Source organism: Pteropus medius, unplaced genomic scaffold, assembly GCF_902729225.1.
Source record: "Pteropus medius unplaced genomic scaffold, Ma_sr-lr_union100, whole genome shotgun sequence".
Lineage (NCBI taxonomy): Eukaryota > Metazoa > Chordata > Mammalia > Chiroptera > Pteropodidae > Pteropus > Pteropus medius.
In genome coordinates, this window is record NW_024354503.1 from 4,537,811 (window position 1) to 4,609,616 (window position 71,806).

General features: G+C 45.6%; 2 protein-coding genes across 11 annotated transcripts; both read right to left on the reverse strand.

Moving 5' to 3' along the window:
- Positions 1-223: 223 nt before the first annotated feature.
- Positions 224-9,775, reverse strand: PAQR7 (progestin and adipoQ receptor family member 7). 7 transcript variants are annotated; one of them, XM_039854120.1, is made up of 5 exons: positions 9,588-9,775; positions 8,321-8,362; positions 5,851-6,094; positions 3,773-3,870; positions 224-2,302 (listed from the first exon to the last, which is right to left on the reverse strand). In XM_039854120.1, exon 5 carries the CDS (start codon positions 2,279-2,281, stop codon positions 1,235-1,237), a length of 1,047 nt encoding a protein of 348 aa, XP_039710054.1. In that variant the 5' UTR covers positions 2,282-2,302; positions 3,773-3,870; positions 5,851-6,094; positions 8,321-8,362; positions 9,588-9,775; the 3' UTR covers positions 224-1,234. The 7 variants fall into 7 exon arrangements, with proteins under 7 accessions (XP_039710054.1, XP_039710055.1, XP_039710058.1 ...); XM_039854121.1 differs by lacking the exon at positions 8,321-8,362; XM_039854124.1 differs by lacking the exons at positions 5,851-6,094; positions 8,321-8,362 and adding an exon at positions 9,247-9,369.
- A 16,591-nt stretch (positions 9,776-26,366) lies between these two features.
- STMN1 (stathmin 1) lies at positions 26,367-31,887 on the reverse strand. 4 transcript variants are annotated; one of them, XM_039854136.1, is made up of 5 exons: positions 31,738-31,886; positions 30,084-30,156; positions 29,433-29,605; positions 27,804-27,995; positions 26,367-26,881 (listed from the first exon to the last, which is right to left on the reverse strand). In XM_039854136.1, the coding sequence occupies exons 2-5, from the start codon at positions 30,094-30,096 to the stop codon at positions 26,810-26,812; spliced, it is 450 nt and encodes a 149-aa protein (XP_039710070.1). In that variant the 5' UTR covers positions 30,097-30,156; positions 31,738-31,886; the 3' UTR covers positions 26,367-26,809. The 4 variants fall into 4 exon arrangements, with proteins under 4 accessions (XP_039710070.1, XP_039710071.1, XP_039710072.1 ...); XM_039854137.1 differs by lacking the exon at positions 31,738-31,886 and adding an exon at positions 31,214-31,234; XM_039854138.1 differs by lacking the exon at positions 31,738-31,886 and adding an exon at positions 30,582-30,842.
- Between the last annotated feature and the right edge of the window lie 39,919 nt (positions 31,888-71,806).

Below are 71,806 nucleotides of genomic sequence, written 5' to 3' on the forward strand. Positions count from 1 at the left end.
TTCTCTGCCAAAAACAAAAATTCACACATATAGTTTATAAGGCCCCAGTGTCACCTCAGACAAAGATAAAACAGGAACTACCCCCTCCTTCCTGTGCCCGCCTCCAGGTGCCCCAGCTTCTCCTCACCTCCCGCAAAAAACAACAACAAAAAAAAACACCGCATATACTGTGAGCAGGCCCATGGGTCTCCCTGGGACAGCAGACAAAACACAAAGAGGCAGCTGTTTTCATAGTCACTTTATTGCATCCTGGACATATTATAATGAATCCAGACCACCCCTAGCTCCAGCCCCAATGAACTTCCATACCTCTTGGCCAGGTTTTTCACTCTGCCTGGAATGCCTTTCCTCTTCTCCATCTGCAAACTCCTATTCACCTTTCTCAACCCAAGACCCTGAGGGTCCAGGAAGCACTGATTATTCCCTCATCAGTACTTCCCCTGACAGTTCATTATGATATTAAAGCCTTTGATACTGCATTGATCCACAGGTCTAGGTCGGTGGCCTGCCTCTGAGCAGAGGCCCAGGAAACACTGAAGGGGTACCTGATACGTGAACAAGGGAACCAGGAGAGAGACTGGGAACAGGATGTATGGACATAGGGGCCAGAGTCAGAAGGGTTGGGCTCACTGTCTGGGATGGTGACTGAAGAGGTATGAGGCACTATCTAGGATCCATTTGCACCTGACACAGTCTTTACCTTTGGGGGCTTCTCTGGAGCTCTAGAACTCCAGGCTGGGGTTCAAACAATGGTAAGATCCTACACACATTTTGGCCCTGTCACTCCCCTATCCACCAGTGAAATCTGGGTAAAGAAGCATTGCTGAGGCCTCCTCTGCCTCTCAGCTCAAATCCGACACTGGCCTAAATTCCACCTTCACCCCTTCCCAGATAATCTGGAAGCCCCAAACCAAGGTCTTGGCCCCAGTTAATCTCACCAGCCTCACCCCTAATGAGAATCAAGTTGAGGAGGCAAACCAGGGTGGGCCACATCTTTATCTCTTTCCCTCTCCCAGGGCAGAGAGTTAAGGCAGGCCCAGGAGTGTACCCCAGCAGCTCCCACCCAATCCCCAAATTCAAGAACTAGCCAGTGCCATCCTCGGCAGCTGAGGCATGCGCAGAGTCACCGCAGGCCACACACAAACAACTTTACCAGGCCTTGTTCCCATCTGGAGCCAAGCCCGGACCCCTGGGCTCCCACTCTACCTCCCTCCCTACCAGCTGCCACGTTCCTTCACTGGGTCTTCTGATTGAGTTTGCGCCATACCAGCTGGCTCAGGAGGAATGCGGTAAGAACACTGCTGCCCACAGTGAGCAGGAAGAGGCCAGAGAAGTTGTGGGGCCAGCGGGTGTGCAGTGGCTCATAGATGGACCGCCGGGCCTCATAGTCCAGTGCCACAGCCTCCAGCTGAGCCAGCGTGCACAGCACCAAGAAGACATGGAAGAGCTGGTGGCTCTGTCCAAAGACGTGGCAGCTGCCAGGGAACCAGCGCTCAGGCACGAAGGCCGAGAAGAAAGCGGCAGCCAAAAGGAAGAAGACCACCTGGCATTTGTGGTAAAGAAGAGCAGGGTCATCCGTGGCAGAGTTGGGGGACACCAGGATGCGGTGCACCACTGGGCTGATGTCCAGTGCATAGGCCAGTGCTGAGGGCATCTCTTGGCAAATGCGGCCTAGGAGGCCAGGCTTCTGGATATACTTGCTGTAGCAGGAGCCAATGCAGGAAAGCCAAGCGAGAAAGGCAGCCATGGGCAAGAAAATGGCCTGCACCTGGGCATGCCAGGCAGGCTCAATGGCATAGTAGAAGTGTGCCAGGGCACTGCCAAATTGGTACACAGCCACACCTACATAGTCCAGGAAGAAGAAGCTGTAATGCCAGAACTCCGACTTGGCCTGGAGGAGGTGAGCCAAGGCACTGAAGGAAAGGTAGGTGAAGGAGGAGAAGACAATGATGAAGAGGGGCAGGGCGTGGGGGTCTCCCCAGAAGTCCACGGTCCCCATAAAGATGGCCAGCCGCAGCAGCAGCACCAGGGCTGCCAGCAGGTGGGTCCAAACGTTCAGTGCCTCATTGTGCTGATGGAACAGTGTGCGGAAGTAGAAGCACCAGGTCTGATGCAGCGGCCGGTAGCCCACATAGATGTACGGCTTCCAGAAGAGGCGTGGCACCTTGGCTCGGTCTACCGTGAAGACAGGCTCTGGCTGCACAGACGGCTGAGGCTTTTGGTCAGCCTGTCGCAAACTGGGCAGAAGGTGACTGAGCTTCTGGACCCCTAGCATGGCCATTGCTGTGGGCCGGGCAGGGAACTGGGGGAGAGACCAGAGAAAAGTCAAAAGCTGATATCCTCACCCCCTAACCCCCATACCCAGTTCTTACTCCCTCCTCCATGCCCCTTTATCCCTACACCGAGTTTCAGAGGAGAGTAGTTGTCCTAAGGGAGAGCTCAGCTCTCCCTCGTGATTGTCCAGCTCCCTGATGTATCCACGTGCCTAGAACAGTGCCTGGCACATAATACGTGCTCAATAAATGTTTGAGAAATGTATTAATGAGGTTCATTACCACCACCATCTTTTTTCCAGTCCGGGCTCTACATAGCGGCCCTCATTATTTTCTCATGTGTTCATTACTGCCATCAGTGATCACCTGGTGGTGACAATGACCTTGCTACAAATCCTCTGCCTCTACCTCTAGGCTCTTCAGTTTCCCACTGACCCTACATTACCCTACATGATTTGCTCCCTGCTACGTTTTCCGGCCTTATTGTTCAACCACAATAAACTCAAATCCAGCCACAGCCTCACCAACCCTCTGGGCTATGATCTGAATTCAGTTTGCAATCTTAACCACTACCCTAAACTGCCCTTTGCAAGACAAGATGTCAAGCGCTATTAATCATTTCATAATTACATACTATACACAGTTTTGCCTGGTATCAGTTGTTTACTTCAGGCTTATCATTATTCACTGTGTCATTCATTAAATCAAAAAACCTATTGAAAAACCAACAGCTGCCAGACAACTCCCCTCCCTGAAATAAATTCCTTCCAACAAGTTTATTGGACTCAGCATCCAGGTTTTCTGACCTTTGTTCATCAGATTTTATTACAACTACCTTTGCACCAGTCACTGCAAAAGGCAAGGAAATCTGGGCAGTGAAAAGCATTCATGTGCTCTGCCACCAGCAGCACCATGATCACCCCACAAAGCCACTCAATAATGTCATTACACCACTACACAGGGTGCTATGACAGGGGAGTCTAGGGCTCTTCCACTTTCTATTCCCCAGATGGCCTGGCACAGGACAGGTTTAGGAAGCAGACCTTGATGAGGGTGGGTATCCAGAGCAATCTCTAAGTAGTCTGCCCACCAGGCTGCTAGGACTCCTGTCTCAGACATCCCAGCCAAGCCCAGTACAGCTCCACGGCCCCCTTGCACTGCTTACCTAGAGGTTTCTCTCAAGCTGGTGGCTGATGACTCTGGCTATGGGACTGGGCAAATTCGCCAGATACCAAACACTGGGTGGCACTTCCACAGCTGAGGGTCACTAGGGGCGGGGCTTCCAGGGACTGGAGGTGTCTTGTGTGATGTCACCAGAGGGTGGGGCTAAAGACAATCTCCACTCCTCCCCTCTCCCCCATATCTCCACTCTCATATTGATCAAATCTAGGCTAAACTCTGCCTTGCTAGCCAGACCTCAGCTGCAAAAGGAAACTCACCATTTACCTCTGCATGAAACATCTGGGGAACTGAAGTTTGGCTGAAAAGTTGTGACTTACCCAAGACCACACAGCAAGGCAGGCAAAGCTGGGCTGAGACCAGGTGTCCAGGACCTGGTTGATGGATGTCAGGCAAGCTCGACTGGCTTCTGCACCCTCTTCAGTGGGAATCAGAATAGAAAGAAGTTAGGAGTAAAACAGAAAACATACTATAAAGGCTCATGATGGAGATGGACTTTCGATTCAGACAAACCAGGTTTTGATACGGGACATCACTTGTAGAATTCTCAATCTTTTAGCAGGAAATGAAAAGGGACATCTCTTGCAGAGTTCTTAATCTTTTTAGTAAACCTAGTTTTCTTCCCTCCTTTCTTTAGGAAAAAGGCCTTCTCCCTCAAATCCCGATAATTGCCCCAAAACTGGTGACTCTGGCTATTGATAAGGGTCATTGGCCCATTGTGAGCAGAAATGGTGTTAGGCCAGACAGGGTTAGAGTCTGAGAGGGGAGGGGACTTTAGCCCAAAGGTCTTTTTTACTCTTTAAGAAATATATTAACCAAGCCTGTTTCCCTTTACTCACTTAATAGGCAAGTCAATAATAGAAATTAATAGATATATGATTTAAATAATAAGTTTGTATCTTCTTTTCCTTGTCTAAGAACTGAAGTGGCGCTTCAGCAGGAAACTCATGACCTCACCCTGACAGAGGCAGAAAGGGAAAGAGCTCCATGAAACCCCAGTAGGCAGGGACAACGGCCCTCTCAGCAGGAAGCAGATACAGAAGAAGAGACCTCCTGTCCCTCAGCATCCATATTAATAATAAGGGGGTTCATGGCTCTTAGAAAAGAGTTAGGCAGGAAAGTTAGTTAAGAGGTTTCAGGTCTGCCTGCAAAGACATTGAGGTCATCCTATCCTAGAAGGGGTCCACCCTAATCTGCCAGCAATTAAGCAAGCCAGAAGGCATTTTTAGGCTAAAAGTAACTCATAGAAAGAAACAAGTAAGCAGAAAATTAGGTACCAGTTTAAGCCAGTCATTCGTACCTGCGCAATAAAGACCCAACCACCTTCGACTCCCTGAGCCTCATTACACTATCATGATAATACGATGCATATACCCAGAAGTTCATTAATATCATTATAACAGACTGAATTCTGGGAACGAACATGCAAATGATAAATCACTGAGTCCTGTCGACCTTAGTTGTCAAAGAAGCCCATCCTCTAAGAAAAGTAACCACCACAGCAAATAAGGATAAAAACCCCAAAGGCTTTGTTACCAAGCCTTTTGAGACCCGCTTCTCTTGCTCAGGCCCGCTTCCACGTCTGGAAGTGTACTTTCCCTTCTAATAAAGCTTTTATTGTCTGCTGTATTTCAGTGTCTTGCTCAGTTCTTTGTTTGAGACATTAAGAACCTGGACAACACGCCCGGAGAGGATCCTCATTCTCCAGTCACATCTTGACTTGTGATTCCATAACATACTAGCTATGTGACCTAAGACAAGTGACTTACCTTCTCTGATCCTTAGCTCCCTCATGAGAATTTATTAGAAAAATGTTTTAGCACAGTTTGGGGAATCAATAAATGATTGCTATTATTAATTATTAATTATTATTAATAGTAGTTGAATTAAGATCTCCAAGGCCCAAGTGGAAGTTCCTGTCAATCCTAGCAGCTCCTTCTTTCTCTCCTCTCCCACGCCCTCAGCCCTCCCAATTCACAATCCCCTTTTCCTAAACTCAACATCAACCTCTTCACCTAGCTCCTCTACCAAGGTTTACTCACCCTCAGTGCCTCCTGATCTCCACCTGATACAGAGGACCAGGTTGTAAGGATGGGGTAGTAAATGGGCTTTGGAGTGGGTGCAGCCCACAGATTTTAATCAGTGTTTGCTATATGCCAGGCACAAGGAATGCTACCAGGGCTTGGCTTGGGCACATGGTGAATGAAACAGACAGGCTCCCTGCCCTAACAAACCAAATGCTCAGGGGCCTAGGAAAATCCGGCCCAGAGAGAAGCCAGGCAGGTGGTGACTGTAGAGAACTGGAGAGAGCTGCTGCCCCAGGGGAGGGTGTCTACCATTCGCCTCTGCCAGACTATTTCAAAAAAAGTGAGGATGAGATTTCAAGTCTGCGACTTACCTGCTGTGTGACTTTGCTGAAGTCCTTTAATCTCTCAGAGCCTGTTTTCTCATTTATAATCAGAAGATAGTAATAGCTACCTCAAGGACTCTTGCAAAAGCAAAACAAACATGGGTGCTGGGAGCTGGCTCTAGTACAGACTTGGCTCCGCTATTTTCGTTGAGTTCTAGTCCTGGCTTAGCCATTCAGTCCATGAGACCTGGGACAAATCTGTTCACCTCTTGGCCCTGTTTCTCCAAATGTCCTGTAGAGGAATTCACCAGTGACTTCAAAGTGCCTTTCAGGCCCTGAAATATCTCAACATTTGTTTTAGACTGCCTAGGTGCCAGGGTTGGAGCTTTATAGAACTAATAGCCCAGCTAATTAACAATTAATGGAAACACCTAAGGGTATAAATACCCCGACCCTTGAAGCTTTAACAGCCTAACTAAATAACTGCCTACTATTACTTGGTTATAATTCCACTTCTTTTGTGATAACCTGCTGAAATGTGAAAGGGTTAAAGGATAATTAAAACCTGAAACTGAACAAAAGAAGTCTATACCTTAGGCCTAGTTTCTGGAACCCCTAACTACATTCTGTTAATCATAAAACTTGTAACGATGAGCTCATACACTAACTGCCAATTTTAGCCTGTGTAACCCTGCTTGCTTGCGTGGCATGAAAAATAATCAATTGTATATAAGCTGAAAATTACTGTTTGGCCATCGCCCATGAGAATACTGGCTATTGCCCATGGGAACATAGGCAATCACCCATAGGAACATAACATTCTAACAACAAGCTTTCTGCTTCTGTACTCCCCGCTTGCACGCCTGACCAGTGGGTTGACAGGTAGTGAATAGGAGAGAAATAGACCTTTGTGTTTAAGATAGAATGAAGAATGGGATTTAGGGCTTAAAAACCTTGTATCTTGGCATTTCGGGGCTGCTCCTTTGTACAGGACAGCTGCCGGCTAATAAACAGCCTTTGAGAGCATACTTGGTTTGGTCTATTCTATACAGGCCACAACATTTTTGCCTCCTTCCTTGTATGCAAAATACAGTTGACTCTTGAACAACACAGGTTTGAACTGCGCGGGTCCATTTATATGCAGATTTTTAAAATAAATACATACAGTATTGTAAATGTATTTTCCTTATGATTTCCTTAACAACATTCTTTTCTCTAGCAGACATTATTGTGAGAATAAAGTAAATAATACATATAATATACAAAAATATGTGTTCGACAACTGTTTATGTTATCATTAAAGCTTCTGGCCAACAGTAGGCTATTAGTAAAGTTTTTTGAGAGTCAAAAGTTTATAAGAGAACTTTTGACTAAGGGATGGGGTGGAGGCAGAAGGCAGCATCCCTAATCCCTTCTTGTTCAAGGGTCAACTGTATTCACCGTTGCTTTTCTAGGCTCTGATCGTTCAGCACACTCCCTTAAAGACAACTCTTGTTAAGGGTGGAAAATTTTCAAGTGAGCCAACTAGCTAAGTCAGCTACAGCGAAGAAATATCTTTAGATACCAGAAGTTGTCCTACTTGCTTGGGTGTGGTTTAGGAGGTGTATTGTATAAGATATGAAGATGGTCAATGTCTGCTTCTGTAATCCACTTACTTGTTAACCAGGATGTGGTACTAGGTGATGTACTGTGCTAATGGCCAACTTCTGCTTCTGTAACCTGCTTGCTTGTTCTAAGCTTTATAACTGCCTCACTCTCAAACCCCGGGGCTGATCTCCTCTAACCCTGTGTGGTAGAGAGTCAGTGCCGGCCGGCTAATAAAGGCTCATAATTAATCTCAATTGGCTCCGTGGGTCTCAGAATCATTCGCGCTATAACACTATCTTGCCACGGAAAGCAAGGTTTAACATCATTAAATAAAAATACGAAGGCCAAACCTGTTTCGACACTGGGGCTATCGAGAGATAAACTCTCTTGAGGGGTCTTAACAAGGACAACACAGGATGGCAGAGCCTGAAATATTAATAAGACCAGACTAAACTAACATTAATAATTTACAGCTGCTTGCTGTTTACGAATAACTTCCACACACATTTTATCTCTCCCTTGCAGCAACCTTTTGAACCTGGATCTAAGCTGGTGTCACAGCTCCAGAGGCAGCTGGCAGAGCACACTATGTCTGTCTGACTCCAAAACCAATGCTCTTGCCCTTCATCCACTGTGGTCAACTCCCTGGTACCCAGTGAGTGGTCACAGATTATTCAAAGTTTTCATCCCTGGCTGGCCTCCTGATCTTGCAGCAACTGGGTCACCTCCCTCAATGCAAACTAGTTTCTCAATCCAGCCCAATATGTTTAAAGAAAATGTCCTTGTCTACAGCCATGCTACCCTAAACAAGACAAATCTGATCTCAGAAGCTAAGCAGGGTCAGGCCTGGGTTGTACTTGGATGGGAGACCACCTAAGAAGACCAGGTGCTATGGGCATAAAAAATAAAAAATAAGGGATTGTAAACTGACAAGGTCCTTGCAATCTGTGGGGTCAATCAAGGGTTGCCATGCCTAAAAAAAGAAAAAAGAAAATGTCCTTCCATGTCTTCCAAAACTAAACAGAAACTATTTTTTTATAACTGCACTTTAAGCCTCAATTTGCACTGAAAAGTGTGATTAGAATGAAATAAATAACTCTTAAAGAAATTCTTCTATGGAGCTCAGACTTACAAATGTTCTGAGGACAGGGAAGAACCTGGAGGAGAAAAAAGCGGGCACAGCGAGATTGTGTAAGTTGGCTACAGTCATCCAGCATGGGGGACAGAAAGGGGACCTGAGTTTCACCACGGACCAGCCAGAACCCCTCTGGACCAGGAACTGAGGCTGGAGAGGGGCAGCCTCTCACCAAGCAGCCCAGCGATGGCACAAGCACTATGACAGGAGGCTGGGTCATCCTCTCAGGATCCTGAGGCAACCCACCCAGGTGCGACCAGGCCCTGAGAATCCATCAAACTCTCAACTTCCTCAGCCTTGGCCTGACCTGGTTGCTTACTCCAGCCAGGTCTTCGGGGACTGTCCCAGGGAAGCCTCCGGGTCCTCAAAGCCTGCAGGCTTGAGGCAAGAGCTGTGAGTGGTGCGGGGCTCCCTCTCCCCTTCCCTCACTGGGTAGGGGAGAACCCCATGCTCTCCTGACGCCAAGGGAGCCCTCTCCATGGCAAGGATCCTATGCTTTTTGGGAGGAAGAGCCTCTCGTGGTCCCTAGCTGTGCTGTTCCCTCTGTTTTCGGTTTCTAAACAGGGACCCTCTCACATCACCCAATTCCAGGTACTCACACCCCTTTTTGCCTTTAGAGTCTCCCTAAATTACTCCTCTGGTAGATGCAGCGAGCTCTCTGCCTATCTTCCTCCAGCACCACGGATCTCCCGACCAGCTGTCCCCTGCTCCTACAAACTCAGAGATGTGGCCTCCTCCTCCCTACAGCTCCGATTCCCGCTGGTTCCTGAGATGCCTCGCCTCGGACTCTGCTCCTCCGACTCTGCTTCTCCTTCCTGCTCCGGCTCCCTCCGCGGTGGTGCCCGCTCCAGGCGATTTCCCCGGGCAACCGGAGATCCACCCGCTCCAGCAGCGCAGTACCCGCTGTGTCCTCACTCCCAGCCCCACGCGATCCTCCCCACGCCCACACCCTCACACGCACACTGACCTTGAACTTCCCGCTGCACCCCGCACCCCGCTGCGCCCCGCGGGGGGGCACCTTCTATACGTCATTCGCCTCTCCCACCGCCTCCCAGCCCAGTACCTGCGGCAGGAGGAGCGGAGCTGAGAAAGGCGGCCTTAGGCGTCCGGGCTGCAAACGCGCAGACAAAGGGGCGGCCGGGAGGCTGCCCCTTCCGGATCCCGGGGAGGACAGGGCAGCCGCTGGCAGCGAACCGGGGAGGCTCCGAGGACTCAGAGCCAGATCTCCGCCCTCTGGGGCCTGGGCGATCGCGAGCGCCCACCTGACTGGCCTGGATGTTGCGCAAGCAGTCTCTTCCCCATGGCGTCCACGTGTTGCATGCAGAAGTGAAAAAGGTCACTCACACTGACGACAGAGTCTCGGGAGTTCCTTTGGTCACTGTGCAGATGGGGAAACGTAGGCCACCGAGCAGACGTGGTTGCCCAAGGCCCAGCGCTCAGCCTGTGGCACTGCTGAGGCTCCAGCTTAGCAGTTCCCACTTCCTGGGACTTGAACCACAAGCCCCAGGCCTTGTTGACTTGATAAGGAGGGAGCAAATTGTAGCAGGAGCAGGACAAGTTTCCCAGCTAGAACCCATGCCAGCACCGAAGCCACTTAAGGCCACACACGCCACCCCTCACTAAGCTATTTCTGGTCGAGATAAGCCTGGCCTTATCTCACCTATCTTCACCTATTCCCCGAGGAACTCCACCCCACCTCTGCACCCCTGTCTTGTTCAAGTTCCCACCTAAAGCCTTCGCCTAGGGCTGTGTCTTCTGATCTGCCCAGGCCCGGGCATATTGTTTGGACCTATATTAAAACACTCACTTTCTACTCCCTAGTGTACATCTGCCCCAGGAGTGCGAGCACCTGAAGGGTGAGGGATTCCTGCACATAGTAGGCCCTCTAAATATCAGACCAACAATGGTGGGGATTGTCTGTTCCTCAAGTGTGCAAAGACCTGGACCAGACAGAGCGGGAAGATACCGATCCGGTCTTGGGAGCACACACCTTGATAGATGGAGAGCTGAGAGAAGACAGTCCAGGAGGAACACTGCTCTGCCCTCTGGGAGCTTTGAGTTCATTCAGAGAGGCAGCTATGGGACATGATGACAGGGCCCAAGTCCTTGCCCTACTCCTAACTCATCGTGTGACCTGGGCAAGTCTTCTTGTTCTCTATGGGCCTCAGTTTTGTTACCTGTAAAATGGAGATAATACCAACCTGACAGGGTTGCTAGGAGGATTAAATAAAATTATGGATATGAAGGTTCTTCATAAACTGCAATATACTGGAGGAACATATATTTCTTTACTATAACAAAATGTATATAATCATAATATGATTGGATGAAACAGGTCTCTACTTGAACAGATTCAGATGAACTCATAGAAATTAGTTAAATCTCCATTACCCACTTGGATAGGAAAAACAACATAGAAAATCTAATTATTTAGAAAAGATAGGGTATAGGAAATGAAAACAAGTAAGGATATTATGGAGATTATAGTCTATTAGATGGAATATATTCTATCAAAGTGAGTAAAAATTTAAAACTTGAAAGGTAACTTGGATTCAGCTTCCATATTTGAAATACCTGTTCTGTACTGAGCTTGCTTTTAAAGCTACGGTTTACTAAGCTCTTCCTACGTGCAGTCATGAGCTAAGTAGTTGCCATGACTACCTCCTTTGATCCATACAACCCTATTAACCCATTTTACAAATTGGGAAACTGAGGATCAGAAAGGGGACATGGGGCTGTTATATTATCTCATTTAGCTTCATGTATTCCTGTGAGGGGAGTGTGATGACCCCCATTTTATGGAAAGCAAAACTGAGGCCCACAGGAGAGAAATGATGTATTCCAGGTCACTGCTCCTGATGTATTTGGGCTCTGAGAAATGGACCTGGAGTTGTGTTTGGGGAAAAGTCACTTCATCATAAAGCTTGGCTGTAGTTAGTTGAGAGTCGAATGATAAAAATTATAAAAGTAAGAAATGTGATCAGTTATGGAGCACTTGCTATGTGCCAGGCCTGATGCAAAGCTCCTTACATGCACTGTAGGCCCATGAGGGATTTCTGTCATTACCTCAGTTTATGGATGAGGAAACAGACTCTGGAGGATACTATTTGCCCAAGGCCATCCATTTGGCTAGTGACAGGCCTGAATCCAAGCCCAGTTCTTCTGCTACATAGTACTGGTACCAAGGAGTGAAGCTGTGGGGCCAAGACACTTTCTTCCCTGCCCTGCTCTGCTCCAACCCCTTCTCCCAGCCAGGCACAGTGAGAGCAGCCCCAGGGCAGCCAAGAGCACCTCCCTTCCCTGCCCTCCCCGTCCCCCAGCTTAGGCCACCTGGGTAAGGCCCAGTGACTCCACTCTTATAAGAGCCCAGAGCCCCATAATCTTTTCAGCCCAGACTCTGGGTAACCTGTGCATCTTCCAGCTGCCCTCCCAGGTGCCAGGTTCAGATCTTAGAGGAATGGGGTTTTCAGGGAGGCTGGACTCCTGGGCAGGCCTAAGTCAGTACCTCAAAAGAGTCAAAAGGCTTCACGAGTCAGGCTCTGAGCTGGTAGACCAACAGAAAGGGCTTCAGTGGACCCAAAATGAGAGAAAGGATGAATGTGGGTGCCTGAGCTGTCCTGAACACATTCTTGTCTTTTCCCTAAAATGGGTGTTCTTCATTGGAGGCAGCAAAGAGATGAAGCACAGGAATATATTCTGTCTGGTTCACATCTTAGCTCTACCACTTACCCTGTGTTACCCTGGGCAAGTTACATAACTTCTCTGGACATCTGTCTCCTCCACTGTAAAACACATTAATAATACCTGCCATATATCATTGGCATGAGGAGTAAATAATACATGTAAAGTGCTCAGAGTGCCTGGCATATAGTGACTGCTCAAAAAATGCCAACTATTATCCTTTTTCAATTCTTTACTCCTCCCTTTGCCAATAAGTGAAAAAAGAAAGGCTGCTCGTAAGCTCCCAGGTTGTGAGGTGGTTTGTTACATAGCATTATTGAAGGAATTCCTGACTCATACACATAGCAAAGGCAGGATGCAAAACCAGAGAGTCTGACTCGAGACCACAATCTCTACCATGCAAGGTGCAGTGGCATGGAGTGGAAGGAACTGATTTCCTATAGTCACTGCCTACAGGTCATTTAAGGTGACCTGTAGGTACAGTGGCATAGAGTGGAAGGGACTGATTTCCTACAGTCACTGCCTACAGGTCATTTAAGGTGAGTCTTACAGGACAAAGAGAAGTTCACCAAGCCACACGGAGGGGAAGAACTTTCCAGGCAGAAGGAACAGCATGTGCAAAAGTACAGAGGTGTGAGTGGTGAAGTAAGTTTAGGGAATGAATTGCCATGTTCTGGGGCTGGAGCATGGGGACTTGGTGGCACCAGATGACATTAGAAAGGTAGGGAGGGCCTCCCACCCCAGTGGGAGGGCTTTATCCTGAAGGCATGTGGAGACAGGAGTTTGAGATTAGAGAGGGTTTTCTTTGGAGAGAGTCGGGTAGGGTAAGGTGGCTTTCCTCTTACTTCAAGCCTAGTGAGGGGACTTTAAGGAGACCAGTTAGAGGTGCTAGGTGTCCCTTGGGACTCCAAGGCCTGATATCCGATTCTTGCCCAAGAATCTCAAAGGGCTGGCTATCGCACAGGAGCAGAGAGTAGTAGTGAAAGCGAGTTGTGCTCCCACATAAGCAGGCCACCTGTGTGTGCTGCCCCTAGGCCAGAATTGGGCCACAGGAGAGAGTTAGCCTGGGCCTTAGATCCAGCCCAGGAAGATCTCCTGAAGGGGCCATGAGGCCTCAGCAGAAAGATGCTGGAGGTGTCCTGGGATGTCCTGGGATTGGGGGAACCATCATAAGCAACTGGCTGGTGGATACTAGCTCAAGACAGTACAGTTAAGTCAGACCTTTCCTGGCCTTGTAACCTCACCCTGCTCTGCCTCCTGAGAGCCCTGGAGGTGACAGAACCATAATGAGCAGGGAGGAAGAGTAGAGGCTCAAAGGGCAGAAACAGAGAAGTCAACCATGTACTCCTCTCTTACTCCAAATTCAAAGTTTGCCTGATCTCAAAGCCCTGTTCTTTCTTCCACATCAGGGACGCTTGGCCACACCTTGCAATGGTGAGGCAGGTCAGACCAGGCAATCTAGTCAGACTAGAGGCCCAGGGTTGGGCAAAGGGCAGGAGCAGTGAAGGGGTTCAGAACAGGCCTCCCCAAGATGTGCCACTTGGGCATGAAGATTATTCTAAACTAAAGGCAATCGAGACCCTGCAAACTCATGAGAAACTTTTACCTCTCCCTTAAAGAGTTTAAACTGGGATCTTGCTTATAATAGGAGTTATTACCAGAAATATATTGTACGACCTATCTGTATGGCAGGGCAAACATCTGATTACTGTACATCTGCTCTTATCGTCCATTGAATTATCCTCTTCCCCTCTGAAGCCCCAGGTCCCCATGCCATTCCTTGGCTCAAGATGGCATTTATACTTCATTTTACCTTTCATCTTGGAACCTCTAATATATATGCGGTTCCCATATGTACGAAATTAAATTTGTTTTTCTCCTATTAATCTGTCTCATGTTGCTTTTATTAGACCAGCCAAAAGAACCTTTGTAGTAAGTTACAGGACAGTCCTTCCTCCCCAATGAGGAGATAGGATTGCTCAGCTGAAGTCTGTTCTTGGGCTCAGGTCCATGTCTCCAAAAAGTAGATCTGGAAAAGGAAGTCACCAGGTGATCTGTAGCATAGAGGCCAAGGGACAGGAGGCAGAGGTGCCATTAATCAAGGCTAAACCAGTGGTTTCCAAACTTTGTTGCAAATGGAATCACCCAGGGACCTTTAAAAAATTACTGGTGGACGTAGTTCCATAGTGTAGCGGTTAGTATGTCTGCTTTACATGCAGAAGGCCCTGGGTTCATGCTCCAGTGGAGCCACAGTCCATGGTCTATGGCCATGCCATCCTACACAAGCCCAATGTCTGATCTCGGAAGCTAAGCAGGATCAGGCCTGGTTAGTACTTGGATTGGAGACCACCTAGGAAGACGAGGAGCTGTAGGCATAAATACTAAATTAAATAAATAAATAAACAAATAAATAAATAAATAAATAAAAATTACTGATGCCTGGACCCCACGATTAGGCATTCTGATCTAATTGGTATGGGGAGCAACCTGGGCATCAGGATTTTAAAATATGTAGCAAAGTTTGTGTCAGGGACAGGGTTTGGGGAGGAGGGGTAGGAAGCTCTGGAGCTCTGATAGGAGGCAGTGGCAATGACATAGTCTCAGAGAGCCTGAGGTTCCAGGGAGCTCAGGGTCCAGGGCACTGGGCTGGCTCCAAGTGGTTCTTGGGAAAGAGCAGTTGGAGGAGTATGGGAGGGAAAGATAAGAGGGAAGGAATGGAAGAAAAGAGAAGCAAAGACCCAGGTAGAGCAGTGAGTTTGAGTCCATTGTCTGTCACTAACTCTGTGTGACCTGGGACAAACTGCTTCTCCTCTCTGGGCCTCAGGTTTTCCATCTGGAAAAGGAAGGAATTGAACTCAATGATGGTGAAAGATGCTCTGGCTTTAGGGTTGGAGGACACCCTAGGCCCCAGTAGGCTGGGCCCTCTAGTGGGAGATAAGCACAGATGGAGATAAGTACTGATCTGCAGATCTACCAACAGATGCTATACTCGAATCTGGACAGGAGGCAGGCATGTGAGTTTGTGCACCCCAGGCCCTTTCCCAGACTCCCCAGCCGCTCTGTTACCCTGTCAGACATGGCTCATGGAAGTTTCCACTCAGCTCCTCTAGCCCAGCTAGGAAATGTGGCTAGAGGAGCTGAGCGGAAACTTCCATGAGCCATGTCTGACAGGGAAATCTTCAAGTGGAAATTTCCAGTTTCCTCCTGACAGCTGGTGGGAGACGGTAGACACAGTGCCACAGAACTGGAGACAGACAGAGAGCATGGCAATGGCGGGGGGCAAGGAGAGACAATGCCTGGTTACATAGGGTGCATCAGGGGTCCAGGCATTTTCCTTCCACAAGTATTTATGGAGCACCTACTGTGTTCTGGGCCCCATTCCAGGTGTCAGGGACACAGGATAGGAAAGACACCATCTCCATCCTCAAGAAACCTATCTCCTAATGGGGGGAAGAGAACAGATATCAATACTGTGAATACAATGAGACAGGGTAAGGAATAGGGTATGATGCTGGGGGGCAGCGAAGTGGCCATTTAGAAAGTGTGAACAGGGAAGGCCTTGATGTGGATAAGGCGACATGTATGTGCTTACGGGGGGACAGCAAGTACAAAATCCTTGAAGTGGGGCCTTGGCTAGCATTCTGAGGATGGCAGGGGAAGGAGTAGATGATTAGATGAGACAGTTTCTTGCAGAGCCTCCCTGTGATAAGAGCTTTAGACTCGGCGCTTAGTGCTATGGGGTGACCACTGAGGTTTTCTGAGTGGCAGGGTGGCAGGATCTGACTTACACTAATTAACCAGCTTGCTTTACAACCCATGGCTGCTATCTGTCTCAGTATCAGGGACAGCCTTCTCCTCAAAGGCTTGTTGTTGGTTCATGAAGCCAGCATAAATGTATATATTAGCCAGGGCAAAGTTAGGCTTATGAATAAACTTGTGCAATGAACATCATGCAGTTGCATCATTTGGAGGCATTTGCAGTGGACAGTGAGTGGGCCTGACTCCTCTTCCTGATGCTTGCCGACGCAATCTGCTGGACGGAGATTGTGTCATTGGCTGTGATATCTCCCTTCATTCTGCTGGCACCCCAACAATATCGCGTGAGCACACAGGTCTTCTCGGAGGTAAATGTCACACCTTAGGACAGAGTTGAAAGTGATTTCATGAAATGCCGCAGGACTCCAAGCCCAGTAAGGAGGGCTGGAGGAGACGCGCTGGACATCTGGACCTCTTGTTGCCAAGGGCAACCTCCTGACCATCAGAAGCTCCTGGCCCTTCCCTGGAGAGTAGGAGGACACGACAAGGGTGTTTCCTGCCCCAGGTCCAGGGCGACAAAGCACAGCTTCCCCTCCACGTCATGCCAGTTCCCTTTAGCTGCGGTAGCGAAGCTGTAATCTTCTGTCAGGATCTCCGTGACGTCAGCCTCACCCTCACTAAGGGGCCCCGAGGGCGGCACCACTCTGGAGCCCACAGCCATTCTGGTGGTGTGGACAGAGGCACACAGCAAGGCCACACCTGGGCCGCAGCACATGTGAGGTGTACTGAAGGCCTCGAACCTGACCTGGGTCCCCCCCCTTTTTGCTGGCCTTGGAGTCTGGCGGAGCTTTGGCAAAAGGGAACAGGGTATTATTCCTTGGGCAACATGAAGGAGGATATGATGCCGGATCTTTCTCCACACTGGCTCAGTTCAGTAAGGCACTTTAGGGTCAGGACACTCCTCTTGCTCTGAGCTCATCACCCACATATCCATCCTGTCCCATATTTACAACGACACTCTGGGGGCATCGTTCTCACTAAAGCCAGCTTTGCACATGCCAGAGCCATTGTGGACAATGAGTACAGCAACTTCTTCTCCCATTTGGATGTGGCTGAGGTGGCAAAGGCATTGGGCAAAGTGCTGGGGTGGAGAGCCTGACTTCGGGTCACTGGGCGCCTTGGGGTACACACTGTAGCGAGGCTAGGGCAGCAGCAGGGGCTTGTGTGGAGGCTCCTGTAAAGGTCCCCACGAGTGACAGTGGTGGCCCAGGCAGGGGAGGAGGCCGTGAGTTTCCAGGCATTTGCCCAGCTTGCCCTTCCACTGTCAGTTCATTTAACCGCCCCTTCCCTGCAGGACACGTGCATGGGACGCCACCAGTGTCTTTCCTTCTTTCATGCATTCATTCCACTAATAAGCACTTATGGAGTACCCAGACCCACCCTGTTCACTACCCATCGGTGGCTCCCCAGAGCCTACCGCATCAAGTCCAAACTCCTCATCTTGGCTGACAAGGTCTTACGTGACCTCCTAGCCTTGTGCTTCCTTACCTACTCCCCCTCCATCCACAGTCCAGTCACCCCCACATACTGTCACCTCGCCTCTCTCAGCCTTGCATGTGCAGCTCCCTTTGTCTACAACATTCACTGTTGCTTTTTTACCTGCTCAACTCCTGCTTTTCCTTTGGGACTCAGCTCAGGCGTTGACTCCTTCAGGAAGCCCCCCGTGACTGGTCTCCATCACCCTAGTCTGAGTTGGTTGCCCTTGTCTGTGCTTCTGTTGACCCCACTGATTCCCTACAAGCACCCATCACACTGTGATGCCTCTTCATTGCCTATCCCCGTCTTGGGTTGTTCTGTGACTTGTCCTGTATTCCTAGTGCTTGATGAAGAGAAATCATCCTGAAAAGTGAGATGAATGAATGGAGAGTTCCGGGCCCTTGTTAGGTGCCTGAAATAGACAGACGAACAGAAGACACAGTCCTTGTCTAAGGCAAGGAGAAAGGGGAAATCAGGAAGTGGTCTGTCAGAGAATGACCAAAAATAGTACAGGAAAAAGGGGCCAAGAGGTTTCCTGGGGGATCAGGGAGTGCAGTGGAGTTTCCAGAATCCAAAGCCCTGGGTTCACATTCCAGCACCACCACTTATTAGCTGCGTGAACGGGGCTAATAATACATCTCCCTGCAAAATGGCGATAGTAATGACACCTCCCTCATAGAGGTGAATGCAGCCCCATGTTTGGCTCATAAAAAAAAAAAAAAAAAAACCTAGAAAAATATGTTAACCATTTTGATTTGCTAATATAATGGATGGGTGAGAACAGACATGCCATATTCTGCTCCCATCATGTTTATACTTCAAACCATACCCTTCGGATCAAATGAAAATGTACAGCCCAGAAGTCAGGTCTGACTTCTAGATTACAGAGTATAAATTCCTCAAAGGCAGGCATTTTTGCCTGTTTTATTCACTGCTGAATTCTCAGCACCTAAGATAGCGCCTGGTACATAGTAGGTGCCTAATAAATATTTCTTAAAGGAATGACCAAGTTCCACCTCCAAAATCTCAAACTCAACATGACTCCATTAGCTATAACTAACTGCTTCAGCGGCAAGCAATGCAAAGCCACAAAAACGGTGGCTTAAACAAGTAAAAGAATACGCCTCCCACAACAAGAACCTGGGGCTTTTGGAGTGCAGAAACAGCGTCTCTGGAGCTGTCCCTGGAGCGGGAGCTGTCCTATCTCCTCCCTCCTCTTCTACTTCCCACTATGAATAATAAAGGTCATTCATACTGTAAAAAAAAAGGGAGGGCAGATAGGGTCCAAGACTGGTCAGCTCGGTGATATTACTAAGGACCCAGGATCCATCTCCCAGCTCCAGCCTCGTTATCATGTGGCTTTTATCCTCATGATCATAAGATAGCTGCTGTACCTCTAGTATGTCTCTATGTAGGAAAAAGGAGGATGGGAAAAGGACAAAAGGCAGAGGAGGAGCCAGACAGGTCAGTACTTAAAAAAGACAAACACCTTTCAGGCTTCTGCAATAGAGGAGGAGGAGAGAATAAATACAGCAAGGTCTGCCATCATGGGTGAATGGAGCCATTGCTTCTCTCTACCATTTCCCACACACGTTCCTTCTCAAGGCTTGTTTGAGCAAATGATACCTCCAATCACTCAGCTGTCCGAGTGAAAAGCCCAGGGTCATCTCTCACTCCATGGCCCACATCCAGCCCATCAGCATCCTGTTGGCTTCACTATGACATAGATCCTGAATCTGACCTGGTCTCTCCATCCTGTGGACCCAACCCTAGTCCAAGCCACCCTTATCCCTCCCTCCTACCCTCCTACTCCTCTTACCTCCATTCTCCTCCTTTATAAACATAATCTCATCATGTCGCTCCCCCCTTAAAGCCCCAGAGGCTTCACATCACACATATTATGTAATGCTACCCCTCGTCATGACCCATTAGGCCTCCGCGGCTGGGCCCTCCTTGCAGCATCCCCCTTGCTAACTGCATCCAGCCATGTGGGCCTTGTTTGTGTTCTTTCCTCACACCTGCTGGTTCCTGCCTTTGAGCCTTTGCACTAGCTCTTTCTTCCCTCTGCCAGGAATACACCACCCGCTACCCACCTTATCTGTAGAGACCTTCACCCCTCCACCGTCATGGTCTGTTACATTTCCCCTTTTTAATTCCCCCCATAGCACTCATTGTAATCTATTTCATTGTCTGTCTCTTCTACCAGAATGTAAGCTCATGAGGACAAGGACCTTGTCTGTGTGCATAGCCGTGTCCCCAGGGCCTGAAACTGCCTAGTATGTAGGAGGACTCAGTATTTGTTCAACAAATGAATGAATGAATGAATGAATGAATGAGTGAATGAATGGAGAGGCTCATTTTGGGTAATTCCTTAGGAGATCTTCCCACTCTTGGACATCCAAAGATAAAGGGAAGGAAGGAGACTGGTGGGAGGGGACATGACACCGAAGATACAAGTCAGAAACTAGAACTAACGAAAGATCATCTTCCCAACAGCCAAATTCTCCTCCCTGACTGCCCAAGTGATCCTGCCAGCAGAGCATCTCCGGGATGGGAGTCAGAGTCCATCTGGGGAAAACAGGAGGGAAGAGGTGAGCATCGACATATTGAAACAGCTGAATTCAGGCCAGAATGGGACCTGACCATCTGGGGAATGGTGCTGAAAATGCCTCCTGCTGGTTCTACCACTGACCAGCTATGGATCAGTGCCATAACCTTTCTGAACCTGTTTCCTCGTCTGGAAAATGGGACAAGAATAGTATTGACGAATAGTATTGACTTCGCAAGGATGTTTTAAGGATTTAATAATGTGGAATATGTAAAATGTGTATACAGTGCACGGCAAATAGTAAGTGCTCAAAATACTTTAGCCATAAAAGAGAAAGAAAAGAGAGGCAGAGGGAGCGAGAGAGTTCAGAGAGAGGCGACAGGGAGAGGCAGGTGGCTAGTAACCCGGGGGCAGCCCAGTCTGACATACTGGGAGTCTGATTCTCCCAGAAAAGACGCAGAAATTAAAAAGAACCCAACTTTAGCATCTTTCTCACAATGGACTTTTGAGTTCTGGTTCAGCTCCCTCATTTTACAAATGTCCTGAGTCCCAGAAAGGACAAAAAATTCTCTAAGATGCACAGAGAGTTGGCAGAAGGGTCAAGCACAGAGAGATGGATAGTTGGGGAGGAGGATACCCACAGAGGCCAGAGTGGTGGATTATGAGCTCCCTGTTCTCCTCAGCCTGGAGGGAGAATGTGTGCCTTCCTGTCCCCACAGCTGTAGTGAGAGGCAATGGCAGACCGAGAAGACCCTGCAGTCAGCAAGAGGGACATCGGGCAGAGAGGAGCAGGGGCCTTACCTGTCCTGTGCATCCCCCGAGCACAAGGCCCTATGCTAAGTACTTCGTTAAACCCAGCACAGGCTCGATACTCCTCTAGCCCATGAGAGCTTAGTCCCATTGGACAGGATGCCCAGGGCCCCCAAAGAGCTAATAGAGCTGGAACTTGAATTCCATTCTGTGTGAATCTAAAAAGCTCTGCCTTGCTTCTGCCTGGGAATTAAAAGGCCTAGGTTTGGGACCACCAGTAACTGGCTGTAACATTGGGCAAGTCTTTTCTCTCTGGACTCAAGCCTTTCCTTTAAACAAGGAGGGTAAACACCAGGGTTCTTCCAGCTGGAGCTGACATTCTTGGAATTCTAAACAACGCCTCCTCGGTCTGAGTCAGGAGGAAATCCTGCCAGGACACCCAGCAGCCTCTCATCCAGCCTTCTTGCCCCAGGAGCACAAGGCGGCCCTGTCCAGGGAGAAGCCTCCACCTACCCTGGGCCCAGGCAGCGAAATACCTCCTGCCCTCCTTTCCAAGGTGGTACCCTTCCTTCCACTCAGCCCATGCCACTCTCTTGGGCAAATCTCAACTCATGTTTGGGGAAATGAAACCAAACAATGTATCAAGCCTTTCAATTAGATGCCTATTTCCCGTCCTCTGAAACTTTGAGGCCCACGGGTCAGGATTTAGGCCCATGCTTCTCAAACTAAATTAAAATTTTTAAAAAAATTTTAATCTGTTGAGAACTTATACTTTTGAAAAATTAGAGAAATAAACTAGATAGTGGTAATGGTTATACAACATTGTAAAGGTACTTAATGGCACTGAATTGTACACTTAAAATGGTTAACATGGCACATTTTATGTTGTCTATTTTACAATAAAATTTTTCTGATGACAAATAAAAGATACAAAATACTAGCTTTTAATAGTATTCAATAGACCTTGTAAGAGTTATAAAAGTTTCTCAATGCTTACTTTCAATTTTTGTACTTGTCTCATTGCAGAGCAGTAAGAGTTTGTGGACTGGCAGCAGTCCTAGGACTACTCTTTGATAGCACTGATTGAGGGATGTTGAGAGGTGGACTCTGGCTTTGCAGGAGGCTTTCCAGAAGGAATAAGGCTCCTGCATCCCCGCTCCTCCAAGTAGGTACTTCTGGATACCAGGCCAGTTAACTCTAAGCAGCCCCAGGCTGAGCACCCTGGTCTGACTTATGACTGGACCCCTCCCCCCACTCCAGTCTATCTCCCAGGGCCTTCTTGATATATATTGTTATGGAGTCTCATCAGTGGCCCCTGATAAGCGTAGGGAATGTGGGGTGGGGTGAGCTGGAAGAGAGAAGTACAATGTAGAGGTGTGCCTTTTTTGCTTCTAACCCCTATACCAAACTTGGCCCAAGCATCACCTCCTACAGGAAGCCATCCTGAATGTGCAGCAGGACTGAGGAGCCTGCCTGTGTCCCATAACAGAGCACAGCCCTGACTGTATTTACACTGAATGGTTGATATGGTAAATTTGAAGTGGGTGCTTGCCCCTCTGGGGGATGGGGACAGTGTTAACATATGCCTTGGTTCAAGGATATGGCCAGATTCTAGGCCTTGGCTGGGTGTCCCTGTACAGGGTACAGTCTGCACTGACGGTTGGAACTCTGGGGCCATCTCCACTAGACTGTGGGGCACTAGAGAGCAGGAATTATGTTTGCGACATTGCATCTTGAGTACAGTGGTCTCAGCCTGGTTGGGCAACAGAAAAAAAATGTGGGCTTTTAAAAAAATCTAGACATCTGGGCTCCAATTTTAGAAATTCTACCCCCAAAGATCTGATGAGATTCCTGGGTCCCCGTGTGACTCTGATGTCCAGCTGGTGTCTGATTCATGGAGAGGTGACAATGAGTGTTTGGTGACTGTGCTTATAGAGGTACAGCACGTTTGTGGAAGGAGAGGAGCTGAGGGATGTCAGAGGGAAGGGAGTCATTTTTTATTATGCCGTTTACTGTTTATTATACCTTTTGTACTGATTAGACTTTGGACCTAAAAAGAAGTTTGACAGACCGATGGAGTGGCTGTCATCTATTTCAGGTACCTGCAAACTCTAGGCCTACAACAAGGGCCAAGGGTCCTTAAATGTGGGCCAAAGGGATGAATAGCTGTAGAGCACATATCCTACCTCAAGGGGGCGGCAGCTGCCCAGAGCCTGCTGATTGGATTCAGGCGAGACTGTGAGCCCAGGGTTGCCAGATTTTCCAGTTTTTCAAGATAAGCCTGAAATCAAATTTTCAAGTGACATGAATTGCCAATTAATTTAAAAATTTAAAACACAGCATGAGCTTGACACAATACGCATGCAGACCGACTCTGGCTGCAGGCCATCAGTTGGTTCCTTTGGATTTAAGAGAATGCCCGTAAGGATTGGGCACCAGAGGCAAGTCTGCAGAGCTGGGGAGAGGCATCCTTTGCTTCTAGAAAATTAAGTTGACTCCTCATTGGGTCCCCAGAAAGAATACAAGCCGTGTGCCCAAAGGTGGACCACAGGAATCACCCACTCATAATAATTTAATTCAGCACAGATTTTCTAAACCCCCCACCATGTACCACAGATCCAGTGGCGAATATGACAGGCACAGTCCCCTTCGCACCCACCATTTGCTGAAGTGGCAGCCATGGGCATCTGGATAATCTGCCACCTGTTTCTTCTTGCTCTGGATCCATTTCACAGCCCACTCTTCATCATACTGGGAGAAAGCTAGGCCTTTCCAGCTATGGGCCAGGGCCCCTCCCTCTTGGAGTTCATCAAACTCTACAACTGTTTTAAAAATCTGGATGCCTGCACAAAACAAATTAGAAAACCTTCCCTGAGCCCCTTAAGTGCAGAATACCAGTTTCTGCCGGCAGAAGCCTCAACCACAGAGACACCATGGATCTTCTGTTTGACCTGGGTGAAGAGGGATGAGGCAGATGTCAGGAGACTTAAGTGGCAGCAATATTTCTGGGGCCTCAAGAGTTCAGCTCAGTGAGGAGAACCCTTAGTGGCCAAAGCATGGCCCCTGATCTCAAGGGTCTGCAAACTAACCAGGCAGAGAAGAACCCAGAACCACTGTCTTGGATTTGGAAGGGAACCTCAAGAGCACCTAATCCAACCTCCCACCCAAAGAGACAGCTCCTGAGGAGTTGGACCTTCACCTTCTCATTGTTCCTAAGTGAATCATATTCAGCAGTACTCAGACAACTGAGTTAATAAAGTGGCTAAACCATTATCTGAAAGGACAAATTTACCTAGGGTGCTTAAACATCCCTGGAAATCAGAACTCTCCACTGGGAAAATAACCCCCACAGTAGAAAGGAACACTTTCAAAAAGGGCCAGTGGGTGGTGGATGAAACCTCTTTTCCCTAGAATAACAGGTTACTCCATTCACCAAACCACTAAAGCACACTTGGTTAGTACAAGCACACGGTGAACGTTCTCAGCTGACCGCTGATAACTCTCCCCTCACCCCTTCCTGCAGCATGTGATATGCTGGGATCCCACTTCACTTTTTCATAGCTAGCATGTAGCCCAATGTGTTGCATTCTAGGTGCTTGTTAAATGTGAATTTAAGGGCCTTCTTCACAACCCTCAAATCTCTTTCCCACCAAGGCCAATCACCATGCCCAAGTACAAAAGCCTTAGGAAGAAGGGACAAGCCTATTTTTCCACTCAAGCCAAAGGGAATAATGGTGTGTGTTCCTTGGTGACAGTCCTCAGGCTATAGTCATACCAATCTGGCTTTACAAAACTAATCTGTGACATAAGTGCTGGGAGAGGATGGCCCTGCTGGGAGAAATGCACACCTTGGGGACAGGAGAACACCCAGGCCCGGGAAGGCAGAGACACTCCCCAGAAACCCATGGGTACCCACCATTTCTCTCCAAGTTATATGCAAAGAATTTTGAAGTGGAAGATAAAGTTAACTAATCTAGCTCAACCTTCTAATTTTATCCAGGAGAAAACTGAAGCCCAGGACTAAGTACCTTTCCAAAGGTCAGAAGTGAAATATTAAAGCAGGGCTATGATTTTGTAAGATGCATACTTCAGTTTCCAGTGACAATCGCTGTCATGAGGTGGGAGCTCAGGACCACTTTGATACTGAGTCAGGGCCACCACGGTCCATGGGGTTGGTTATAACTAACGTGGAGATCCTCCCTCAGGCCCAGCTCAACCCTTTTCTTTTTTCCCAAGCTGTTCCCTCCCCAGGTCCTACAGGAACAAAAGCTTACTGCCATCTGTAGGACACCTAGTATCATTACTCTAAATTCCTATCTTCAGGCCATCTTTATAGCCCAGCTACTCGGAATTGTTTCCAAGATTTCTATAGGTACCATCTCACCTATGCAGACCTCTAACACCTGCTATGTGCCAAAGATGGAGGATTCAAGGGTGAACAATGCTAAGTTCCTGCACACAAGCCTCATCTTGACCTATGTGTTTAGACAGTATCTGAACTTAATGTTAAACTCATTTGATCTTGTTCCTTGGCTCTACATGGCATAACTTTAAATTCAGTTTTCAGAATTCCTAAAATTGATCATCTTGACCTAATTTATGAATTCAAGGCACATAAAAGCTGCATAATCATTTCCAACTCGAGTATAAACAGCTCACTCACCCACTTCTGGATGAAAAGTCATTATGTATGTAGGGTGCTAAATACATACTAAGCATAGGTCTTTCTATACACACAAACTCATTTAAACCTAACATGAGACTGAGAAAGGCTATTTTATATCCTTATGAGTTTGGTTAAGACCCAAATCAAAATAGAGCCAAGGCTGCAGAGGTACAAACAAGCAGTATTAGTAGTCATCTTGCAAATACTTTCGTTGTTGGTACATGGCTCCCAAGAGCTTTTATAGATGTCTGAGAAACAAATAATCATATGTAAGTAAGGCTATTTCCCAAATACCCTAGTAAAGCTGGTAAACGCTTTCTCTGAACTGAGAGGCAATGCTGTGACAATGGTGAATATCATGGCCTCTGGATAACATGATGCAACTGCCAACCTTAACCACTCGTCAAGTGCTGCTCTGAAAAATAAAGTTCCTTTGATCACTTCACAGGAGTTGCTACAGGGACACAGCAAGTTTTATTAATATTCTGATTCCTGAGTCATAGCTTTCATGGCAGGAAAATATTAGGATACACCCCACCCTCAGCTATAACATAAAGCTAACAGTCTAATATTTCTAACTAGGATCTTAAGATTTCCTCTATTCTCTAGCAATACCATGTGTGCCATGAATCTTTTTAACAGGCACACAGGAACAAAAAAATGCTTGTTTGCAAATAAACATCTGAAAGACTATCCTAACAGCTGATCTGGGCTGAAACATGACAACAAAGTGATGATTGTGGAAAAAGACAATGCAAACAACTCTGGAGTGAGAGACTCCGAGGGCAGAGAACTTGCAGTGATATTCGTGCTCCACCAGCCCAAAGGCCCCACCTGGAACAACTATATCAGCTAGGAGGGTCTCTATCATTGGACAATTTATTCCTTGGATAGAAAGAAGTTACTGGCATCAACAGCACTGTGCAGTTTTTATTAACCATTCAAGTACAGTAGCATCTGGTAAGATTGGGACAGAATTGGGATTTAAAAGTGAACATATTCAGCATCTAATAATTTGAAAGAAGCCACTACATATTCTTCACAGACATGTTTTCACAGAGCCAATACAGTACTAGCCATTGACCCAGTACACCAAGTGTACTGAAGTAGAAAAGATGCAACAAGAAAAAATAGCTACATTAGACTTCAACACTTTAGAAAAAGAGTAAAACACTTTTAGTTTCTCCCCTTTAGCCCCTAAAACAACATCATACAGTCTGGATCTACCTATAGTCCTACATCAGCTTCTAGAATATTTGTCAGGAGGGCAAAAATAAAATGACACTGGCCAGTACAGTCTTTGGATATTTAGGAAGGGGAGGGGGAGAAAGTCAGTTCTCAGAACAAATTAGTCAGCTTCAGTCTCATCGGCAGGATCTTTGGATTCTTTGTTCTTCCGCACTTCTTCAACGTGCTTGTCCTGTAAAGCAGCAGTATATACATCAAATAAAGGAGCCTGCCGAATCACGTCCCCAAGAGAACCAACGCATCAGTACATATATTGTACATGTAACAGTAATATATATAATAGTCCCCACATATCCATGGTTTTGCTTTCCACGGTTTCAGTTAACTATGATCAAGTGCAGTCTGAAAATATTAAACGGAAAATTCTAGAAACAAACATATTAAATGAAAAACTCTAGAAACAAACACTTCAGAATTCACACCATTCTGAGTGGTGTGATGAAATCTCATTGTTCCTCTCTGTCTCAATTAGTATATAAATCATCCCTTTGTCCAGTGTATCCAGACTGTATTACCCACCTGTTACTTAGCAGCCCTGTTATCAGATCAACTGTCACCCTATCACAGTGCTTGTGTTAAAGTAATCCGTATTTTATTTAATAATGACCCAAAATACAAGAATTGCTGGCAATTCGGATATGCCAAAGAGGAGGCATAAATTTTATCATAGACATGTATATACGTATAATAAACATAGTGTATACGTACAGAGCTCGGTACCATCTGTGGTTTCAGGCATCCACTGGGGCTCTTGGAACACATCCCGCACAGATAAGAGAGGACTACTGTATAATTATATATTATAGGAGTCACACAATTAGAGTTCTAAGACATCATCTTCGAACTTTCTGGGTCACGCAAAGAATCTAACAACTGAGCTTCCTATTGCTCTTCCAAAGAAAGTGCACTTATGCTGGAAATGTTGAATATTTCATCTTATTTTAAAATGAGGTACCTCTCATTTAACATGTGGAGCCCCCAGACTGATGAAGACAACAAACACCCTTGGATGAAGACAATTAACTGAAGCCAATTCACTGGTTCACGAAACTTCAAGTTTTTAACCCTTCTCAAAGCAAGGCTCAGACACTAACCTTCTCTCGCAAACGCTCCAGTTTGGCAGCCATTTGTGCCTCTCGGTTCTCTTTGTTGGCTTCCATTTTGTGGGTCAGTTTCTCTTCTGCCATTTTACTGAAGTTGTTGTTTTCTTCGATTGCTTTCTGAAGCACTTCTTTCTCATGCTCTCGTTTCTCGGCAAGCTGTTTCAAGACCTCAGCTTCATGGGACTAAAAAGAAAGTTTCGCAGGCTAGGCTCTCTGAAATGTATTTAGGATTACTTGAAATTTAAAAAGAAATTATTAACTGGAAGGACTGAAGAGACAGATTAGGGCTCTTTAAATGATACTGAAATCAGGACCTGAATTACCTATATCAAAATACTGAGAAATAATTTACTTACAGGAAAGCTAGAGAGTACCTGACACTGGTTCTGTTAATTTTCTTCTGCAAAATCCCTGTCAAAAGAATTTCACTATATATAGCCAGTTGCAATGTAAAACACAGGCTCATGACCACAGGGCCAGAGTTTATTCCTAATAACATTTTCTGTGCAGCCTTTTGGCTGCTTTTCCATGAATGCAAACTACATAGAAGGGCAGATAGGAGATGATGCACCACTGCAAACACTGCCCCTCTTCCTGGGGAAATACTTCATAGTGTTGACAGCAGGTCAGTGCACATAAATACAACTGTGGCACTGCAAGATGCATAGCACATGCTGTAGTAGCTTAAAAGGGGGCCTAAAGTGCATGTGTACTAGGTTTCAAATTGCACTACCTGTGTTGGTCGGGGGCAGATTTCCAGTTTACCTTTTTGTGCCTTTGTTTCCTTGATTTTAAAATTAAACCCCAATCAGGGCTGTTGGAAAGGGGGAATAAGGGAGAATTTATGTAAAGTTCATTATGAATGTTCTATTATCCTAGAACATTTGTTCTAGAAAGAAAATATACCAAAATGTTAAATGGTTATTTCTAGGAAGTAGAATAACGAATACTCTGAATTTCCTAATTTATAAACTTCTGTGATTCCCAATTTTTCTATAACAAGCATATTAATATTTGATTTTTCTGATTAGTTCTTTTTAAATTTAAAGATGGCCATCTTAATATAGAATTGCTTAGATAAAAGCTGTCATGATACCAGTATGCCAGCTAACCAACAAAATCACATCAAGAGCAATTTAAAATGTTTTTATTATACAGTTCTCAAAAAACAAAACCAAATAAATAACCCCCCCACACACAAACCAAAAGAACCCCCCAATCTGAAGAGACAAAAAAGAATTATCCACCAACGATCTTTTTTTCAAAGAGAAAACATGAAGTTTGGTTTAAGACAGGCCTGGCCTTAAATTCTGACTCCATACTCACTACCTATATGATTCAGGAAAATGATTTAACATTCTCGAGACCATCTGCTAATCTCGGTATCTCAGACAACACCTACCCTTTAAGATCATTATTAAAGGAGAAAAATATTAAAAAGCTGGTCTGGTACATAATAGAAGCTCAATAAATGATAGTTGGTTATTTTCTTCCAGCCACTGGCATATGTGATTTCCACTGTCTAGCTATAATTGTTTTCCTCCTGTTGTTATGGAAATAAAACTGATTTGCCAAATTATATTAATAAATATCCCATCTTCTGTAAATTGTAATGTTTACCTTGCGTCTTTCTTCTGCAGCTTCTAATTTCTTCTGAATTTCCTCCAAGGAAAGATCTTTCTTCTTTGGAGGGGAAAGAGGGAATTCTGGGACAGATTCTTTTGATCGAGGGCTGAGAATCAGCTCAAAAGCCTGGCCTGAGGCACGCTTCTCCAGTTCTTTCACCTGGATGTCTGGATTTGATCATATTTATAATGTATTCAGAAAAATAGGGTTTACTGTTCTAATAAACTGCTCAAAAATTTCTAAAAATCAAATCAACTGACGAGAATTAGAGCTCATGAAAAAGCTGTGTTTGCAAGCAAGAAATTATACCGCCTCTGAGAAAAACAAAGTTCAACATTTTTAGATTAATAAATACCATTGTGAAACATCTGTATTTGACAATTGCTTTCATGAACAAAGAAAGACTTGTGCAAAAAACTGGAATTTTGCTTTGGCCTAAGTCAAATAGTCTAAATGAAACAATTAATTATGAGTTCTCGGCATGTTCAAGTGATAACATTTTTTTAAATTATTCTGATTTATAAAATAGTTTCTGATAAGACAAAAAAACACAAGTGCCAAATTAATGGTTTAAGACCTGAGCCACCTCCTACTCTAAAGTCATAAGTCCACCACAATTTCAGCTTTTCCAAATAGTTTACCTACCAGAAGAAGCCATGGTGAACAGGAGACAAGAAACTGGCAGTGTATTCTACACAATCCACTGGCAAGGGAAGCCCTGAAAATGATTTTCAAATGCATGCATCAATTTCTTTGCATTTCTATATGTCATCGATCCAAAGAAACCTCAAATCACATCCACATAAATCAATGTCAGACATCATTAACTAGAAAATTATAAAAATCTATAGAATACTAAAGATTGGGAAATTTGAACTAAATACAACATTGGTTGCAGAAAATCAACTGAGCTTGCCTTTTCAAAAAATTCTTGGATTTAAAAAAACAGGCAAGTCACATAATTTTTTCTCCCCGATAAACTCTAAATTTTCCCCTCCAAACATTGAGAAGAGATTCCAGATTCAACTCCACAGTGAGACCGGAGCCATCTTAATACTCCTACAACTCATTGTGCAAAATACCCACCCATGCTTTGTCTGTGTCTGCCATAGTGGAAAACGAAACATCCAAGCTAATACTAACCAATAATGTTGAATTCCTATTGTTCTTGGGTATTAAGTTCCTTGTCCAAGAGCGGGTAAAATTAGTTTTATGACCCTCTAGGTTTTAGGTTATATTTGCTACCTTACTTTATGAAAATTTCTACATCCTGCCTTGATTTTTTAAGGTCATGATTCTTGTAGAATCCAGATTAGCATCGAAAACGTACGATTATAGGTTCCCAAGAGCTGGAAATTAAAATCAGAGGCAGCGAAATGACCAAAACCTGGCAGAGCATTAGACGCAGCACAGGACACAGGATGGGCGTGGCACTGGTCAAAGCGAGGAAAAGCGGCCGGCTGCCCCCGGCCAATCATAGCAAGCCCTGCGCTCCGGCCCCTGGCCCCACCCCCTTCCTCCCCGCGCCTTTTCGAATCTCCCCGAACTCACAACACCCGGGAGCCCGCGCGCGTGGGAAGGGGGATGGGCGGGGCTAACGGTCCTATCCGGGTAACTCCGCCCTTCCCGGGCTCACCCGCGCGGACGCCCCCCCTCCCAACTCCCGCCAAAGACACCTCGCGGCCACCCCACCCCCGCCGCAGCTAGGGAACAGGCTGTAGGGTAGCCCCTTCCACCGTCTCACCGCTTCCTCCCTTCGTTCCCACGCAACCTACCGCTACCCTAGCTGTCCGTGCCCCCCGCCGCGAGAACCCTCGTGGGGTGTCAGCCTCACCCGCGCGGCGCCAGTCACTGGGCGAGGGCGATGGCGGGGAGGAGACGCAGCCCCGGCCTTGAGCTGGCTGACCTAAGGCCGCGGCTCCCTGGGGGCGCCGCCCCGCCCCTTCAGACAATAGGGACCTCAGCGGGGCCGCGCCTGCAGGGGTAGGGAGGGAGGCAAACGAGGGTCCACGCCCCCTATTGTCTCCTCGACGGCACCCCCGGGCTAACGCCTGGGTCTCGCTCGGCTGGCCGCGCCCCCTCCTCACAACAGCCGCGCCCCCAGGGAGCGGGGACAAAGCCCAGGCTCCGCCTGAGCCACACACAAAGCGGAGACCCCTGCCCGCCAGCCCCTCTAGGGCCCGCGGCCCCGCCCGCCGCCCTCCGCCCTCCAGCAGGGGGCCACTGCCAAAGCCCAGCCCCTCCCGCCCGCTGCGTCCCTCTCGCTGACCACAGCCTTCTCTTAGAGCCCCGCACCCACCTGCTCGGTCCGAGCCGCCTGACCACACTCTGAGCACCAACAGACCCCAGCGCGCACAAAAGCGCCAAACAGCGGCACGTGACCTCCCTGAAGGGCTCTGCATTGGCTGAAAGCGGCGGCACGTGCCGGCCCCTCCCCCATCGCCAAGCGGGCCCCGCCCCTGTGGACCTCGGAGCACCTCGGGAAGTGTAGTCCAGGCTGGCTGGATAGAAGGACAATGCGAGAGGTGGGGGCGTTTGAGGGGTCTCCCTAGGTGTGAGCCGGGAACTGGAGCGGTTGTCTGGCCGCTGAAGAGGGCGTTACTGTGGCCCCTGGCTTGCATCTGAACCTAATCTCCTATCCCTAGAAAAAAGGCGGAGCGAGGCGAGGCGGGGCGGGGCGGGGTCCCTTCCTACCTCTCAGAGGGTGGCCTCCTGGACTCTGCCTCTGGTGACCCACGTGCTCCGAATTGCCGAAAAGGCAAAACTCGGACTGCCCAGGGCCCCACCGTTGCCCCACCCCTTGCCATTATCTAAGATGCCCAAACCCTTGTGACAGGACAATAACACTCTGTGCCCCTGTAAAGCCCCCTGCGCCCTACCTCTACACCCGCATGTCAACTGTATTGTGACTGATATGGGAAGCGTAAAGAAATCTAAATGGCTACCCTGTCCGGGAGGAATTCTCCAACCTCCTTCCTTTCTTGGGACCTTACCCTTTCCGAGCCCGTGAAACATAAGACCACCAGGTATGCGGAAGTAATCAGTGTATAAAACTGCCTGCCTGCTCTTTGTTCGGGGCTCAGACTCTGGAGAGTGACTCCTCTGAGCCCACGGGTGTAAATAAAGCTCCTTGATTCTTGGTTCGCTAAGTGCCGCTTGATTCTTCAGAGTACAGGGGCCAAAATCCACAACATCTTTGCTTCCCTGACCGGGAAACCCAACCGTGCTGGCTCTTTGAAGCTAAGGACTAGGAGGTGCACCACGCCCCAAATTGGGCGGTCTTAGACCCGACTGTGCTCGGCTGGCCCCGTTGTTTCTCCCACACTCTGGGCGGCAAGAACAAGGAGATCCCCGTGGGACACGGACCCAGATAGGCCCACCTTAAGGGTGGAAGGGGAGACTGATCACCTCCCAAGGGCAAGCACCCTCAGACAGGGACCACCAGGGAGGGACTGTTTTAACCTCTGAGAGTGTGCATGTGTGAGTGTGAGGATCTCAGGACCTGCCCCTGAGTTTCTCGTTTGTGGCTTCACGCTAAAGAACTATAGAGTCGAGAGAGCCCTAACCTGCGGTTCCGTAGCAGCGTCATAAGGCATAACGGTGATTTGTCCCTCCAGAGAACGACCAGGCCTGGGGTTTATACAGGTACACCTTAGCCAAGACACACCAAAAGTCTCGAGAGAGACACAGCCGGGTAGGCATCTGAATGGTCTCTGAAAAGGGGCACCGACACAGTGGGATCAGGTCAGAGTAAGGCGACGGTCCTTGAGACCATGTTAAAGAATTTCAAGAAAGGTTTCTCTGGAGACTACAGGGTGAAGTTGACCCCTGGGAAACTCCGAACATTCTGTGAGGTAGAATGGCCTGCCTTCGGAGTAGGATGGCCCTCCGAAGGGACCTTAGATGGATGTCCCCATGGTCCAGCGAGTGTGGAACGTAGTGACAGGAAGCCCTGTACACCCTCACCAGTTCCCCTACATCGACTCCTGGCTGGATATAGCTCAGAGACTGCCCCCATGGGTATGGTTCACATACAATAGGCAGAGACAGGCCAAGGTCCTCCTCGCATCTTATGAGAGAAGAAGAATGATAAAAAAGAAGACCACTGCTCTGCCCGATGACCCAAAGACAAGCGAAGCGTTATCCCCTCCTACTCGGAGAAGTCCCAAGCGGTGGTTGAAATGATAGAGTCTCTCTGTTCCAGACACATCGACCTACCTGGGACGACAGTCAGCAATTACTTAAGAGCTTCTTCACGCAGAGGAGAGAAGACGAGTCCTGAAGCGGGCTAAGCAGTACCTAGAGCTAAGCAGCCCCAGCTGGGATGGTAGACCCTGAAAGATGGACCCAACGGGTGGCACCCAATGAGAGGCCAAACTGGGACTTTGCCACTGAAGAAGGGCGAGTTCACATCCAGAGGTACCAAGATATCCTCCTCGCAGATGTAAAGGCAGGGGCCAAAAGGTCCATGAACATGGCCAAATTCTCCTCAGTCCAGGAGGCCAATGAGACACCTGGAGATTTCTACAAAAGTCTCTGTGAGGCCTATCGAGTTTACACACCCTTTGACCCGGAGGCTGCAGCCAACCAACATATGGTCAATGCCGCTTTTGCAGCCCAGGCTGCCCCAGATATTTGAAGAAAGCTCCAGAACCTGAAAGGATTGGCCGGGATGAACAACATTCAACACCTAGACATAGCTCACAAAGTCTACACCAACCAAGATGTCGCCGCAGAACAGGAAGCCCAGAGAGTTCGCAAAGAAAAGGCAGCTCTGCTGGCAATAACCCTAAGGGACACCAAGGGGCCAGGGCCCCGAAGACAGGGAAAGTGGCACACCCCAAGGGTGGAATCTGAGGGGCCCAGATTGTCCAGGGACCAATGCGCCTACTGCAAAGAAACGGGACACTGGAAAAATGAATGCCCCCCAAAAAGGAAGAAGGAACATCGAAGCATCAAATGCCAGCAAGAGCCGCAAGATGGAGAACTCATTGGAATGGCAGGAGCGGATTCAGACTGAAGGGGACCGGGCTCCATCCAGCTTGGCCCCCAGGAGCCTACGGTCAGAATGAATGTAGGGAGCTAACCTGTGACTTTTATGGTAGACAACAGAGCTGAGCGTTCGGTTGTCACCTCCCCAGTGACCCCACTGGGCAAAAAGACTTCAACCGTTCTGGGAGCCACTGGAGAAAGAGCCATCCAACAACCTTTTTGCAAGGCTCGCACCTGTGAAATCGGAGGACATACAATCCGACATGAGTTCTTTTATCTGCCTGACTGCCCAATCCCTCTCCTGGGCCAGGACCTCCTCTCTAAGTTGGGAGCCCAAATAACTTTCAAACAAAGGGGGAAAACTACCCTGAGCTAAAAGGGCCCAAAGGAGAGTACCACACTGGTAATGGCTGTCTCAGTAACCCCAAGAGGAGGAATGGACTGTTTTGCTCCTTGGAAGAATGAGGCAACCCTCCCGAGTATTGGATCAACTTTCTCCTTTTATGGGCCGAAGATAACCCACCTGGATTGGCAATGAATCGGCCTCCCATAGTAATTGACTTAACCCCTGGAGCTGTCCCTCAGCACTTCCTCCAGTACCCAATTCCCCAAGTGGCCCAGCTGGGCATACAAGAACATCTGACTCACCTCAGAGAACATAGGATTCTCATAGAATGCCAGTTGCCTTGGAATACACCGCTGCTGCCAGTCAAGAAACTGGGAGGAGGATACCAACCAGTGCAGGATCTCTGACTGATCAATAAGGCTATGGTAACCCTACACCCAGTGGTACCCAATCCTTACACCCTCCTCAGGCAGCTCCCTGCCATGGTCAAATGGTTCACCTGCCTGGACCTCAAGGACGCTTTCTTCTGCCTACGACTGGCACCCCAAAGTCAATCTCTTTTTGCTTTTGAATGGCAAGAACCCGACACTGGCAGGCAACTACAACTGACCTGGACCAGGCTTCCGCAAGGTTTTAAGAACTCCCCAACATTGTTTGGGAAAACACTCGCGGCAGACCTACTAGCATCTCAGAGAGGGGACCCGGTGCACCCTCCTCCAGTATGTGGATGACCTCCTGCTTGCTGGAGAAACTGAGGAGGATTGTGTAACAGCAATACGAGCATTACTGGAACTTCTGACTACCTTGGGTACAAAGTCTCGTGGAAGAAAGCTCAGATTTGCAGGACCCAGGTCTGGTACTGGGATTCCTCCTGAGTCAAGGAAAACGCGCCCTAGGACCTGAGCGAAAAGCAGTGATAACCTCTATTGCTCAGCCAGGAACCAAGAGGGGCTTACGTGAATTCCTCGGAGCGCTGGCATCCGCCGCATCTGGATCCCCGGGTACTCAGCCCTCACCCAATCTCTGTGCAATCTCTTAACCAGAACTGAATCAGGGCCCCTGGAATGGACTCAAGAGGCAAGGGATGCCTTTCAGGAAATAAAGAGGTCCCTCGGGCAGGCCCCAGCCCTTGGCCTACCAGACATTCAATGAGACTTCAATTTGTTTGTCCATGAGAAGGACAAAGTCACTCTAGGAGTGTTGACCCAAATGGTAGGGCCATGGGAGAGGCCTACAGCATATCTATATAAAAGTTGGACTCGGTCACCTCTGGGTGGCCATCCTACCTCTGCACCCTGGCTGCTACAGCAATACTAGTTCAAAAGGCAGACAAACTCACCCTGAGACAGGAGCTACATGTAAAAGTTCCCCATGCAGTCACCACCTTAATGAACAGCCAGGGGCATCAATTCCTTTCTAATGCAAGACTGGCACAGTATCAGGGGATGTTATGTGAAAACCCCCACAGCACCCTTGAAACTTTAAGAACCCTCAACCCTGCTACCTTCCTCCCCATGGAGGAGGGAGAGCCAGACCATAATTGTGAGGAAGTGACTGATGAGGTCTACGCCAGCAGACCAGACTTCAAGGACCAACCCATCTCCAACCCCGATGTAACCCTGTTCTGTGACAGGAGCAGCTTTTTGAAAGAAGGACAACGTCAGGCCGGGTACGCCGTTACCACCTGGCAAGAAATCATCGAAGCCCGATCACTTCCAGCTGGGTGGGCAGCACAACAGGCTGAACTACATGCACTAGCCCAAGCCCTTGAACTAGGCAGAGGAAAAAGGACTGATATCTATATAGATTCCCGCTATGCCTTCGCTACTGTTGACATCCATGGGGCCATCTACAAGGAGAGAAGCCTCTCAATGGCAGGAGGGAAAACCATCAAAAACAGAGAAGAGATCCTGAAACTTCTTGAAGTCATTTGGCTACCTAAGAAGGTTGCTATCATACACTGTCGGGGACGCCAGAAAGGAGATGAACCAATAACAGAGGGTAATCACTTGGCTGACGAGGCAGACAAAACTGGAGCTCAACAGGAGCCCCCTAAGGAAAAGACTGGCCTCGTAGCACCTGCTCTCACCTTGCAAGATCAAACACCTCCCTATACTCCAGAGGAAGACCAATGGGCAAAGACTGAGGGGGCTACGGAACTTAAAGGACATTGGTGAAAGGTGCCAATGGGACAAATCTTTGTCCCTGAACTTCTTGGACCCTCCTTAGTGTCTGAATATCACCAATTTACCCACCTAGGGAAAACTGCCCTAGAAACTCTGATGAAAAAGTAATACTATATAAGTCAACTCTCTGCCTTATGTAACAAGATCTCGAGTAGGTGCCTAACTTGTGCCAAGAACGGCACCCGAGGCACCACCTGGAACACAAACTGGGACCTACCCTTTTGAAGACTTAGAAATAGACCGTAGTGGAGTCTTGTCTAGCCGAGGCTACAAATACCTAGCAGTATTAGTCTGTACTTATTCCGCATGGGTAGAAGCTTTTCCTACAAGGACTGAGCGAAGCAGAGAAATAGTTTAAATCCTGCTCCAGGAGATAGTACCCTGATTCGGGTTGCCAATTAGCATCCACAGTGACAATGGGCCCACCTTCCCAGCAGAGCTTACCCAGAAACTGTCTCAGGCCCTGGACATTAAATGGTTGCTTCATATGGCATACCGGCCCCAGAGCTCAGGGAAAGTAGAACGCATGAACCGTACCCTCAAGAGCACACTCGCCAAGTTTAGCCAAGAAACCGGTCTCTCTCGGCCAGACCTCCTTCCTCTAGTCGTGCTCCAAGCCTGATGTACTCCCAACAAAGTAGGGCTCACTCCCTTGGAACTAGTATACAGGAGGCCTCCCCCATGCCTGGGAAGCATCCCAGGAGATCTACATCAGATAGACCACCAGGACCTCTCTATACAGCTCCAGGGTCTAGGGGTTGTCTTGATCCAACTAAGAGAATACAGTCTAGAGTGAGCCCCTATACTACTTGGGACACCAGTCCACCCCCATGAGCCCGGGGTAAAGGATTGGAAAAAGGAGGCCCTGCAGCCACAGTGGACAGGCCCCCACACAGTTATATTAACCACACCTACTGCTCTTAAGGTAACTGGTATAACTCTTTGGGTACATTATTCTAGGGTAAAGAGAACCAATCTCCCAGATAACCAGAGGATGAGCCAGCTGAACCCACAGAATCCGCCTCTGCATAAATAAATAAGGCTCCGATGAGTCCACATGACCTGGGTGTTCTCATAACCATTAGCCTAATCACCTTAATGCTAGGATTTGGACTGGCAATCATCTCCCCAAAGATCTGGACAAACCTTCAGCAGTTGCTACTGGCAATCTTCTTCTGGTCCTTTGCAGGCTTGCTTGCCACCATATTTTACTTCCTTCCTCGGAGACCAACGACCACCAATGGGACCCCGAATGCCAGATAAGATCTACAAGCCCTGCTCTGATCACTTCATGGGCTGATCAGTCAATGGACGGCCTAAGCTTGAGGATGGCTCCAATCAAGGTGATCATCATTCTGGGACTCATAAGGACGGTTTTCCCTGCTTCAGGACATTGGGAATTCCAGGTTATTCGGACATGGGGGGATGAAGGGATAGTTAATGCCACTAGGTGGAATGGGCACCACCACCCTGTTACCCTCCAGTTTGATGCTTGTGGGATAATGGAACCCAAAGGTGGGCTAGGATGGGAATGGTATTATGCTACACAACACGAATACCTCTGTTTTAAGTCAAGGCAAAGGGGTGACTGTGACAATGTAGGGGAATTCTACTGCCCCTACTAGAGTTGCCCCCATGCCCATTCGGGGACTCTAAGCAGCAGAGTAACCCCCTTAGGCCCCCAGGGGACTGCTCCCTTGGTCACTGCAATCCTACCACCTATGACATCAAAGACCCAGAGAACCCAAAATGGAGCCAAGAGGTGATGGTAGGGGTTCAGAGAGATGGAAAAGGAAGAGATCCAGGAGCCATCATTAAGATAGTCAAGTCCTGGGTTGTTGATCCTACCTCTCGTCTAAGGTTCAAACCCCACAGTGCCATAGGAACTCCTTCCACAGATCGTCTCTCCCTTTCTCATCTTCTCTAGACATGGGGCCCCCCTGAATTCCCACTCTGGGAAATAGTCAATGCTACCCACTAACTTTTGCTACTAGCCAACCCATCCTTAGGGGTCCGACTGTTGGCTCTGCACCTCTGTAACTACCTGGACCTATATGGGCCTTGGAGTAAATGGTACCATCACCACCGAGCATTCTGGGACTGCCTGGCCCGTCTGGTCCTCAGTATTGTCGGTCGGAAATACCACCTGTGTACAGGGTACAAGAATCCAGCCTAATGTGACTGCTAATTGCACTCAAATCCAACACCTTAAACTGGCCCCCAAATGGCACGTACTTTTCCTGCTTGGACAGGGAGTACATCCATCTCAATGGGTCACAGTGCAGCTTATGTGCCATAGTTATCCTGCTACCAGACCTTTCAGTTGTGCCCGGCTCTGACGTAACCTACCTGGCAGAGCCAAAGGGACCCTGAATCCTCTGGGCGCCCGTATTAATACGGGTACTGGCAGGAATCAGGGAGATAGGTGAGATTGCCTCTGGAAGAGCAGCAATAGGTGTAGCTAAACATCAATTCCTTCAGTTGTCCGCTCAAATAGATGCAGACCTCAGTGCCCTAGAGAGTGCTCTGAATACTCTCCAAGATCAGGTAGACTCGCTGGCAGAGGTTGCCCTACAAAACAGAAGGGCCCTAGATCTGCTCACTGCCAGCCAGGGGGGCACATGCCTTTACCTTAAAGAACAATGCTGTTTCTATGCCAACAAGTTTGGAGTAGTCCGAGAGAACCTAAGTCAGTTGCTTGCTCGGATCCAGGGATATATAGCTGAGAGAGAGCAGCAAAGAACATGATGGAACCCTTTACAGTCCTGGTGTTCCTGGCTAGTACCATTCCTTGGACCCATAGTTGGGCTCTTCTTTGTCCTCACTCTGGCACCCTGTGTTCTGTGTCACCTGTCAAACTTAATCTCCAAATGGGTAGAGGCTATCAAGTTTCAGATGGTCCTCTTCACCCATATGAACCCATATCCCAACAATCTGATATGTGGTGCGACCCAAACACAAGTTAAGGGCGCATCAAACAAGGCAATGATATTGGAAGAGTAAAGAAATCTAAGATGGCTACCCTGTCCCAGAGGATTTCTCCAACCTCTTTCCCTTCCTGGGACTTTACCCTTCCCAAGCCTGTGAAACATAAGACCGCCAGGCATGCTGAGGTAATCAGTGTATAAAGCTGCCTGCCTGCTCTTTGTTGGGAGCTCAGACTCTGGAGAGTGACTCCTCTGAGCACACAGGCATAAAGCTCCTTCGATTCTTGGTTCACTGAGTGCCGCTTGGTTTTTCCGGGTACATGGGCCACAATCCGCCACATGACATCATCATAATCCCTAACCTACTCAGTCCTAACTCAGATCATAGGCGTGGCCCTTTCCTCACTGTGTGAGTTCTCGCTACCATCCTAGGGTCCTGGAGCTCTTGACCGGAGAAAAGCGTGAGGCTCTGGAATTTGATCTCCTTTGGTCTAACAGTCACTTGGCTTAAATGCAGACTCCATCTGTCTGCCTAGCCTTTGGCCTGATGATAGGGAAAAAAGAGTGATAGCAGTTCTACTACACAGACTGCAGTTAAATGTTGCTTTTGTTCTTGGAGCACGTGCTCCCCAGAGCGGTGCTGGGCCCTTTTTAAGAATCAAAACAAAAGGAACCACAAGGTCATGGTTCCTCTTGGCCTGGATAGATCACAGCCCATCAGAGGCACAAAGGAAATTAGTCTGATCCTGGCTATCAGAATGACTGGACTCCCTCTTTCTCTCTCTTCCCACAAAAAGGCCAGAGGAAAAATAAAATGAATATGTTTCCCGCCCCCTCCTCCCATTCCCCTGACCAAGGCTGTGTCCTGACCTAGTTGTCATTACGCTAATGCACCTGCTTTGAGATCTTGACGAAGCAGAAAGACACCTTCATTTTATTATTTGATGGGATCTGTCTTTCCAAACCCAGAAACAAATATGACCACCTCTGCTGAAACAACAGTCCTAATTTAAAATAGTGCTCTATGTCCAGCTAGTCACTAGGGGTGTGCTAGAGATAAAGACAATGAATAGGTACCTGAGACAAAACAAACTGGATCATACAGGCAGCAGACACACCACACAAAGCAAACAATTAGCAATGTGACTGAAATATGCTTATTGCAGCATTTTCTCCAACAATCGTCCTTGTGTGGGGTCGGCCTCTCCCCTGCCCCCAATCTAAGTGGTTTTCCCTTAGTATGTGAGCAGGACCAGAAATAATTCAGATTCTGAGCCCTGAAAGGCTGCTTCTTCTTAGACCAAACTTAGCCACAAAACCACCAGGTATTTCCATCTGTCAGTTTTCTGAGCAAAATCTCAGAAATCCTTGGAAAGGCTGGAGAGGGGTGGGGACCAGACCTCTATGAAAAGTGACAGATTGGCAGGCAACACAAATGAACATGGAACCCAAGGCCAAGAGGTCTAATATCTCTGAACCAGCCTTTATCTTGAAGTCTTTGTACTTGATCTGGAGTTTTGCAGAGGAAGTTCCCACTCATTCGATGCATTTTTTTAAATATAAGAAATTGCCACGCAAAAATCTCACATTTCTGACTATTAATGTTGTGACAGGAAAAATATTAATCTTTCAAAACATTGATTATTTTAAAGCACTTACACAGCTTCTCCCCACCTTTTCTTTCTCCCTAGAGCAGATGTCTATTTCCATGGAAACCACAGCAAGGAACAAAGATGTTAGAACTCATATAGATTTTTAATCTTTTTTAATGATGCCACTTAGCTTCTGGGTTTGATATTAGATACCCGGTCCTGCCAGTCTTGGTGACAAGGATTTTCTGAGATCTTCACTGCTGCTTGAGGACTGGGCTGGGGTAAGTTTCCCCTAGAATTTCTAGATCCTGTGAATGAAAACGTGCTTGTGCGGGGAGATGACCCCTGTTCTTTACGGTGGGGCTGCCTTTCTGAGAGCCAGAGCACCGTTATTTATTATCAGCTCTTATGGGTGTCCATATATGAGCCCTAGAACAGGAAGGTCTTTCAACTGACAGGACAGAAGCTCCCTTTTGGGAAGCATCTTCAAACTTGCTTCCTGAAGTGGCAGCAAGGAGTTAATGTTTCTGTCTTGGCACTGTCTATCTTAGCCCATGAGAATTATTTTTGCCTCTGCTCATATGGTTTGGTCAGATTGCTCTGGAGCTGGCTGTAACTATGGATTAGCACAAAGTGAAGTCAAGATATGGCAGTCATCCAGCTTGTTTGATCTGTGTAGACAGCTAAAGGAGAGCACTTCAGGCTTCAAAGTCCAGAAGGGATGTCTACACTGATCAGACAAGGCGAGCTGTTGTCAGGTTTCCTGTGTTCTTACAGAGCACCGGCAGCCTTTGTTCATTGTTGGTTCTGAGGCTGCAGGGGTTGTCTCCCACACAGGCGCCACTGAGTTCCACAGCTGCTTACAGGGCCTGTCCTTGGCAAAAGGGTGTTGTGGGAGAGGTTTTCTCCTTGTCCCAGCCTCTCTGTTCCCTTTGTCCCCTATTCCTTAGCATCACGCTCTAACACTCCCTTCTCTGTTCAAATGCTGTCTGTGAGTCTGGTAGTTTACATGCCCGGCTCCCTCACTAGAGTAGTAAATCCAAGAGGGCAGGAGTTGTGTCTTTGTCTTGGTATTTCTAGTGCCCAGAACCAGGCCTGACCCAGGATGAAGGGGCCTGGATGTTAGCAGTTGACTTGAGGCAAGAACAAACTTTCCCACTCTCATCTTCCTCCTCTGTAATGCAGGACTCCTGTACCATATAGGTGTGGTAAGAATTAAATGAGATCATGTACATGAAAGTGCTCAGCACAATGCCTGGCACATCATGAGTGCCTAACACTTGATAACTTGATTACGATAGGTTATTGAATGAATGAATGAATGAATGAATGAATAGTAGACTTTCACCCTTTGGTGGGAATCACAGTCACTGGGTTAACTCTTTCCATGGAGTATTTTAAAAAATTCAATTAATTTAACATTTTGAATAGATAACACGTACATAGTTTAGAAATAAAGCATAAAAAGTCCTCCTCCCTTCTCTCTCCCTATCTGCCAAATTCGATACCTGCCCCTCCCCCAGCATAATCATTGTCATCAACTTCTCGTGTATCCTAGAGTTTCTTTTCGTGTATCCTATGTACACAACTTTGTAGATATGTATTCTTATTCTCCTTTACAATAGAAACGGTAATCTATTCTAACTGTTTTGTACTTAGCATTTTTTCACTCAACAATACATGTCAGGGACCTTTTCATACAGGATATGCTTATGTATCAAGCAATTCCTTGGTCTGGGATCCACTGTATGAATGACTGTTCCATAATCTAGTTAACCAGTCCCTATCCATGACTCTTAAATTGTTCTCAATTGTTTGCTATTTCAAACAATGCTGTAATAAATAACCATGTATATTTGGCATTTTCCATGTGGGTGAGTATATCTGCAAGATTCCTAGAGTTATATTGCAAAGTCAAACAACAAATGCATTTATAATTTGGATAGTGCCAAACTGCCTTCCATAGGAGTTGTACTAGTTTGAGACTCACCATGTGGTGTTTTAATTCATTATCTCGATTCATTCATATGAGCTAAAAGACTTTGTCCCTAGAAATTTCAGGCATCGGGGAAAAGGAGCAGGAGGACTAGAAATCCCAGGAAAGATGCGGCTGTCAATTCTGTCTATATTAATAACTCCTATAAATACTTGACAAGCAGCAGCTGATCTCAGAACAGCACTGGCGCCTGCACTGTAGCACTTGTCTTAGTCAGTCTTGGCGGTAGAAGTGTCTGCAGGTGTCACTATGAGATTGGAAGCTTTCTGAAAGCAGAGTCTTTTTCATAGCTGTATCTCGTGCCCCTCCCCATGAAGCCTGACACAGTGCCTGGCATATATCTTATTTAATTAATTCAAAGATGTATTTTTCTCCCACATTTTTGTATCTTTGCAATCAGCTGTGTCTCATAGTCAATGAATAGCATGCCATAATTATTGGCTACATAGTTTCTTAGTGGTACATAAAATAATGGTATGTCTTAAAAATCAGTGGAATTTTTGAGTGAGTGAAATATAGTAAAGTGCACACATATTAAATGTGTGAGTGGAATGGGGCCAAGATGTCTCTGCCCCTGCCAGCCTTCTCATTCCATGTTCTAACCCTCATCCCTCTTATCTAAATCCATGCCTTCTTCTAATGATTCCTTTTATGGAGATGACTTCCCATTTGCCTCTTGGGCTCCTGTCTCTCTCCTGAACTCTAAAAGTAAATTTCTAACTGCCTAAAGGACATCTCCTCGTGGATGCCCCATAAGGCCTTCAAATTTCTTATGATCCACATTGAACTAACATCTTCCCATCGACAACATCTGGGATCCCCCATTTAGCTAATGGCTTTGCTGGACTCTTGCCCTCCAGATTTAACATTTCAGTCAGACTCAATTCTTCCCTCTTTCTCACTCAAGTCACCAAAGCTCCAATTCTAGAAACTTAGCATTTTCTAGTAGAATGGAACCTTTACAATGATGATAGCTACAAGAAGAACAAAGCTGGTTCCTGATTTCAAAACTTAATACAAAGCTACAGGAATCAAAATAGTGTGTTACTGGCATAAAGACAGAATTATAGATCAGTGGAACAAAATAGAGAGCCCAGAAACAATCCCTTGCATATATGGTCAAATGATTTTTGACAAGAATGCCGAAACCATTCAATGGGAAAAGGGCAGTCTTTTCAAAAAATGATGCTAGGAAAAGTGGATATCTTTATGCAAAAGAATGAAGTTGACTGTGACCTCACACCATATACAAAAATTAACTCAAAAGGGATCAAAAATCTAAATGTAAGATCTAAAACTACAAAACTCTTAGAAGAAAACATAGGGCAAAAGTTTTGGGACACTGGATTTGGCAATGACTTCTTGGATGTGACACCAAAGGCATAGGTAACAAAAGAAAAAATAGATAAATAGGACTTCATGAAAATTAAAAATTTTGTGCATTGAAAGACAAAATCAACAAAATAAAAAGGCAACCCACAGAATGGGAGAAAATATTTGCAAATTATCTATCTGATAAAGGATTAATATTCAGAATATATAGATAACTCCTAAAATTAAAAAAAAAAATCCAATTCAAAAATGGGCAAAGGACTTGAACAGACATTTCTCCAAAGAAGAAATACAAATGGCCAATAAGCACAGGAAAAGATGCTCAACATCACTAACATTAGATAAATACAAATGAAAACCATAATGAGCTATCACCTCACATCATTAGGATAGCTACAATAAAAAAAATTAACAAGTGTTAGAGAGGATGTGGAGAAATTGGAACACTTGTGCACTGTTGGTAGGAATATAAGATGGTACAGTCACTGTGGAAAACTGTAGGGAGGATCCTCAAAAAATTGCAAATAGAATTATCATATGATCTAGCAATTTCATTTCTGGGTATACACCCAAAATAACTGAAAGCAGGGTTTCAAAGAGATATTTGTACACCCATGTTCACAGCAGCATTATTCACCGTAGCTAGAATGTGGAAGCCACTCTCATATGTCCATTGACAGATGAATAGATAAACAAAATGCAGTGTATACAATAGAATGTTATTCATCCTTAGAAAAGAAATTACGACATATGCTACAACATAAATGAGCCTTGAAAATATTATGCCCAATGAAATAAGCCAGTCACGAAAAGATAAATACTGTACGATTTCACTTACGTGAGATACTTAGTTAAAATCATAGGGATAGAAAGTAGAATGGTGGTTGCCAGGGGCTGGGGGGTGGGAGGAATGGGGAGTTAGTGTTTAATGGGGACTGAGTTTTAGTTTTACAACATGAAAAGAGTTGTAGAGATGGATGGTGATGATGGTTGCATAACATTATGAATATATTTAACGCCACTGACCTGAATACTTAAAAATGGTTAAGATGATAAATTTTGTTATGTGTACAATAAAAATAATTGAAAAAAAAAGATAATAGCTAACATGCTCATAGAATGCTTATCTTGTTTAGACACTAGTCTAAACACTCCATATCTGATAACTCACTTAATCCTTATTAACAATCTTATGAGATAGTATTAGCCTAATTATAAAGATGAGGAAACAAGGGTGACCAACCATCCCAGTTTGCCCAGGGACTGAGGGGTTTTTATGAGATGCAGGACTTTCAGTGCAAAAACTGAGAAAGTTCCAGACAAACTCAGATGAGCTGGTCACCCTGATAGAAACCGAGGTACTGAAGTGTCCATCTTCCGTAGACAATTCAACAGGGTCATGGCCCTAGACCCTGCACTTTAAAGGGCTGTGCTCTGCTCCTCCTCCGGTTGTACCCCTTCTCACAGGCAAGAAGCCCCCCAATGCCAAGGACTCTTGCCCACCCAGAGCCTGGTAACACTTTCTAGATCACATTCTGGGTAACCAGGACTCCAGAATTCCTTGTCCAAATGGCCTGAGTTCACTTTCAGCATCTACACCAGCCCCTTCCTTGGGTTCATCCTTCAAGGGCACATCTCCCTGCTGGTGAGTGCAGGGCTGGCTGTTTGCAAGGGGTGTGGCCAGAATCTGAGCCAGGGAGTACACAAGAGAGCCAGGAATAGGAAGAGAAGGGAGCTGGCTCTGCCACGTTCCGACCTGGAACACTAAGAAATCCCAGAATTTTCAACTCAAAACCTGGCTATCTAGGTTATAATGAAGGTATATTTGTCAAGGTAGAAGGATAAAACATATATTTTTTAAAAAGTAGTTTGTTATCTCTATCTACAACTCTTAAATACTTAGACTTAAGATATGTGGGCTTCGCTTTTATACTCCTGCCTTGGGTCTGGCAAATGTTAGCAGCGGGCCTACAGAGAGATTAAATCACTTGTTCAACTAGGCTCCACGGAAGCACAGAGCTTTGGAGGTCTGCTTCCAAGTCTATGCTTTTAGCTATTACTCTAAACTGTTTTATCAGGATAACCCTATTATTTTATGGATTGGGGAGAAAGACCCAGAGTATTATAGACATTTGCCCAAGATCACATAGCTAATTTATGTCAAAGCAGGAATCTGAATCCTGTGCTTTAAACGATACTGCAGGTATTTTCAGTTACTACTTATGTGAGCTTGGGCACGTAACTTCCTCTTTTGGGGTCTGTGTTTCATTATCTGTGAAATGGGAATAATGCCCCTACTTCATAGGGTTGTGGTCAGGACTAAATGAAATAATATATGTAAAGTACCTAGCTTTGTGTCTAATGAATAATAAACCCTCAATAAGTGATAGCTATGGTATTAATCAAGCATAGCTCTGATCATGCCACTTTTCTGCTTGAAACGTTTCACTCTGCTGGATTACCACAGGCTCTTAATTGGTCCTCAGTTGGCCCCCTACCTGAAATCCATTCCCAATTAAACTTTAGAGCACATCATATGAGAAATATATAATTTCCTGAAACTTAAAAAAAATGTGATGAGCCGTTGGATGATAGTCCAAGGGTCCTTGGCATGGCATTTGAGACCATAAATGAGGTAACTGCAATCTACCTTAAGATTAATTAAACCCCAAGATTCTGATTCTTGAAGTAATTGAAGCTCTGTCATCTCAACAAGGGATAATTAATTATAAGGGAGCACAGTTAAGATGCGTGGAAGAACTTTGTGGTCACCAGACTTAGCTATCCATAGAATGGACCTCTTAAAGAATGAATGAGATTCTTGCTATGAGAAATGTCCAGACAAAGATTTGTTAGTCAGCTGCTGGGAATGTTGAAGGATTCTTGCCTTAGAAGGAAGGTAGGCTAAGTGACCTCTCTTCATGCTTTAAGATTCCTTGTTAATAAGATGTGGAAATGTTTGCAATGTTATGCTAAATGAAACAAACAAACAGGCTACCCAACTGTGTGTACAATATGAGCTCAACTAGGATCAAAATATAATGAAGGAAATGCACCAAACTATGCATTCTGGAGGGTAAAATTACAATTGATTTTAGTGTTCTTTGTAGTAGTCTGGATTTCCCAGGTTTCTTAAAGTGAACATACATTACTTTCATTGATGATGAAACAAGCATATTTCAAAAATGGAAAAGAATTTTATCCTCTTCACTGATCTTAGGTCCTCCTATGTCTCTGAGACCTCTACCCCCACTTCCCCTCCAAGTTGCTGGACTATTAAATCACACACCTATATATCTCAATGTTTTGCTGACAACGGCTCTCAGTCTTGAGTCCCTGCGCTGCTGTCTCTGTTAAAATTCTCTCCACTTTCAAGGTCTTGATTAATCTCTCTGACGCCCATACATTATACCTGGTATTGTAGTTATCCATATACACGTTTGTCCCCCTCTCTAGAGAGTAAGCTCTTTAAGGGCAGGATTCTATATGATTTTGTCTTGGTATCCCTACAGTGCCATGAACAGACATATGGCAAATGCTGAATCATTTGGCTGCTGTCTTTTTGGCCACTAAACAACACTTAGGGCAGAGAGTCAGACAGCATGACTAAAGATATATTCTGGACTCCAGTCTCTTGCAGTTCAAAAAGTACTATCCCAGGGACATTTTAAAAATATTTTTTACTTACTTTTAAACTTTAATTCTGAAATCATTTTAGATTTCCAGAAAGTTGCAAAGATAGTACAATCGTACACAGAGTTCTCACATACCCTTCAACCAGCTTCTCCTGATGTTAACATCTTACATAAAAGGTACATTCATCTAAACTAAAACATTAACATTGATACAATACTATTAACCAAATGGCTGGCTTTAACTGGATTCCTCATTTCTCCACTGGGGGCCTTTTGTTCCAGGACCCAATTCAGGACACCACCTTGCATGTAGCATTACAGTGACATTTTCTTTTTTCACATGGAGGCTGGGGGCAATGGCTTTCCATTGTTTCTTCCAACCGACCTTTTCCAAATAATCAAAACGTGAACAAGAAAGATGGCTATGGGGATGGTGAGATTGCAGCACTCACCCTCTGCTGGGCTTCTGGGACTTTGAACAGGTTAATGGACTATTAACCTGGGGCTAGGATGATTTTCATTTCAGATCTAGTCTTTTTCTTGAACAGGCAGTTGTGGGCCTAAAAACGAGGGAGTTACCAGTTACTTTTAATTCACTAAGTTTCTGGGCTGTTCCATAACCCATTTTTTCCATGGCCTGGCACAAGAACACATTCTCAGTTACCTACAAAACTCTCAAGCAGCTGGCACTTATCAGCAATCTTAGTAATTCAGTGAGAACAGAGGTTACAGCTGTCACATGAAGTTGAGACCAAGGCTGCTGAAATCACACCCATTGGGAGGTGGGTGAAAGTTACACTGAGTAGAAGTCAAGCCTGGAAAGTGTGGGTGGCTGAGGCGTCAGGTAGAGAAGGGTGGGTGATGTGTAAGAGAAGACACAGGAGGGGAAGAAAAGCCGATGTGTCACTGGAACTCAGGGTTGATTTACCGACCTTCAGGGGCTTATGGCTAAACCCTTGCATCAGTTCGCAAGCATCAGCACTGCAGGGCGTTCGCAGACCTCACCACTCTGCTGGATTACCACAGGCTCTTAATTGGTCCTCAGTTGGCCCCCTACCTCAAATCCATTCCCAATATGGGCAGCTGCCAACTCAAATCACTGGAGAGTGCAAGCTCCACCTAAGCAGTTGCTTTTCTGGGGCTGCCTCAGCAAAGTGCCACAAACTGGGTGTCTTATACAACAGAAATTTATCGTCTCACAGTTCTGAGGGCCCGAAGTCTAAAATCAAGGTGGCAGGAGGGTAGGTGACTTCAGAGGGAGAATCTGCCATGCTTCTCTTTTAGCTTCTGGCAGCCTTAGCAGTTCCTTGGCTTGTAGATGGCATGCACCCCCAAGTCTTTACATCATCTTCCCTGCATCTGTTTCTATGTCTAAATTTCCCCTTCTTATAAGGGCACCATTCATATTGGATTAAGGCCTACCCTGATGATCTCAACTTGATCAACTGCAAAGACCCAATTTACAAATAAGGGCACATTCACAAGTTTAGGGAGTACTTCAACATCTTTTGAGGGGGACGCAATTCAATCCATAGTAGGGGGCTCCCACTTAGTTTTGGCTCATGGCTGTCCTAGAACCATACGTGGCTAGAGAAGCTGGAATTTAGACTTTCTTGTGAACTCTCCTGATTTTTAAATATTGGCATCTAATTAAATATAACTAAACTTTTTCTTATACCATGACTGCCAAAAGCAAGTCAACCTCGGCTTTACTGTCACCACAAAGTTTTCTCTAAAAACCTGATCCTGTCCTTCCACTTTGCCAGTGCCTCTTGGATTAAAGGCCAAGTCCCTCAGCATGGCACACAAGGCCCTCCACAATTCTTTCCCATCTCTCCAGGATTTTTTCCCACTGTTCCTGTCACGCCCCCATCCATTGTACCATCGTATCAAAAGACTTGCCCTTCCAAGCATATCGTGCTGTTCTACGCCTCTGTGACTTTGCACTCTCTCTGCCTGTAATGTCCTCTCCCCTCCAGTCCACCGGAAAACTTTGGCCATCTTTCAAGTGCCCTCTCTTTGCCACCTGCTCTGTGAGGTCCTTCCTATCCACTCTCCTGTAGAGTCCACCGCTTCCTTCTTTAAGCCTCCATGGCACCCTACATTTCTCTAGTATAGCACTCAACAGTTTATTTACTATTATTTAATTACATGTCTTCCTCCTGTCTGGACCAGGAGCTTTCTGAGGGTAGGGACTATAGATCCGGAACACCTAGCACAGACCCTGGCACATAGTATATACTCAATAAATGTTGATTAAATGAATACTTTTTTACGCAGCACCACCTAGGTATCGTGAGGGATTCAAAAAGCATTGTGTGGAGTCTCTGCCTTCGATGTCCTTAGAATTCAGCAGGGTCCACAAGATTCTCATCAAAGAAAAGGTAAACCATATTGGCGGTGTATGACATCAGGCAGAAGGCGAGGTTGCTGGGGCCCATGGTGGTCAACCCATTCTCATTTGGGACAGTAAAGACCCTGTTTTGGTGGCCTGAAAGAGCACTGTTTTTGTATGAAGAAAGGTCAAAATCATCTGGTAAGTCCTCCCTGGAATACAGAATTGCTGCATTGCATTCTCAAGGAAATAAGGTCGATTGTGGGGGCTTGTTGCAAGAAAAGAAAGTGGGGCGAGGAGAAGAGGGCAGATGAAAACAGAGAAACAAAGGCAGAGACAGGGGAGGGGCAGAAGAATAAAAAGGAAGACCTGGGGACCCACACTTTTCTCAAGTCCCTGTCCCGCATTAGTTTTTCACACCCTGCAGCTCCTTCCCACCAGCTTATATACATGCTGCAGTTCATTCTACCTTGAATCGCTCCCCAGCACGACTCCTTCCAGAATCCCTGTTTCTCTGCTTTCCATTATAACAACACTCCCTGAAGGGCCCTCTTTGTTGTCCAACTCCTCTCCACTGATGATGTCTACATTACGTCATCCAAAGACCAAATCCACATCCTTGCCATGGCTGACCTTGAATCGCCTTATTCCCTGGCTTCCAGGGTGTTTAACTCTGGTTTTCCTGGGTGTTCTCTGCAAGTCTCCTTTGCTAGTTCCGCTTCATTTCCTTTACCTCTAAGTATGGCAGGACACAGTACTTGACCTCTTCTCTATATCTAATCACACCCCTGGTGATCTCAGCCCCTCATTGGTTTTTAAATACCATCTATGTTGCTGGCTGCCAAATTTATATATCTGGCCTGGGCTTAAGCCCTGGACTCCAGACATCTATCCAACTCCCACGCTGCCTCTCCACTTGGTTGTCTCATAGGCATTTCGAACTAATTATATCTAAAACTGAACTCTTCATGTTCCAGCCTGTTTTTCCCATTGTCCTGTATATTTCATTCTTCTTATCACAAGCAGGCAAGTTATATATCGATTTACTCATATTCCCCATCACCTGGAATTAACCATTGTGATGTATCTGTTTCTAGTGTCTTCTTATATAGTTTAAAATTCCTTAATATATGAATGTACTGTCTTTTTTTTAATAGAAAAAATTAGAATATTACCAAAAAAGCTGAAGTTCCCTTTCACCTCTACTGGCTATCCCAGCTCCCCACCCCTCTCCCCGGAGAAAGCTGCTCTTGTGAGTGAGGACTGTATCTTTTCATTAAAAAGAAAAAGCTTTTACGTATGTTTAAATATGCCATAGAAAATTTACTGTTCTGTTTGATATATTGTAAAAATCGTATAATGTTGTGTGCATTATTCTACAACTTTCTGTTTTTCCTTAGTAGATTTTGAGTTCTATTCATATAGATCGAATTTACTCCTTCTAACTGTAATATGGTGACACATTATGAACCTAGATCTTATTTTATTTATAGTTTCCCTTTCAGGTGGCCAATGAGCTGTCTTCAATGATTTGTTATTAGATATGGTCCTGCAATGGACAGCTACCTTGAATGCATGTGTATTTCTCCAGGGTAGAAACCAAGAAACAGACTTGTCAGGACACAGGGTATGAATACTTTCAGCTTTTCTAGATAAGGACAGATAGAATCCATTTCCCCACAACCTTAACAATACTTGACATGGTCTGATGTTATTCCTACCTGCATTTTTTTATAGGCGAGAAGACTGAGGCCTGCAGCTGTACTGCTTCCTCACAGTCACACACGGCAGGTTAAGTTCAGGGCCAAGTCTAAACCCCAGATCAACTGGTTCCCCACAGCACAATATTTGCATCATATCATATTGTCCCTGTCAGCTCTCCCTGAAAATTCAAGAAAAGACCCTGGTGTAAGGAGGGTGCAGGGGAGAGAGTGGCTAAAATTCTCCAACACGGTGATTATACTGTGAGTGGAAACGACTGGAAATCCTCCCAGAAAATGGCTCCACTGCGTTTCACAGATCTGCTCTCCCACCCGAGGCAGTTTCTACCTGCAGCTTTCATAGCTGCACACAAGGATCTGATTGGCTCTTCCTCCGCCAAGACAAGGGTGGGAACAGAAATGGCGTCTCCAGAAGCTGATTTTTGAGCGCGGCAGCTCCGTTTTGAGAGAAGCGGGAGGCCAAGCCTCACTGGACCTCTGGCGGTGTGGAGCCTGCGGTGGCCATCCCGATCCCGGCAGAGGCTCGCCAAGCCGATTGCAGCACCCAGCACCCAGCACGAGCCCCCAGCACACCTCCCTGCCAATTGGAGCATCTCGGAGAGGGTGGGCTCCCTCTGGGCAGGCCCCGCAGCCAGAGAACAGCACTAAGGAGATTTCACAAGGACCTTCCCTGCCGTTGCACACCCAGCCGCGGCGCCCCCTCGCCCCCAGCAGCTCTGAAATGCTGGACCACGGAAGGCTCATGCAGCAAGCGCCTGTCGTTAGCTTTGAGTAAGAATTGGAAGGCTAGGTTAGTACTCCTCTTCCCAGGCTCCTATAACAGGTGTAAGCTCTATGCCAGGGACTCTAGGGAGGGTGAAGAATAAACTCTGCTTGGGCTCCTCCAAGGTGCTCCTCTTTAAGGACCTGGTCTGGTGTGGGATGTTTCTCCCCCAAGAGCTAGAGGCCAGATATCCTTTTTCCTTTTCAAGGCAGGAAAGACCAGTGGGAGAATTTGGGATAAGAACAAAACTAGTACCACCCAGCCTACTTTTCAGAGCCTGGAAGGCTCCCTTCCTCTCACTGTTGGGATTACTTGAGGGGCAGGCATTTTTTCCTTAAAGTTTTCTTCATAGCTACCATCTTATGAGCCCTTGCTGTGTGCCAAGCACTGTACTAAGTGTATTATCGCACCTCCTCCTCGCAACAGCTCTAAGGCATTACGGGCTCAGCGAGGATAAGCAATTCCCAAGGTCACACATACATAGTGGCAAAAGTGAGTTGGGAAATTCTCCCTGACCCTGTGTTTATATTTATTTTTTTATTTAAAAAAAATTGTTTTTAACTATTTGCTCACTTTTATAATCTTTCACAGATCCTTCTGAAAAAAAAATGACAGTTGAGAACAAACACCACAGTTATCATACTATTTTTTAGTGAGAGGAGTGAACAGGGCACTGGTGTATTGCTGAGGAGAGTGTAAATAGGTAACACTTCTGAAAAGCAGTTTAGCCACTTGAATCAAGACTTTGAAAACTGCCCATCCACTTTAATGAGGAAATGGTCACCTTCTAAGGAGATAGCAGTAGTTACTGGCATGTAAAATGCACATTCCCTGGGACCTAGCAATTCCACAGATGGACGCACTAACACATGGACAAAATGGTATATATGTAAGGACGCTCATCACTGCACTACTCAAATAGCAAAAGGTGGGAAACAACCTCAAGCTGTATCAATAAAATCCATTTAAAGAAATTCTGGATAATATTTCTAGAAAAAGAGGCAGTTCTGTATTTTATATATGGAACAATCATCGAGAAATATTAAGTGAAAAGAGAAAAGTACAAAAATATGTATCCGATATGCTATTATTTCTGTATGAAAAAGGAATATGTATATATGTATGTATGAGTGTGTGTGTGCGTGCATGTGCACGTGTGTGTGTATACATATATATATATATACACATATATATATATATATATATATTTTTTCCTCTAGGAAAGATACATGAGAAATCAGGTAATAGTATTATTGCCTTTAAGGAGGAAAAACCACAGCTGAGGGACTGAGTAGCAGAAAGACAGTTTTTTCACTGTATAACCTTTAGTACCTTTGGAATTCTGTACCATGTGCACATATTAGCAATTCAAAGTTCAACTTTAAAAAAATAGATTCACTAAAATCTCACCTCTAGACCCAGTAATTCTCCTTTTGGGAGTCTCGCTTAAGGAAATGTTTGGATTTCAGACAAAGATTTATATGAAAAAGATTTTCACCGAGGTGTTATAGTGAAAAAAATATAGGCAACTTAAAAGTCCAAGAATAGAGGAATAGCTAAGAAAATTATGGTATGTTCATATAATACCTATCATGAAATCATAAAAAGGATGTTTACAAAAATATTTTAGTGACATTAAAAAATGCTTATAATATTAAGTTTAAAAAAAAAGCCAGATAGAAAATTATCTGTGTAATATGATCTGATCCCCATAACAATAGCAAGCACGGAAAATAATAAACATGCCAAAAGTAAGCAGCCATGGCCAGTGGGTGGAGGGACTGTGAGTGATTTTATTCCCCCTACTTTCCACTTTTCTATACTTTCCACTTTTTTTTTTTTTCGATGGGCATCCATGTCTTGGATCATTTTTAAAAGGTAAAATTTAAAAATAAATCCCCATGATATTTAGAAAAATTAAAGATATACTGACATGTTAACCCAGCAATTCTACTTCTAGAAATAAACCCTGCATAAATAGATGCACAAGTGTTCAAAGCATTATTAATAACAAAAAATTATAAATAATGCAAGTGCCTATGAGAGGAGACTACTTAAATAAGTACAGAACATCCATAATGTAAAATATTAGGCAGCAGTTATGGGGAATGGGGTGGGTATGTCGACACGGAAAAATCTACAGGGTAACATATTATTGTGTCTGGAAGAGCAATCTGCCAAACGATATGTATATTATGATTGCATTTATGCTAAAGAAAGAAAGGCTAAAATGCTGTATTTGTGTTTGTGCATAAATGTACTGAGGACGGTAAACTGTTAACAATAGCTGTTTTTGGTGAAGAGAATAGACTAAAAGAAGACTTGCTATGACTTCTATTTTATATGTGGTGTTTGCATCTTTTATAAAAATGTGTTCTCACATCATTTGTGCAATTAAAAAATAATAATAAAGGGAGGAAAGGATAAGCCTAGAGAAAGAGCTGAAAAGATACACAACAAAATTATCAATAGTTTCCAGCAGGAATAAGGATTTGGGCATGAAGTGATGGGTCATTTTCTCCATTTACTTTATATTAAATCATAATAAAAACAACATGACCACCAAAAGCCCCGCCTGGTGGGTAGTAGCTGCTGCTTTTTTCCAGTTCTGCTGTCCCTCCACACTAGGGCTCTGTTGTCTTAGGTAACGACCCTGCTCACCTGCAAAGCCGTGGACAACACCAGCCTCATTTCTCCTCTTACCAAGGGAGGAGACTGACCCTGAGACACAACCTCCTGGCAGCTCTGCAGTGAAAGTGGACTCAGGCGACCTGGATCCCAGGCCCCTTCTCTCCCACCTTTAATTCCCAGAGATAACCCGAAGGAGGAGAGAACTGTCTCCTCTGGGCTGGGGAGGACAGGGCTTGAAGTCACAAATTAATGATATCAATGTAGCATCAAATGAGGAAACAATAAACCCCACTATTTGCCCAGATGCCCCTGGGCTTAGCTTCAAGTTCCTTTCCCAGACAATGGCTGGTCACGCCCCCACACAGCCGCTGCCAGGCTTTCCAGAGAGACAGGGACACAGCTCCCGTCCAAATTGGCCTCTGGTGGCCACTACTCTGGGATTCACCTCTAACGATGTATCCCCTCCAAGGAGGGCACTTGGGAACCCCGCCTCCCCAGGGCCCAGGAGCTCAGTGCTAGAAAATCTGTTTGCTCCAAAAGCCAGCAGGAGGCAACTGTGGTCTGATGGCAGGGAACTGGCCTAGAAGCGGGAAACCAGGTTCAGGAGCCAGCGCTGTCATGTCTCCTTTTGCCCCCTGGCAACTCACCAGGTCCTGTGAGTCTGGGAGCTGGGGGGTGCACACAGGAGCCTCTGTATCTGGGAGAGAAAGGGCGATGTCAAGGCCCCTCCCCCACCATGGCTGTCTCAGAATCCTAGATGTCGGTGAAGCTGCTGTTCCCTCTTCCCTCGCAGCTGCTGCCTGTCTGTCTCCATGGCAACCAGGCCAAAAGACTAATTTGCCAGGGTCCAGGCTCTGGAGCTTACCTTGGAGCTGGGTTTTAACTTGTCTTTCTGGAAGTTGATCCGCCGCCACTCTCAGGAGCTTCTGACAGCATCCCCTAGCCACTGCATGGGAGGGACACTGGACCAGACAGAGAAAAACACATCGCTTGTCCTTTATAAACCATAGCCACTTGGAGAGAGGAAAGACAGTCTCACACCCAAAGGCCTTGTAATCACTGGCAATTTGTGTTTCAAAGACCCCTGTCCTGCTCACTAGTTGCTCTGGGCTGCTAGGAGGGATTTATAAGAACAGATGGCTTAGAGAACAGGTCACATGCAATGAGGTCCCCAATCTTACCCCTTTCCATTCCCTCGGCTCCTCACTGCTATTTGCTGGCCTGTGGCTGGGCCCAGAAGTCCTGCTGTGGCCTATTTGGTTCTAAAAAGACTAAAGCAAAAACTTGATGATCACCTTTCATAGAAGGTCAGGCAGGCACTCAGAGCTTTACAGATCTTTCCCTTGGATATAGTAAAGTTTATCTAACTGTATTGGTCCCCGCCCCTCCCCGCTGCCGGGGCCATTTTAAATCAGATAGCTATCTTTCTCAATTTGTGCTCTGCATTAAGATCAGGATAAATTAAAGAAGAAAAAGAAATCATGAAATGGCAACTTTATACTCTAATGTCCTAATTGAAAAGGGCTCAGAGAATAGATAACGCAGCCTATGCCAATGAAATGCCATCCAAGAGGTGAGTTCTGGAAAGCTAGGTACCTTCTCCACTCACAGCGCCTTCTGAAGAAGATGTCCTAAGGAGTTCTCTCTGCATAAGTTTGTAGTGGGCTGTGATTAAAACTGATCTTGCTTGGACTTGGGATGAGATGGCCCAGTATATGCTGGGCCCAATGGAAACAGACTTCTACCATAGGAGCTGGCTGAAAATCCTGCCTGATGGGGCAAGTTATGCCAGTCAGCAGCAAACCAACACAACTAAACCCTCTTTCTCTCAGGAACTACCACCAACCAACACTAGGTGCTCATGGAGTGGGTGGGACCCTGGAGCTCAGATTGTAACCCGAACAGCACTGTATAACTTGGAAGCTTAGGAACCCAGAGCATGTCCAGTTAGCACTTGAGATAGTTTCCTAAAAATCTCTCCTCCCGTGGAACATCAAACGGAGCTCCATCCCTGAATTTCATTTACATAGGCCTCTCACTGTAACCCAGAGAGGCGAACCAATGTACACAGATTCACACAGGTAAACATGCCTCAGAGAGAACCACTAGGTGACCCATTGGGGTGACCTCTAGGCTCCATTCTGACAATAAGAAACAGCCACCACACTTCCCTCACACAACCAGTGAGTGCTCCAGCTATGCTAAGCTACTCACATATTCTCTAGAGCCTTGTACAAGGTGTTTCCTCTGTCCCTCCCACTCCCCCACATCCTCATCACCCTCCTACTCACCCTCCTTTTGTGGGCCTTCTCTGGCTCCAACTGTTCCTCACTGCACTCCTTTCTACATTCCACAGCACCTCTGGACACCTCAATGAAAGGTCTCCCTGATTGTGGGCATCTCTTTAAAAGGCCTCACATTTACTATATACCATAATTATTTGTTAAGATCTGTCTCTCTTTCCTTTGAATTCTTCAAAGCCTGGGGATTTCCTTGGGTCCCCATTATTTAACACAGTATCTGACATTAGGAAAGTATTCAACAAACATTTTCCAGCACTGAGTGAATGAATGAGTGAAATAAAAGAAAAAAAACATCTGAGGGCCACCGGCCAGCCCTCATTTTTGTTTGAAGATATTCAGAATCATGCTTCTAACATCCTCAAAGCATGTCTGACATCACTTGTTACTTTGCTTCTCATCAAACCCAAGAGATAAGCAGGGAAAGGAATATGTGGTATTCCTGATCGTAGACAAGGACCCCAAGACACTGAGAGGTACAGTGACCCATTCAAGACCACAGGAGAGAGGGCACAGAGTCAGAGGAGAGCTCTAGCCTCCTGTCTCTCAAGTGGGGCTCATTCCACCTCCACCACTGGCTTCCTAATGTCCCTGTGACCTCCCACATGAAAAGTGGTATCAGGAAAAGGAAGTGACCTTTGTGGCCAAGGACCCTTTGCTCATTTGGGATGAACCTCTCCCTCTTAGGAAAGCCAAATCTATGGTCCCAGGGAGGGACACCCTGGACTCAGAGCCCCAGAGCCAGGGTCCGGTCTTTGGATTTCCACTTTCTAGCTTTCATCTTGGATGTGTCATGTGCTTTCTCTGAGCCTCAGTCTCCTAAGAAGTGACAGGGCTCTTATAGAATCTGTGGGCATCCAGGGCCGAGAAGAATTTATACTCTATCAGTATCATATGCATGCGAAGGGACAGACAAAAATGACATGGCAAACACGAAGCAGGGTAGACAAGGCCTCAAGTCCAACCTGTGTCAGGACATGCCCTTAAATGGAGCTCTGGGTATGGGCAGAGGTCACTGGCACAAAGCGACAGGGCAAACTGCCCTCTGTCGTATTCCCCCGTCCTCTGCCACTGTGCTATATCCAACTGAGGGGAGGGTACGCTAGAGGGTTTCACTTCAACCTAAACCTGCAGAAAGGCATTTTCCTAAATTCCTTGACCTCATAAAAATGATCTGCTTACCGGTAGGTGATAGATTCACCAGGTTCTGGCCAGCAGTCTCTTCCCAAATTACCCTTTGGCCATTATGCTACTTATTTTCCCCGCCGCAAGGTGGGTAGGGGGGCACGTGACATACCAGCACCAACCCTGCTGGCCTTTATCGGGGTAAAGGTTGGTATGTGCAGGGCCTTAGGGACAATTACTTTTATTGTGGCCACAGAAAAGCCACACTCACCTCTTCAGTTACTCATCAGCAAATCTTATAAGGCCTTGCAGAGGATAAAATGAAATAACTAACTTCTATGACATTTTACACCCTCTCTCTGATAATGGCCAACTGCTATCTACTATTATTTTTTTAACGTTCCCATTACTAAGGTCATGGGTTCATTCTCTCTGTTCTCACACAATTAACTTCATGGAGAGACAGGAAGATCTATTCCAAGGCTATAGACAGCACCACTCTCAGCACACTCTGTGGTAAATGTCTACTTGCCTATACTGGCCACGGGACAGTAAACTCAAAGGTGAGGAATCTGCCTTATTCGTATAAGTGTGCTTAGCACACTGTAGACATGTTACATTGATAGTTACTCTTTATTGCACATTGTCGCTTTTTACTGTATCATCTCATATAATCCATATAACCCTATAAAGTAGAAATACTAGTATTCCCATTTTACAGATGAGGAAACTGAGGCTCAGAAAGGCAAAATAACTTGTCCAGGGTAACACAGTTAGTAAATAGCAGAATCAGGTTTCGCTAGAGGCACACTAGCTTCAGAGCTTATTTTCTTGCCAGTCTTGTAGCTGGCTTGCTGCTGTCTACCTCCACTGCTGGAAAAGCCTTTGCTTAGTGCCATCTCTGAATGGCTTTGGCTGAGAGGCAGAGGCCAGCTCTCGTTCTCTCTCCTGTATTCTTAACTCTCTCTGGGGCCCTTACCTTCAGGTTTTCCAGTTACCCTCAGTTTCTCCAACAGCAGAATGGGGTGCTTATTCTTTTTACTAGTTTTTTTTACTAGCTTATTCTTTTTACTAGTTTTTTTTACTAGCCTTTCTTTGTGTGTGAGGTCTGCAACAGTAGGTGGTAAGGATTTCTTATCACGAGTGCACAGGAGCTAACTGAAAAGGAAAAATTCAAAATGATCAAAATAATGAGGCAGTCAAGGGACACCTTGGGCTCTAGTCTGTCCTCAAGGGAGCTTCGGGTCCTAATCTGGACCAAACCACTGACTCCCTCCCCAACGGAGCTGATTTAATTGTCTATAAAATGATGATAATAATGCTGACCCTTTTCATGGGAGAAGGAAGAGAGGAGGTACATGGGAGGGGTTAAACCTTGGATAGGAGAGGATTAGAGATAAAAAAGAATGAGTTTCAGGCTGAATTTAGAGCATGACATCATTCCTTTTTAAGAGTCGAGAGTCTCTTTCGATTCATATTTATGAAATTGCATTTTGGAGTTCCTTGAATTCCTCATTTTGCTAATTTTCTACCTCTTATAACGAGGGGTAAAAAAGAGATTTCAGTCCAGAGGGCGCTTAGAGTCCCACCTTTGAAAGAGAAACTGGAGACTCGAAGGCTCACAAAGCCCCCCTTCCCCCAAGAACTGAAGGATGGTGAAAACAGAAGGAGAAATTGGTGACAGCTTGAGAGGTGGCTTCTGCTAGCTCCAGGTGTAGGAGAATTTTCAGTGGGAGACAGACAGGTCATGGGGAGGGAAGCTTACTCGGAGCTAGGGAGGGGTTCCTCAATACCTGTCTGTTCCTTCAGGCCCACACATGGACTGCTAAAGCAGACACTGTCGTCTGAGGACTTGTGGGTTCAGCAAAGATAAAAATGGTATTTAGTAGAAGAGAGAAAAATGTATGCAACTCCCAGCCCAGTTATGATTTAGACACAGCCGTGGGTGGAATAGCAATGAGCTCCTTATTTTAAGCAAGTGGTAGAGAGATGAAAATAGATCAACTGTGTTGAATCAATCCAGGTTTTTGCAATCAGTGAACTGGATTGAAGACCGCACCTTTATCAGACAAGGAAAGGAGAGAAATAGGAGGAATCTTTCTTAAAAACGAAAATCTTTTGTTTTTAGAGAGGATATTGCTGCAGTGACTTTCATCTAAATCATCATTAGAGAAGGTTTGGACCTCATCTTGCTGCTGGACTCAGAAAGAGCAGGGGACTCCAGGCCCTCCCCTTGGGCCTCTGGATCCAAGTAAGGCCCCCCAGACATAAGGAAACCCTGGATTGGATAGACCCTCAAGATTATATAGCAAAAGCTATGACAACAGTTCCCGTCCTCATAAAGTGGGTACTTTTATTTACCTGCTGTAAGTGGAGAAATTAAAGGTCTAGCCCAAGGCCACACAATTATAAGTACAGAGTCAGGATTTGAACTTAGGCCTATCTGACCCCGAAACTTGTTTTCATCACTATGCCATAGAGGTCTCTACTCAATTGTCACTTCTCAGTGAGGCCTTCCCCGATCACCTGAAGTCAATCTGCAATGCCTCATCCCTGACACTCTCTATCTATGCTCTGACCCAATTTTATTTCTCTTCTCAACACTTAAAAGCATCTGATCGACTATATCTTTACTTGTTTATTTGTTTATTGTCTGTTTTCTTCCCTTAAAACCGAGGTGCCATGAGGGCAAAGATTTTTAGCACATCCCTAGTGCCTGGAACAGTGTCTGGAAAATTAATGAGTATTCAGTGAATAAGAGAATTGAATAACCTCTTGCCTGATTTTCTATTGGAAAGCAAACAGAAATACATACTACTTTTGATAAAAAGCAACCCAGTCATCCTTTAGAAAACCTGAAGGGTCTAGACTCTGATAGAGTAAAAGGGAGGATAAACAGAAGGTGGGCATGCTTTTTGGGAAAAAAGGGCATTTATAGAAGATGGCAGCCAAGCTGTCAAAGTGGGTGAGATGCTGATACGAAGTGCTAGTTCACAAGTTAATTTGAGTGCACACAGTGATCTGCGCATAAGAAAATAAAACAGGTAACTAGAGATACTGGAGCAGACAGCAGAGCTCAGTCTCTCGGAAGAATCAACAAAGCCATTCCACAGCTTCATCTGGCAGGCTCCTGTGTGTGCCTGTTGCAGTAACTTTGTTCTTCACTTAGGAAGATAGAGGGGTAGGGGGATAACACTTTCCTGTATAGACATCAAACGCACCAGAGAAAAGATTTACAAAGTCGCCTTAAAGCAATCGTTCTTCAACTTGCCCAGATGTTAACATGGGGCAAATATCTTGCCTTCATTGAGATTTAATGAAATAATGTATGTAAAATCCTCAATACAAGGTCTGGAGCCTGGGGGCCATGTGATGTTCACTATTAAATTGATATCCTTTTCTGAAAATCTGGTAAACGTTACAAATTCTTTCTCTCAAAAAAAAAAAATGCATATATGACCAATCAAAATTTTGCAGATGATTTTGGGGGGGATAAGAGCCTTCCAGAGGTCCACTGAACCAGGGGTTAAAGACAAGTACTTTAATGAGACATCATCTCCCAGGCAAACAGAATTTGACTATAACTCGCTGGAATATAGTCGCACACCTAAAGAAACAATGTGTTGATTGAAACAGGGGTTAGTAAACCTTGGAAGCACAGAAATGGAGAGTTACAGAGACAAATATAGGCTGTCCTCATTCAAGTACTGCTAAGGGAAGGGTGCCCTGGCCCAAGAACCTATTTCTCTGTCCCTGTTGACAACGGATTAGCTCTACTATGGAGATGTGTGCAGCAGGCCTTAGCCTGATATTTGGAACATTTGGATCATGTCATTTACTTTCCCTTGCTTTGACTATCTCCATATTGTCAGTCTTCTGATTTTAATGCGGGTCTGCCCGTGGAGGGCCTACAGGAACAGAAAGCTCTGGTCGATGGCGGGAGGCAGGGGCAGGTCTGGTCTTTTCCACTTACATCTTTCATTGTAAATTAGTGAACTGGCATTCTAGGTTCATAGAACAGTTTGTAAGTGTGGCCAACCCCTCTTCCTATGCTGACATACCTATCAGTTTTCTATGCCCACAAGGCTTCTTGGGTGATAGCCAGTAAATCCCTATGTGCTAAGATTGAGAGCTCTTATTTCTTACTGAATATTCTTATGAGTAATTTCTCTCATAGGACTCTACCCAAAGGAAATACTTAGAAGTGGAGATGTACACATGTACATATAAAAGATGTCTACCATAGTGGATTTTAAAAAACTTTTTGAGTTAATTTATAGATTAACATGCAGTTGTAAAAAATGATATTGAGAGATTCTATATAACAAAACACCATAGACTGGGTGGCTTAAAAAACAAACACTTATTTTTCACAGTTCTGGAAGTTGGGAAGTCCAAGATCAAGGCGCTGGCAGATGATGAGTGTGATGAGGGCCCCTTTTCTGGTTCAAAGATGGCTGTCATCTTGCTGTGGCCTCACATGGCAGAAGGGGTGAGGGAACTCTCTGGAGTCTCTTTTATAAGGGCACTAATCCCATCGGGGGCTCCACGTATCACCTCCAAATGTCACCACATTGGGAATTAGGTTTCAACAATGAACTTTGAAGGGACACAAATACTTGGTCTATAGCAATATCTTATATACTCATAATCAAGGAATTGACATTCATAGAATCCACATATCTTATTCACATTTCACCATTTTACTCATTTTTCACCAATGCACTTGTTTACATGTGTGTATTTAGTTCTATGCAATTTTATCATGTGTAGAATTGTGGAACCACCATCATAGTCAAGACACGAAACAGTCTCATCACAAGGAATAAATGTGAATTTTACAGTAAAAAAGTGAAAACAATCTCAGTGTCCAATATTAGGAAATGGCCCACATAACATAGTTATAGGATAAAATATTATTCAGTCATTTAAAATGGTGGATACATAAACATTATTAAATGTTATATAAAGATCGTTTAATATGGAGCAATGCTTATAAGACAAAGATTTATGTATGATATATAGTTTTAAAAGTATTGAGAAATACTAGAAGGAAATATATAAGAAGTTTCTGACACTGTTTACCTTTAGATGGTAGGATAGGTTGTGCTTTTCTTCTGTTTTAATTTTTTGTATTTTTCAAAATTTTCTACAATAAGCATCTATTATGAACTAAATGTCTATTTCTCCCTCAAATTTATATGTGGAAGCCCTAACTCCCAATGTGAAGGTATCTGGAAGTAGGGCCTTGGGGAGGTAATTAGGTCTAGATGAGGTCATGAGGGTGGGGGCCCCATGATGGGATTAGTGTCCTTATAAGAGGAGTAAAAGAGACCAGAACTTTCTCTTTCTCTCTCTCTCTGCCACATGAGGACACCCAGAGAAGGCAGGTGTTGCAAGCCAGGAAGAGGGCCCTCGCCAGGAACCAACTCATCCAGCACCTTCATCCTGGACTTCCCAGCAAGAGAGCTGTGAGAAATAAATGCATGCCCAAGTTCACACAGTTGGTACATACCAAGAAAAGTAAAACTGACAAATCTGAGGGATAAATCCAAAAAAACAAAGAGAAATTAAAACGAGAAACAAATGAAAATAGCCACTAAGTCTGAGACCCTAAAGTGAGGAGGGACTGCTCCCTGGGGAGGCAATTGCCCTGTTTACACCAGGGGTCCAGGGATCCAGGGGCTGTGGATCTCTTTCCCAGCCACTCAAAGCGGTTTAGAGGAAGTTTTACAGGCTCTGCAACTTTTGAATTGGGTATTTTGAACTGGGTAGAGCGGGAAGGTGAGAGTGTCCTCTGGGGCTTAGTTTTATTTACTGAAACAAGGAGGCTGGAGAGACTGAGAGGCACAGACTGGGGTCGGGGCCGAGGGGTGGAAGCAGGCAGCTAGCTCACCCTTGCCCATTTCACCCTTACCTTTCTGATCTGTAACCCAGAAGGGAGAAGAAGGAGGTGTGGGGAGTGAGACAAAGAATGGGTGGAGCATCTGCGCAGGCCAACTGCTTAGGCAGTGACTCACAGAAGACAAATGAAAGCAGAGTCTGGGCCTGGAATCTGCCTGGGCCTGGGCCTGGAATCTGCCGTGCTTGGACCCCAGCCCACTCTGCCAGGAGACTGTGCCCTATCTGATAAGAGTGCTGGCCTGAGAGGCAGCCATCCAAGTCTCAGTCCAACTTTGCCTCAAAGCACATCAGTTTGGCAAAGCCAATTTTGATATGGGGAACATTTTGACAAAGGAGACATTTTGATAGAACTGAGTAAAATACAAAATTACGATTAAAAAAATTACCGAGTAGCTAATAAAAGGCACAGCCAACCCTTAACTTTTTCTCTGATGCTAACCCTCATGTTTTCAGACTTAAACATTTTGGGTGTGAAATCTGTTCTTATGGAGCAGGGATGAGCAATATATGTTTTGTCAGCCTGTCTTAATGATCAGGACAGGACTCAATGCCTGGTCCAGCAGTGACACAAACAGGTATGATGCTGGTTAAATTAAATTGGCCAGGGATACTTGTCTTTCAGGAAGTCTTTTGTGTTAAGGGGGGACCAGGGTGTACAATGAGGACCTGGATAGGAGATACATACCAAGAAAAGTAAAACTGACAAATCTGAGGAATAAATCCAGGAGCTGACAGGGGACAGGAGAGAGAAAATGCTGGAGTGGCCTGCGTAGGCTTGCAGGGTGGGTTTCTTAGAGGAGAGTCAGCAGCAAGGCTGGAACAGAGCGGAGGAACAGAACTCGGTGAAAAGAAGTGAAGGAGTGTTTAAGAGATTATGGCCTGTTCCAAAGCTCAAAATCAGGAGAAAATTCTTAAGCACTGACAGAGAGAAGATAGGTGTGTTTCTTAGAAATAATTCAAACTAGAAAATAATCAGGGAAAAAAAGGAGACAGTGAAGTAAAACCACTAAATTAATCCATGCCTCAGTATCTCCATTTATAAAATCAGGATACTAATAATATCTACTTCCTAAAATTACTGGGAAAGTTACATGGAATAACATCTCGAAGGCACTTGGCTTAATGCCTAGAACATATTCAATAAATATTGGCTCTTTTTAAATAAGTCACCTAAGACACCCAGCTCATAAGTGGCTAGGATTTGAATTATTTCTCTGATTCCAGAGCCCAGACTCTTAACCATGCACTCTACTGAATAATAACTATCATTTATTGAGCATAGTGCTCCAGAATCTATATTAGTTATCTCATTTAATCCTTATAACACTTGTGAACTGGGTATCACCTTTTTATGGAAGAGAAAATTGAACATCTTTTAACTCACTTGCCCAAGTTCACACAGTTGGTAAACACAGACTTGCCTGGCTCTAGTGCCCTCTCCCCAGCACCACACCGGGAGTCAGAAGGTTTGGGTCTCAGTCCCAGGTTGGCCACTGATCGACCTGCATCACTGATGCTCAGTTCTTTCTTAAATAACTAGGGCTAGGTTAGAGAATATTCTCTATTGTCCCTTTAAGGTCTGCTGTTCTGGGACCGTGGATTTGATGAAATCAGACACATTCCTGGTAGGAGGGAGGGGTATGTCTAAATCAGACAGGATCCCCATTCCCATCTGACTACACAGCATCACCCAACAGAGATCCAGAGGCGCCAGAGATGAGTCCAGGTCTCCAAAGCATTAATCATCGTCTGCTCCCACTCCCCAAGGGACCAGTAGAGGTGCTACTCCAATTATTCTGGATTGATGAGGGACTTCTAGGATGATGAAAGGGTGGGAGAGGAGATGTCAGAGGACACAGCGGGAGTTCTGAATCATTCAGCCTGGAGAAGAGAAGGCAAGAAGGGCCAGTTTCAAGTCTCTAGTGAGTATGGGGGCTGGGCAGCAAGGTAGAGAGAACGTGAGGTCAAGACTCAGGGTATCTAGGACCTGGGCCCTAGTCTTGGCTCTGTCACTAACAAGCGATATGACTTTTGTTTGACCAGGTACTTTAACTCTCCAATCTTCAGTTTCCACGACTAAAAAATTAGGGAAATAACTTTTTTAAAAACATCCAATCAATTTATATGAAGAAATGTATAATAATATAGCTAAAAACAATTAGAAGTGGCTTGAATAGTCTGGCAATGGGGAGAACTGCTAAGCAGATCCAGGTGGTGGGGGTGGGGGTGTTGATCAACAGAATGATAAAATGCCATTTTGAATGCTGAATAAGTAACATTTATTGAACACTAACTGTGTATCAGGTACTTGGCAGAATTCTTAACATGCATGATCTCATGTTATATCCTTGAGCAGCTTCTGAGGTAGGTTACAGCCATTTTTCAGATGAGTTAACTGAGGATTTGAGAAATTAAGTTACCTAACTAGTTAATAAGTGATGACATCAGGACTCAAATCCAGAGGTCCATCTGACCCTGAAGGCCATGCCCTAACCTTTACACTCTGCTGCCTCAGTTAGATGTGAGGACCTTGCACAAATAGAGAAATCCATGTATGAAACAGTGTTAAGTGGGGGAAATAAAACCCTCGAGAGTGGATATGTTGATGTAAGAAGGTTGGAAGTTTAAAAATAATAGGTAATTTAGGATGCTGGGAACTTACTTGGAGCTGCTAAAGTTTAAATATTTCTGCTTAATTTTTGGTAGTAGAGATGATGAAACATAATTACCTGAACGAGGAGGAGAGTACAGATGATAGGGCCTTTCTAGTTCTAATATTTACTTCCCTAGGTGAGTAAAGAAAGATACAGATGCACTTCCTCATCACTGAGAAGAGATTGGAAATCCAATCACATGACTCTCCTGTCTCAAGATATTCAGTTACTTTCTGTGTTGCCTACTACAGCACTGGTTCTCAACCTTGGTTGCATGTTGAAAGCACCTGGGAAACTGTAAAACTATAGATATCCAGATCTGCTCCCAGAAATTCCTATATAATCGACGTAGGTGTAGCTTTGGCACTGGAAATTTTAAATCTCAGATGATTTCAATATGCAGAAACATTTGAAAACTGCTCGCCTCCATGGTAAAGGCCTAATTCCTGCACTTGGCATAGACGGCCCTCTCTGATAGCTTCTGTAAGCTCTCCTATGTCCTTATTTTTCACCTATTTTCTTCAAACCCATTACAATGCCCTGAATATGCTATGCCCTATATATTTGTCCTGTTATTTATTTCCTCTGCCTGGAATGCCTTTCTTCTCCCTTGTCCGGCTGGAAAATTCCATTTTCTTTAATGCTGTGGTAGCCAGCCTCCAAGATGTTCTCCAGTGCCGACTCCTGGTATACACGCCCTCCCATACTGAATAGGCCTGACCTGTACAATAATATGATATTGTGGAAATGATGAAGTATGACTTCCAAAGATGGGGCATAAAAGGCATTGCCGCTTCCATTTTACTCGCTTGGATCACTGGCTTTGGGACAAGCCAGCTGCCATGCCTTGAGTAGCAGCAGCATGGAAAGCTCCAAGTGTTGAGCAACTGAGGCCTCCTGCCAACAGCCATGTGAGTGAGTCAGTTTGGACGTGGCTCCTCTAGTCCTAGTCAAGCCTTCAAATGACAGTAATCCCAGCTGACATCTTGACTGCAACCTCATGAGACTTTAAGCCAGAACCACCCAAATGAGCCCCTCTAGAATTCCTGAGCCACAGGAAGTGTGAGATAATGTGTGTTGCTCTAAGCTGCTAAATTTGGGGATAATTATTATGCAGCAATAGATTACTAATACAAACACCAAGCTCAAGTGTATGATACTCTATGAAGCCTTTTTAGCCTTTTTGTTCTGCTGAAGTTGAACTAATCACCACGTGCCACTTCTGAGCCTCCCATAACCCCTGTCACAGCACTCACCACGTGGGACCTGTTGACGGGGCCTTTCTTGCTCTCTAGATTCAGTTCCATAAGGATGGGGCCGGCCACAGTATAGACTTCAATGAGAGCTGTGGAATGAATGAACACATATGAGAACCGCCATCCCAGTAGATTCTCACAGGCCTTCTAGCCAGGCTTCTTCCCTACACAAAAACTCCAAGGTGTGGTTGCTGGAAATCATGAGTGCCATGATGAGTGGGTCCTGAAGATTGTCTCAATAATCCAGTAAAACCCTGGTACCCGTGGATGTATCTAAAGCACTAGACTGGAAGTCAGAAGATACAGATTTTAATTCAAGTTTGCCAACTACTTATTGACCTTATCTGAGCTCTGGTTTCCTCATGGACCAAATGACATAAGGACTCTTCCAAGTCTAAAACTTAATGATTCTATATTTTCAGCTAGCAATTACTCCTGCTTCATAAAAGAAAATAGACTAATAGTTTTAGACCATAGCAATGGTTCTCAAACTTGGCTGCATACCAGAAATACCCCTGGAGCTTCTCTCTCTCTCTCTCTCTCACACACATACACTCACACACACACCCACACCCACACACACTCACTCACATCTTTGGTCCCCACCCTATACCATCTGAATCAGCATCTCTAGACCTGTGGAGACACGGCCAGGACATGTGTACTTTCATATAGTTCCAAAGTGATTCTGATGCACATAGAGCTGAGAATCATTAACCTACAATATGTGGGTTAGAAATTAAAAAAATAATAGTTCTGCCAGTTGTTTGGCTTCATAGTTTGTACAGTACTAATGGGTTTGTTCCCTGAACTGTTGATTTTATGTGAGGTGGTGGGTGGTGGATGGATGGATGGATGGATGGATGGAGGGAGGGAGAGATGGAGAGATGGAGAGATGGATGGAGAGCCAGCCCATCTCTACTGGCAGAAAAGCAATTCAAGGTACACTGTCAGGACTTAGGACTTCAATAAAAATGCCTCTTTGTATGACCCAACTGCTTAGGGCATTTACTGGAGATCAAATTGTGGGTTACTTTAGCTAACATAGAATAAAGAACTGTTCTTTTTTGTGTGAGAGAAGAATGAACAGGCATTAAGAATGCTGACTTTGGAACCCAGCAATTTAGGTTAAATCCTAGCTCCAGCACTTCCAGGCTGGGTGACTGCAGCTGGGCTAGCAAATCTTTCTGAACCTCGCTTTTCTGATCTGTTGAATAGGAGATAACATGCACCATCTTACAGAAATGTCGTTAGGATTAAATGTATTTACAATATATGTAAAACAGCACGGTATTTGGCACAGAATAAGTGCTCATTAAGTAGTAGCACATCATAGCAAAAACAATATATGACACTTTTACTATTAATAAAAACATATATTTGTCCAGTGCTTTATAAATTACAAAGTGCTCTTATATCTTACGTTGAAACTTCCCCCGGCAATACTGAAGGGGCAAGGCAGACATTAGTGACCCCACTTTACAGAAAAAGAAACAAAGGCTCAGAAATGTTCACAGGCTCTGGATCGAATGGCAAAAAAGTATGTCTAGATTCAGACCTGGGTGTGAGTCCATGAAGATGAATAATTTTATATGCATACTTGGCAGGCATCTAGAGACCATCTGGTTTAGCAGGCTAAGGAGGACTGTATTTCTAAGCAGCTTCTTTTTTTAGATGAGAGCAAGATGGGAAAAAATAAGCTGGCAAACTGCTTCCCCTCGTTTTCAACACTAGTGTGATTTGTGCTCAGTTCTGCCCTCCTTCTAACTCTCAACTGCTACATGTCCATGTATCTTGGTTTGCTCCAGCTGCCCTTGGCTGCATTGTCACTGGCTCTGCCCTGGGGCCCACAACTGGGATCTGAGAAAACCAAAAGAAAAAAAAGCAGGGGCAGCTGGAGACATCAGAGGGTTGGGCGAACACCAGCTGTTCCCAAGTCCGGCTGGGGAACAAGAAGCCTGCCGATGGGGGTGGGAGGAAAGAGGGGACAGAGATCCCTGCTCCCCATGTCAGTCAACAAGAGGATGCTTTTCCCGTCCAACAGATGGGTCCTGCTCCTGGAATAATGTAATAAAGTGTAACGCTAAATATGGCACAGAATATATTTCTCTTGGGGAGCAGGAGACCAAGAGATCAAATGTTAGTTGAATTTAATCAAGAAGGCTTTTCATAGAAGTGGAACTAAAGGATCAGCAGTATTTGGATATACAGAAAGGAGGTTGAGAAGGCCCTACAAGCAAGAAAACATCATGCGAAAGAACATACATGTGTGCAGGACGGGTGGGTATATTAAGAGGACAGTGGAAAAATAAGAGTGCATAGGAAGAAGCAAAAGACAGGAGAGGTGGGGCAAGACAAGACAGAATGAGAGAGTAAGATACAATTCTACAGGAAAAAAATTCTACAGGTTCTTGACAGCTAGTGACAGAAGTGAGAAATGCCAGAACTGAAGGGGCTTAGGGATCAGCTAATTCAACAACCTCCACTCCACACTCCCAGTTTCAGATAGAGAAACTGAAGTCATGAGAGGAGAAGTATACACATGAGGTCACAGAGCGAGAGAGACTGTGAGTTGAGACAAGAACCCAGGGCTCCAGACAATCAGTTTGGTCCTCTTTTCATTAGACCACCTTGTCGGGCTGGTATTTTGATACAAAAGTGGTGTTTCAGGCA

Excerpts from the sequence above, each read along its gene's own strand:
- STMN1 (XM_039854136.1), bottom strand. Across the intron at positions 27,996-29,432 it reads CTGCAGAAGAAAGACGCAAG|TCCCATGAAGCTGAGGTCTT; the intron begins GTAAACATTACA and ends CTTTCTTTTTAG. Across the intron at positions 26,882-27,803 it reads TGGAGCGTTTGCGAGAGAAG|GACAAGCACGTTGAAGAAGT; the intron begins GTTAGTGTCTGA and ends GCTGCTTTACAG.
- PAQR7 (XM_039854122.1), bottom strand. The coding sequence starts at position 2,281 with ATGGCCATGCTAGGGGTCCAGAAGCTCAGTCACCTTCTGCCCAGTTTG.